Source organism: Macrobrachium rosenbergii, chromosome 5 (genome assembly GCF_040412425.1).
Source record: "Macrobrachium rosenbergii isolate ZJJX-2024 chromosome 5, ASM4041242v1, whole genome shotgun sequence".
In the NCBI taxonomy this organism is placed as follows: domain Eukaryota; kingdom Metazoa; phylum Arthropoda; class Malacostraca; order Decapoda; family Palaemonidae; genus Macrobrachium; species Macrobrachium rosenbergii.
Window position 1 is genome coordinate 27547318 of NC_089745.1, and position 58643 is coordinate 27605960.

The 58643-nt window shown below is 38.8% G+C and overlaps 2 protein-coding genes across 3 annotated transcripts; one reads left to right on the top strand and one right to left on the bottom strand.

Moving 5' to 3' along the window:
• Positions 1 to 1985: 1985 nt before the first annotated feature.
• Positions 1986 to 37415, top strand: LOC136838625 (uncharacterized). 2 transcript variants are annotated; one of them, XM_067103904.1, is made up of 3 exons: positions 1986 to 2233; positions 14460 to 14622; positions 33515 to 37415. In XM_067103904.1, exons 2-3 carry the CDS (start codon positions 14461 to 14463, stop codon positions 34730 to 34732), a joined length of 1380 nt encoding a protein of 459 aa, XP_066960005.1. In that variant the 5' UTR covers positions 1986 to 2233; position 14460; the 3' UTR covers positions 34733 to 37415. The 2 variants fall into 2 exon arrangements, with proteins under 2 accessions (XP_066960005.1, XP_066960004.1); XM_067103903.1 differs by having other exon boundaries at positions 1989 to 2252.
• Positions 37416 to 41932: 4517 nt separating this feature from the next.
• On the bottom strand, positions 41933 to 42842 carry LOC136838624 (histone H1-delta-like). Its single transcript, XM_067103902.1, has one exon. The coding sequence runs from the start codon at positions 42737 to 42739 to the stop codon at positions 42161 to 42163; it is 579 nt and encodes a 192-aa protein (XP_066960003.1). The 5' UTR covers positions 42740 to 42842; the 3' UTR covers positions 41933 to 42160.
• Between the last annotated feature and the right edge of the window lie 15801 nt (positions 42843 to 58643).

Consider the following 58643-nt stretch of genomic DNA (forward strand, 5'->3'; position numbering starts at 1 on the left):
ACAACTGCTCTATCCACCACACATTATCAAAAGGGCTATTAACAAAGCGAATAAAATATACTATAGAGGTCCCACTCACAACAGACAAATAGATTTCAACAACAAAATAAAGCTTCCGTACGACAAAAACATCCAAAAAGCCACCGAACAACTCAGGTCTAACAATCCCTTCATTTTCCATTATCCCAAATCCATCGGGAGTTCGCTCATTAACGTATACTTAAATAACAAAGGGGAAGAAGCCGGAGTCTACAAGATACCGTGTAGCAATTGTAATGACATTTACGTGGGAGAGACAGGTAGATCGCTCTCGCAAAGAAGAACAGAGCACAAAAGATCAGTACGTTACGCTTCGGAGAGTTCGGGGACTTTCCTACATATCAGAAATACAGGACATGTCATAAACTGGAGTGGGGCAGAGCTGGTTTTCAAAAGTAGCTGTCCGTACAAAAGAAAGATGCTGGAATCTGCTATCATCAATCAAACCAACAATATGAACTTGTCAGGAGGACATTGGGAATCGGACGACATCGACGCTTTAATCCTCAGACCGCTCCTAAAGAAGATGGCCCAGGAAACACGACCTCCAGAATCGTTGCCAAACGGGAGTTAATGAGGCCAAAAACCACTAGGGAATTGGTTATTCTCCTCCTTCTTAGGAAACGGTCACCTGCATACCATCTTAATGCCACACCCATATATGCTTTGTATATATACCCTTGTAACATTTCATCTGTCCATATTCTACCAGTGAACAGGGGCACAGAAGCAAGTGCCTGAAATATATGGTTGCAACGTTTAAATAGTTTTTATATATTCCTTCTTATATATATATATATATATATATATATATATATATATATATATATATATATATATATATATATATATATATATATAAAGATAAAATCCAAGAAGGAAAAGGAAACACTGGAGTGCTGCATGAGGCCTTTCGACACTATGTCCTTTACTTAGCAGACTGAAGAAATATAAAAGTAAGTTTACAAAGAAAGCTCATATAAGTGACAGATGGGAATTATAAAGGAAACGTACCTGGAATCCAACACAATTGAAGAATTAGTAGAACTGCCAAAACAGGATTAAATATTTAAGAGGTTTTACAAAGGATTAGGGTCAACCGTTCAGAAGCAGGGACAGGACAATTAAAAGATTATACAGGGTCGTGACTGACCACCTAAAAAATTTTAGTACAACAAAATAATTATCTTTTTTGTCCTGTCCCTGCTTCTGAACGGTTGACCCTAAAGCAGGGACAGGACAACTGTCAGTTGTGTTGGATTCCAGGTACATGTTTCCTTTATAATCCCCATCTGTCATTTATATGAGGTTTCTTTGTAAACTTACGTTACGGGCTGCTCTAAAGCCCGTGCTGGCACAAGGCCAGCTAAATCTAAAACAACAAACTTACTTTTATATTTCTTCAGTCTGCTAAGTAAAGGACGTAGTGTCGAAAGGCCTCGCAGCACTCCAGTGTTTCCTTTTCCTTCGTGGATTTTATCTTTATTTAGTATTCATCACGTTCCATATTTTCGTGATTCAGTTATACATAGCCTATATAATATATGGATGAGACCATGGTTTAATTGCATTGTTACGAGATTATATCTATGTTAGAATAGTAACACTCGATGCACTGAATTCTTTAAGACCCCAAGATACAATCATAAACGGATTCTTTAAGACCCCAAGATACAATCATAAACGGGAACTGTTTTTAGACATTATGTTCAAATATCTGTGTCAAGCGAAGCTCTTTTTCCGTTACTCGTACGCCAGTAGATGTAGGAACTGTTCAATATAAATAATTAAGTAAGAACACATTGAGGAATAGATTAAGAGTATTAAATAGTGATAATATTATAACTGTTGATACATATTTATACTTATTTAACATTAATGCATATTAAATTCTAATTTTAATGCAATATTTGTTAATCATTGTGAGGGGCACTCGCAACAAACACGGCATATGCATGAAGCGAGCGGACCTTCTGCTACACTTCACGAGTATTTGCCGGAACGCCGCGATTTGTTGTTGAAACTCGACAAACAGGATTAAACCAAAGAAACAGGAAGAATCTTTCCAGGATCTAGTGTTACGGACACTGCCTGTTTTTCAGGTCCTCCCCATACATTATTTAGATGACTGAGAAGTCAGGGAGGCCTTGGACATGTCAGCCGATGAGTAAAGTCCCTCAGCGGTCATCCTAAAGTAGGTTCCCTGGTCCAAGGTTCGTGTCTTAACCTGTTGAATTTGTCTCCTCTGAAATCGACTTCAACTTGTTAGCAAAGCAGATGATTATTTAGATTAAACTGGCCTTATGCCAGCCCGTAGGCTATAGTTTAGCTAGTGTTTTGGGGATCCCGTTTATAACTTATCCTAGACATCTGCTACCCTATTATAGGTTAGTAGAAAGCGGGTCATTTGAATGGGGTAAAGACCTGTCCCTACCCTAGTCTGTGATTAGCGTATTTCTTGGACCAACCAAACCCTGATGTAGCCTGCTACAGAACGAAAGCATGGACAGTGTCAGACTGCAGACGCTGGGATGGGGGAGAACAGGCAGTAGGCTAATTATTCTAGCCTATCACAGAAATGGATGGAAGTATTGAAAAGAGCATATTTTTATTCTGACCCTATAACCCTGTGGGGCTAATGTTCGTTTCCGGTCCAAACATCCCTACTCGGTTTTTTATTATATCTTTCAAATGTTCATTAAAAAATGAATAAAATATTCTATACGCAATTCTTGCAAACTAATATTTATCGCAATAAAAAATAAAATAATGTAAATAATTGAGCATTTTTTCTAAGTTTCTATGTAGCAAAATGCACTGCGGGACATTTGAAGGGACATTTAACCCCCCCTGGTTATGGTTTATAAGTGACCAATATATGATACTGCTATATAACCTACGCAGTAGTGTAGAGCTCTTCAAAACTAACATTTTGAACCCCAGTACCACAAGTCTCAAACCAAAATTTACTTGCATAGTGAATTTATTTAAAAAACCCAAATTTTCACTTCTAAAAATCTTAAATTTTTCTGAGTCTCAACTTCATCTCATCCCTGCCTGAAATCGCTCCTGTGCGTGCATTTGTGCGTGTTCGTTGCCAACAGTTTGGCTGAAGTTCCGCCCACGCATTCAAATTATCCAGTGAATGCGGTTGTTTCCCGCAGGCACCTTTACTGAATTCCCCAATGAATTTGAATGATTTCCTATGACTAGAGACTGTTGCCAATATATATCACATGACTTTCTTAGCTAATTATACAGTATTATCGAAAACACGTTATTAGGCCTGTTTCGTGCTTTCATTTGAATTTTTAGAACAACGTTAGTCTTAAGTATGGCTGTTGTAGTGGCAACTAGTAATGGTTTTCATTATGATCAATGGCTATTTATTTGAAATCTCCATTCAAAAAGTGAACATTTTATTGAGTATTTGCAGTCTCACAGAGTTTTGAAATTGCAGCCTACATTTTTTAAAAGAGCTGTTCATCAAATTACGACTTATAAGGTAAGGCAATACCAGCCCCCACCCTCCATAACTAATACGGCAAAATTGTAACCAGTAAACACCCCTATGTTGCATGGCATTATTTTATATCGGCAACATAAAATTTTACCCTTTTTTAAAAAGAGCTCTTCATCAAATTACAACTTACACAACTTATAAGGTAAGACATAACCCCCCCCCACCTCCATGGCTAATATGTCAAAATTGTAACCAGTAAACACCCCTATGTTACGTGGCTTTATTTTATATTGGCAACTTATAAAATTTTATCCATTTTTAAAGAGTCCTTTATCAAATTACGGCATATAAGTTAAGGCAATACCACCCCCCACCTCCATGGTTAATATGACAAGAGTTTTACACCCACACTGGATAATGGAGTAGTTTTTCTGGTGTACTTTCATGCAGTTTCAAAGATTTGATGGAGATTTTTTATCGGAAATCCAAATTTTTTGGAGTTGTGGTTCGAAACCCCCCAACTCCAAAACTATGGATTTCCGACGAACATCTCCATCAGATTCGTTGAAAACGCATGGAAATACACCAGAAAAACTATTCTGTTATCCAATGTGGGATATTGGCAACTTTTCAACATTTACCAATCCCCCAAGGGCTAGTACTAAACATGGTGAAATACATTTGACCCCCCAGGGGCTAGTACTAAACACGGCGAAACAGTGTAGATGAATTACTGTTTCACGTGTTTAGTACTAACCTTCATATGGAATTGGAGTTCGGACCGGAAACAAACTTTTACCCCCTGTGGGTTCCAGGGCTTGGCTTTATGCCTAAATCACATATTCCATATTCCATTCCCAAAACCACTCTGAGGAGCGGTCGCAGAGTAGGGAGATGGGTATGCATGAGAAATCCGACTGTGAAAACTGGCCAAACCTAACCTTACTAAGAATGCCATGTCTTGACCTAGCCAAAACTTACTTTCCTAACATGATTTGCGGCACTGTTCCATGAGCTGGCCAAGGGGTCTGGCTTTGCTCCCCTTGGGCCCCCTAAGTAACAATGAATATCGCAAATGGATTGATGGGACTAAATTTCCGTTCAGACAGGTGGTCTGGCACTGGCTACAACCTTAACTTACCCTATCCTAGAGTATCATGCTATTGCCTGACCAGAACTAATTTTCCTAACCTGACTTAGGATGCTGTGCCCTGACTGGGCTGGGGAGAGGGTGGGGCTTTTTGCCCCATTCCCCTTGACTCCACCCAAGTATTACTCAACATTGAGCACATGGACTGGCCTAGGCTACCCCTTTGTGGTAGTAATTTCAAGTAATTAAGTTTTGTCATACTATATAATTTATCTAAGAAAACAAATGAACTGCCTACCATATTCAAAACTTTTCAGGTGGTGTAGAGCACATAGAGTAGCTTATTCTCTGAAGTCTTTGCTAGGAGGAGAAATTACCAAAGCCTACCTACCCATCTCCCTACTCTGCATACTACCTCGAGCCTGCTCTTGTCATACTGAAAACTATCCCCACTCCCTTACGTGCCTTGTATAGGAACACTCCCATAGGAATGAATGTTAGAACATAAGAAATTTTATAACTTAACAGAAAATTTCCTATAAATTTTATTGGTTTTCATTTGTTCCTACACAAATACAAACCGTAGGTCTTTAGATATGGATATTACCTGCAGTCCGAGCTGGGAACAGCCATTTAACTTTCAAACAAGGTAGTTAACTACCGATGGAAGGGGTGGGATCTCCACCCACCCAGTTGGTGAGCTTTCACATGGCTTTTGGCCTCTCATCGGGTGTAGACGTCTCCTCTGCCTGACAGGACCTTTTGACTTTCTTTTGTTTTTGTTTGTGAAATACTTGTGTATTCTTGTGTTTATATGAGAGTAGTTGTATGTTGCTATTTTGATCATGCAAACCCATGACTTATCTTAGCCAAAGGAGAGGAAGCCGTGTGTCATGAGGCGTTGCCTGGGCACAGACAGAACCTGTAATCGCTTCCTGTCCTCAATGGAGATTGATCCGCATACTCTCTGCACATTGTGCAGGAAGCATGTAAGCAATCAGAATAGCTTGTGTTTTGAGTGTCATGTCTGGCCATCAGAACGATGGGTGCAGTTTGGCCGGAGAAGGAAGAGAGAGAGGAGAATTTCCCGGACGTCTTCAGAGAGCAACATGCCTCCGGTGATGCCCTGGGTTCTCTCTGATTCCTTCCTGCCCCTGGCCAAGCTGCCTCTCATCGTTGCCACTCCTAAGGGAGCAGTCTCCCCTTCACCATCTCTAATGCTTCTTTGGCAGAGAGTCAGTGTAGAGGGCCGACGACCCAGGATGACTCCTCGTTGGTGATCTCTGTTTGTTTTGGGTGGGGGGAGGAATCCCCATCGGAACGAAGGGAAAGCGCCCCCTCCAGCCCGACTTTGATTCCAGATGTGGTGGAGCCCGAGGGTCTTAGGGATTTATGGGCTTTCCCTAGGCCTCCTTGGGGAGCCTTCTGTGGAGGGTTTAATCTCACTTGAGGGCCTCTAATCGAGACCACCGAAAGAGAAAGCCTGTTCAGTGTGTAATGACGTAGACAAGAGTGGTCCCAGTAGCAAGCACTGACTGCACTGCCAGACAAAAGAAATGTAAACAAAAGTAACTAAAATAGAGAATTTGTTGTTTGCCAGTTACGGTAATACTGTAAGTTGATTTACTTATTTTATTCATCTACGCTGATACAGTTACAATACAGTTTATACTGAAGTACAAACAAGTTTGTTGTTGTATTATAAAAATATGTATACATAAAGTGTTAACGTCAGATTACAAGACAGCAATGCATTGGTTTACATACATCACAAAAAAGATGGTTTATTCTACTATATGTGAATGAAATAACCTAATTATTATCCTTTACATACAGCCATTATTTGGTAGTGAAAATTTCTACCTTTCTCATTTTAGTCAAGATTTTGTTGGCTACAATATAGTTATTTTCTTGGAAACAATAGTTATTTAATAAAACGTTAGTAGAGGCTTCATCATCAGTAAGAGCATTATTTATCACTGTCAATGCCAAATTTCTCTGGTTACTTGATGTTTTCAATTTAGGTGTTTATATTAATTTAGTAATGATATAACTATACATAACCATATTTGCTGTAATACCATGTGGGCATAATAATGAACCCCTACTGATACCAACAAGGTAACTATGGTTCTCTGATAAACTCTCCTCATTATCTGGACATGTTATCAAATCTTTACAAGCGATGCATTTTTCTTTTTTGAAAACTACGTAACAACAATAGCCTGTCAAATAAATTATTATAGGAAAAACCTCTTTGCAATTATCAACATCACTTCGCGTAACTTTCAGAGATATATTGTCATATATACAAAACTCCTCCTGTCTATAATTGGTACTCTCTCAGTCATTCCATGTCAAATCATCAGGACATCTTAGCCTTACAATTTTATTGTGGAAAGATAATTCTTGCTTGAAGACAGACACCATCCTGAGTTTCTTTTCACATTCAAACACCTGACGTACAGAAATACTGTACTGACCAACTGCAAGTTGACAATATTGACCAAACCTTGCCTCTAGATTATCTGTTTGAAATTTTCCTGTCAACACATAACTCATTTTCAATTCAGATATACAGTATTCCGTTATTTCTAATATGGCATAAGTTCTATGTTTCAGTGCTGTTAATGTTTTTGTGAGCGTTCCACCAAACTCTTTTACGCCATCCCACTTTTGTAGCCATTCATAAGCGTCTTTACTTATTGGAGTAGCATATTTATTATTTAAACCTTTGACCTTTATATGGGGATTTTACATTCATTATTGCCCACTAAAAGTAAAAAATTTTGACATTCTTCAACTTCTGAATAGAAAGGCACACGGTGATTTTTTCCAAGATTTAAAGCTTGAATGAGATCCTGTACTCATTGAATATTTGTAAAATTAAATGAACATTTTGTTTCTCAAAGGTGGAGGGAGATAACACTTTTAATGATGGTTTATATGAATGTTTCAAGAGAACCATCTTCAGTCTCATGAAGATTTTTCAAAGAGCTGAATGGTGCACAATGAATTTCATTTTCTAAAATATTTTGTAAAAATAAACTTACCAAGTAATTACATGATTGGAACAATGTAATTACTTGGTAAGTATAATATAAAACTTTATTTTATTATAAAAATGCCATTTTTATATAAGTAACTTACTAAGTAATTACATTGCTCAAATCATGTAATTGGTAGGTATATATAAAACCTTATTATAAAAATGCCATTTTCCATCAAAGGAGAACTGAGGGAATTTCAATGATTTATATACAGTATATCTTTCTGGCCAAGCCAGTTATTCCCGATACATTTCAACAAATGTACTGAATCATACACGAAAAAAAGGATCTGTCACTAAGTTAGGTATCGTGTTCGCATATCTTACCTGACGCAGGGCACTGGTCCTAATCATTGCCATAATGATCCTCTTTACCACATCTATAGCATGCTTTGCTAAAATTTCTTCTGGGGTTTCTCTGCACTTGCAGTAGGTTTACCCTTGTTAGGTTTACTTGTTTGATGTGTTTGCCATTTCTTTGCATGTTGGTAATTTTTTATATGCTACTTGACTTACCTGGCTACTGCTACCATTATTGGTCTTGCCTATTATGACATTTGACTGGTAATTTGCCATTTCCAAAGTTCTTGCTAAGTCCTGAACTGGGAGTTGTTTGACACGGGCTACACTGGGAGTTGTTTGACATAGGCTACACTGGGAGTTGTTTAACATAGGCCAGCCTAGATTAGATTTTGTTAAGTCTAGTTTATATGAATTCCTACTAAAATTCAATCTAGGCTAAACCAGTCTTTCTTTATATTGCATCTTACCTTGTTGTACACAGCTCCTACCTAAATCCCTTTTTAGGCTACAGTTTTCTTATACTATACCTGGGTGTTGGCTATACCTGCATAGGCCTAACTTATGTTACCTTATCGAACAATTATGTTTGTTTGTGCTCCCAACTTGGCATAGCACTATTTTCAATGTGATGATTGGAGACTTTATATTGTAGTTCAAAGTTATCCGAATGTCATCTAGAGACAAAAGTTAAATACCTGTTGCAGTGAATTTATTGTTGAGTTTATCTACTTACTATAGTAAGTTCGTCCAATAAAAGAGACAAGATGCATCCATGGCACACTACTTCATTGTGCCATATAAATTTTATGGTCCAGTTCAAAACTAAAACAATGGAACCACAAAAAAAAACTTTTGCGCGTGTGATGTACGGGAAGGAAGCGCGAGAAAGAGTCGCTGGCTTGGGACCACCAGGCTCTACATCATCACCTCATCACATCATATCTAACAGGCGTTGTTTTTCAATGGTCTTGCTCTAATGCCCATCCAGTGACTGCTGCATCCGTGTCCGTTACTATGGCAAGAGTTGCGATGTCAACCAGATGTAGGAGCACCACTATGTCAAGTGGTTCCTGCGTTCATGCATCCTGCTGCATGCCCTTCAGTGCTCCCTCCGACATCCTCCCCTTGGGAAGATGTCATCCTCCACACCTTGTTCAAGGAGACGTGATGTGACCCAAAGAAGAGGTCGAAGAAAGGAGTCATCGTGTGTCTTCGTCTTCGTCATGTGCTGACGCTTCCTCCCCTTCTTCTTTCAAAGCTTCTAAGTGGAGGAAGAAGAGAATCGCTTCTCCCAGCTGTAAGAAGGCCTGTAGGGCCTCTGACAGCCAGTTGCCTTCCACAGAAGAGGCTAAGGGATCTCTTATATGCTCTCTTGATCTGTCTATGGGCACGGGAACCATCACACGGGACTCTATGGACCCCCGTGTCATGGGAGCATCAGGTGCACGGGGTTCCACAGACCCCCATATTATTGGTACCGGTCCCAGGAAGTCACTTTTCCGGGCCAGTAAAGAACCTTCTACCGCTGCACAGGGTTCCACGGACCCTTGTGTCACCGGTACCGGTCCCAGGAAGTCGCTTCCCCATGGTAAAGGTTCTTTTACTGTTGCACTGGGTTCTACAGACCCCGTGACACTGTTAAGGGTTCCCAGTTTACAGACCTGGGCCCAGCCCAACAAGAGAGAGTGAGTGCTGAGTGTGCAGGCTCTGCCCCACCCCCAGCACATTCCTGCACAGGAACAGTGCCAGGAACCTGGAAAGGTGATGTCGACCCACCAGTGCACTCACCTGGGAAAGCAAAGAGGAGGTCCCCTATCCAGTCTTCTTCACCTGCAGAGGTCCCAGCCTCAAAGAAGACTGTAGCACATCTTCGGGACAGCCCCCATCCATGTTTGCATGAACGGGATCACTCTCTTCAACCCTTTTGGCCATTGTCACCATGGGTCGACGACTGCCCAAGGCCTTCCTCACCTGCCAGGGCTTCGGCCTCCGGCAGGTCTGTAAAGGGTGCTAGGCACCTCTCACCTGTCCCCTCCACCTCTTGGGGTATACTGGGAGCCAGAAGTTAGACAGGCCTAAGGTTTGGGACTGGGAACATTCGCCTTCCCATCCCAGCCTGCCCATGAAAGCTTACCCTCTGGGTATGCTCCTCAAACCAGACTGGTCGTATCCGTGAAAGGCGGAGAGGTTGACAGGGTTCTGACGAGAGTCTTTCCTCTGAAGAGAGAGAATACCCCAGGAAGACCATGACCTGGAAGAGCTCAAGGGTCCTTTTCCCCAGGGCGCTGACACCCTCGAGTTACAGAGGACCTATGTTGAGATCGTTCATCTGATTCGTTATACAGTAAACCCCCCGTATTCGCAGGGGATGCATACGACACACACACACACACACACACCCCGCGAATACTTAGAACCTTTTAAAAAACACTTAGAACTACCTATTTTGATAGTTCAAACACAATAAAAAAACTAAAAATGCTTATACAGGTATTATCCCACTCACGATGGGGTTAGGTTCCAAAAAACCCATCATTTGTTGGAAAAAACACATCTTGAATATAGCCTAGCCTACACTAGGGTATTCGGTACCATGTATACATATATGGTAGCCTAGCTTACACTATAAAGTATACTCTATACATACACGGTATAGTAATTATTAATACGTGTATCAGCTAATTCTGGAGGTTCATGCAGAATGACTTATAATAATTCAATATAAAGAGAAATTGAATAACAAACAAGAATTAGCTTAGCTTACACTATGGTATATCGTATACTGTACATATAAGGTAGCATAGCCTACATTATACTGTACTCTGTATTCACATATCGTATTATACAAACATCATAATGAATTTTAAAATGTTATGCCTTAAGTCACTGTATCCAATAATATTGTATATACAGTATTCTTATATTGCTTTTGTATTATAAATTGCAATCATAGCAATCAATGTTTTGGTTTGGAAATCGTTAACGTGGTGTTTATTTTGTCGTGTTTAACTCAGTTCAGAGCGCTCATCTTGCTTCTAGCTAGCGTAAATGAATCTCTAGATACTTTATTTATATGGGTCAAGGTTATTTTTCGTTATACTGTATGAAGTGTTTTTAAGTCGAAATATAACTTAGATACGTCCCGTTGTGAAATTAATTTAGCTGTTTTTTTTTTTTTTTGTTAATAGATAACGTTGGCCATTTGGGGCCGTTTGTTTTGTGTAAAAAAAATCAAGATTCCGTTTGCTATTTTCAATTGATTTCATCATCATACAAGCTTTTCGTATTTATCGTTTATCAGCGTAAAAATAGCAGTAATGTGTTCTTTCATGCCCAGTAGTTTAGATTAAAATACTTTGTGTCCAATTTTAATTACGGTCGAGTTTCATCCATGTTGCCGATGCACGATAATTTATAGTCATTAGCAGCTTGAACATTGTTTTCTCAGCTTCAGCTACAACTTGCAGCATAAATTTAGCAGTACATTTCCTTGCCGATCTTTTATCCATACCGAATAAGGGTATACAGTAATGTAAAAATATATCGGTCCTATTCTACTTGACATCATTTAACCTACGATAATTTGTATTACCGTGCGACCTACGATAAGTTGGTTGTGTATTACCTGACGGGGTTCCGTGCGATGGTTGATCGTCAAAAATCATACTTTTAATGCTCTGGGTGCATTGCGATAAACAAAACAACAGTTTCTCAGTTGGTTGTTTATGGCTGTGCAGAAATAATTTCTGATTTATGCAAGAGTATAACGTTAATAACAATACTGTTATCATCCTCTGTTACTTTTTTAACTAGGAGATGGGATAAAGAGTAGGAGGAAAAGAAGTTGGTCTATTGTAATTTGTTCTCTCTCGCTGCCTTATTTTATGCTGCTGCCTGTGCCCGCTAGAAATTTAAAAACATTTTATAAATATTGTCGTATTGGTATTAATTGCTTACCCCATTGCAAAATCGAATTATTGTAAGGTGAACTGTCGTAACTCGAGCACTAGCTGAGTATTTTAATAGTTTTATCACAAAAAGTGCATTTAGTCATGAAAATGAGATGAAAATACAGTAATTAGTGAATATTTCTCGGTGAAAAATAATGTGAATGGGTGGATTTTCAGTGAATATTGCGTATATATGTTCCATAGAGAAATCCGTGAATAGGTGAGACCGCGAATACGGGGGGTTTACTGTACAACAATCTAGAGGAAGAGACCTTGGCTACTCCCATGAATTGTCCTTCATCCCTCAAAGCCTTTTGTGGACCCCAGAAGGAGCCCAAAGCTTCGGTGGGCCTGCCTTGGCCTAATCTTGCTGAAGGGGTTTTGGACCAAGTGAAATCCCTTGTGTCTGGGCAGGAGAATTTGCTTCGGTCTAGCTGTAGGTTTGTATAATTAGGAAAATACAAATTACTTTTAAAATTTGTCATTTTTCATAACTGACAAACCTGCGGTCTTAACGTATATTGCCCACCTCAAGCCACCCCTCATTCAGTTACCTGGGCTGTAAGAAAACTGGTATGCCACTGCGTAGCTAGGGTGAAGCGGGTCAGGCTGTGCCTTCCTCCTAAACCCCTATTGGACTCCCGTTGCCACCAAAATCCTTGTACTTTTTAACTGGACTCCAGCAAGCACTAGAGAATTTTCCCATACATTAAGACTGCAGGTTTGTTAGTTATGAAAACTACAAATTGATTAACAATTTGTCATATAGCTGATAAGTACAGTAGTTTGTTAAGCTGAGGTTTGTTAAGTCGAAATGCTAGTTTTTATATACATAACTTACCAAATAAATTACATAGCTATTGTTTCTACTTTATGTGGCAGCTCTGAATTTAAAATTTGCAGCAGCGCTCGTTTGTTTAAGGTGTAGTTATACTGCCCAGCCCACTTCGACGAAGATACTGGTTGATGACTGAACTTGGTCATAAGCAGCTCTGAATTTGTTCTTTTTCACCGGATGGTTGCCGTTATCCTTCATTTGGTGAAGTACTTTGTACTTTTTGGTAGCGCAGTCCTGTTAATTAGCTTAATTAATTCAGACTTCTCTTGTGTGACTTCCATATTTTGGCTTATTAATCATGTCAGATTCTATCCTTTCTCGTATAAGGTATTATAGTAAGGGCTGTAAGAATAGGTTGACTTCAGCCAAATATGACAATCATGCTGTTTGTAGTTCGTGCAGGGAACAAGTTTGCTCTCCCGAACTTTGCTGTGACGAGTGTAGAGACTGGGATAAGGGGAAGTGGAAGACTCTTTATGCATACTTAGACAAATTACAGTGTGACAGAATTAGGAAAGCTACTGCTAGGGCTGAAGTGAAGGCTTCTGCTAATCAGGCTTTGTTTCCGGGGGTTGATGTCTCCTTTACCTATTACTGCAACATCTGGAACCACTTTTTCCCCTGTCTCAAGTCCTCCAACTTTCCCTGCAACTCCAATCCCTGGCTCTCATTCCTCTGATCCCAACGCCATTGCCAGCCTAGGCCCATGTGTGGATAAGAAATTTGATTTATTAGTGAACACCCTTTCCTAAATTGGGAATTTACTGTAGTGCATTTCCTCATGGACAAATTCAACAGTGTGAGTGCAGTGTCAGTAGAGGGGGCAGCTACTCGTCCAACCGATGCTCCTAGACCAAGGTCCCTGCTTTCCTCCCCTTGCTCACCTGGGAGGAAGCAAACTGGCAGGACAAGGGAGGTCGGTGGGGTTTGCCCACGAGTAGTCGTCGCCTCATCTGAGCCTGTTGTTTACCCGTTCCAGGTCTCGGAGGATTGCCGTTGGAAAGGCATCCAAATGGACACACATGCGTTCTCTTCTATTGACTCGGACTCTGGCTCACAAGCGCGGTCGGCGATTTGCCAGTGTTTCAAGACCATTGGAAAGTTCTGGCACTCCGATGGATGAGGATGTTCCCATGTCTCATAAGCGAGCATTGGATAGGGATCATAGTTATTTTTGTTTCTTTGTGTCTGTAATGCAGTAAAGCTCATATACTGTACAGTATAAATAGAAAAATATCTTGTATGTACCCTACATATCAATTGCCTCTTACAGTTTTTATTAAGATGTATGATATTTAAGATTATTTTGTATCCAATCAGAAATTTACTATACAGTAAATTTCCATGATTGTACTTTTTGAAAAATACCTGCTTTTTGAGGCCTTACTCCTATTTCTTGATATTACAAACAGTATCATAGTGACTGGACTATTGAGTGTGAATTTTCAAGTGACCTCTGACAAATTGCAATGGGACTTAATGAGTAATTAAGGGTAACTATATGTATTTTATTGAAGTTCGTGAGGTATAGTGAGCATTTTGAACATATCTCTAAAGGCTGCTGCCTTTGTGTGTGGTGAGGTCTCCCCTTTCATTTTACAAAACATTCTGTATCATGCTTAGTGTAGTGAAAGTGTAAGGGTGAATGTTTTTCATAAATATACTGTTACTGGAATTGCATTGTTGAGGCTTTCAGGTTTATGAAACTTCTTTTTGCTTAATTACAGGATGGCTGGGCTACTAACGGTTGTGGCGGAGGAGATGGGCCGAATTGCTAGCTTGGTGTGGAGTGGAGTAGGAGTGGCAGTTCGCCTCAACAACCAAGTTATGACAACCATTCTTAAAGCTTCTGCTCGTGTAGTGCAGTTACTTTTGCTTCTTACTCACAAGGTGAATTTTTCTTGTTTGTATTTGACTAAAGTAATATAAACTTTTTATTTCATTCAGTGGGCAATGTCTTATTTTACTGGAGCTGTTATCCTAGAGGAGGAGTCATTCTTGAAAGAAAAGTTATGTCTCCTCCCATGTGAGTTTCATGCTGTGAAGGGGAGCTCCTGTGTGCTGAGTCTTCAAGTGTTATTCCTAATCTTAGGATATTTTTCCTCATATTTATGATTATGCAGTTTCTTCAGTGACAGGGCAATGATTGTATGATGGATGTGTGCAGTGTTGTATTTTACCCTGTGTTGGTCTAAGGTAAGTTTGGATAGTTGTAAATTTAGGGACTAAAGGAACATGATGAGTAAGGGGCTAGGGAGAAGGAACTAAGTCAGTGGAACATTTAACTGTCTCGAGTGATCAAGTAACATATAATTGTGTCATCCTTCACTTTTCCTCATGGTAACAATGCTTGCCCTGCTCTTTATGTGTCTCAGGTGACCAAGGAACAAAATTAGCCAGTACTGTACTTTTATTAAACTGAAATCTTTCTTTGGCAAGATAAGGAAAAATGTTAGAAATGTAGGGTTTCAGGCACTAGCAAGAGTTTGTGGCCTTGAGAGGGTAAATGCTTCTTAGTTAAAGCACGTAACCAGTGACTGCAAATTTAATATTTTCTGGGACAATACTTTGCGAGATCTAACAAAGGTTGAAGGCAGCAGAGGTTTTCAGGGAGATGCAGTCGAGGATGATAATGAAAATACCTAAGATTCTTTGACAGACTGCACCAGAAAGCCAGGCACTGAAAGTACTGTGTGCAAGTGTTCTTCCACATTCATAGATATTATTTGTATCATGACATTGAAGCTAGCTCTGGGTTCTTTGGAGCAGAGGAGCTGCACATGCTCATGCAGGTAACATTAAATTTACAATTGACGATCTGTCAGTAAATTGTGGTGTTTGCAGTAACCATCAAGAAAGCCAGGTTTCTTTAGATAATCTTATGAATTCCCAGGGGATAACATCAGTCAGCATCTTCAGTATACAGTACAAGACACTAGTCAGTAATTTTTCAGTGATAAAAGTTAACTTGAAGGAGAGAATGACATCTTACCTCTTTGGAGTTAAATCCTCTGAGATACTATTAACATTCAGAGTGATTGGCCAAAGAGGTCCAGAATACTGGATATGTTATGATATGATCTTTTCAGAATCTATAAAGTGAATTAGGAGACAGCCACCTCAGTCTTGCATTACTCAATACAGTTTAAAAATACTCAACAGTGGTAGACAAGGCTGTGGCCAAGACAAAGACATATAGTACACAGTTTAATCATCTGTACCCCCAGACTCAGTTGAGGTTAGTAAGATGTTAACCTCAAAGGTTAGTGCTGATAACCTAAAGTAATGGACAAGCTCCTTAGAAAGAATCAAAGATTACTCCTACATGAATACAAATCCTCGTTCTTCACATGTGGGATTAACTTTCAGCGAGCTGGAAATCCGGCCGTTAAATTTTTTGCAAGGTGGTTATGGTAAAAGTTACCGAAGGTAGGGGCAGAAGGACTGCCCACCTAGTCGGAGAGCATTCAAATCTACATAGTTTACTTTTGGCCGCAGTCTCAGTGAGACGTGCGTTCTTTCTCTGTCCTGTCGTTCGGCTTTCTCTTCTGTTTGGATATTTTTTGTTTATACTTTGTGTATATTGATATATTGAAACATTTCATGTTCTATGTCTCTATAATGATATATTCTCTTATTCTTGCATAAGTTTGGAGCCTTTCTCCTAATATATATAATTTTAACTTGTTTTGTGTATTTGTTTTCTTGAACACTGTTTTTTATTTTAGACTATGCAATTTCTCTTAATGTTGTATCGTTTAAGTCTTTCAGATGTTGTGTAGATGGAGAAGATCTACACCAGACGGGTTTTTTCGTGTTTCCAGGTGAGGGTTTCATACGAACATACTTCTTGCTTTGAATCGCAAGTTTTCCCCTCTCCCTCAACATGGAAGTTCATATCACAAGACTTTTGACAGTGCATTGATCCCGACTTGCTCTCGAGGACCAGTGGGAGTTCCTGTCTACTTTCTTCCCCTGTCTCTCGGGTGGGGGTAAGTCGATGGCTCTCTCATCCCCTCTCTGATTGTCGTTCTTGGTTTCCTGAGCAGTGGAGACTTTTGCTAGGAGGAAATGTTAGAGGAGTGAGAAGGTGCCATCTTGGGAGGGGTTTTTCTCCTCCTTCAATGGCCATTCTCAGTCTCCTTCTGGTTCCTTCTGTTCTTTCTTCCTCCATTTGTTTCTTCATTTTGGAAGTTTTTACTCCTTCCCATTCTCCCATAGCTTCAACTTTGGAAGTCTTGGGAGAGGCATCAAGAGATGTTTTCTTTCAGGGTACCCCTGCTCTCAGTGTGGGAAGGTATCCTCCCCTCCCCCCCTGTCAAGGAAGAGGCATGTCACCTTGTTCTATTTCAGGTTTGAAGCCTCAGACGTTTACTGGCATCTGGACTTCTTAGGCCTTCCAGGAGTACCAACCTTCAGTGGCCTATTAGTTCATTTCCTCTCCTCTCACTTACCAGGTTGTCCACCTCGACAGTTGCCAGCCCTGCTGCTCTCCTATTGGCAGTTCCAGTGTTACCACTTCAGTTTTTGGTGTCCTTAACCAGCATGAGTCAACAGCTGCAATGTGTTCCTCACAGCTTATGAATCTCTTTGCTGGTCTTACTTCTACCAATACTCTGTCGGCAGTATATCTCTAGCAGGGGTTTGGAACCCCTTTCATGGTGGAGTCGACGGCTGCTGCGTGTACCTCTGACAGCTTTGGAACCTCTTCAGTGGTCTCGCTTCTTCCCTTGCTCCATCGGAAGCGTGTCCCTATCAGAATTTTAGTACCCCTTTCATGGTGGTGGCCAGTGATAGCAACAATTGGTTTTGACACCTCGATGTTTCAAAGAATTGTTCGATCTAGGAATACGTTCAATTACTCCTTTAGTCTTGACACTCAGAAGATGGCACTATTTGGCTTAGTCTCTACCAACCATGGCATAACATAGACCATCCACATTGAAAATATCGTTTCTCATCCGATCAGCGAAGTAAGCAGTGATGGGGTCAGGTCGATTCTTGGATAGTGACCCCCTGGAGCACAGGATTCTGTTGACGTCTAAGGAGACGCCTTTCGCATCCATGGTCATAAATGTTGGGACTAGTCAGTTCTTAGATAAGTGACCTACTAGAAACTTCAGATGCTGATGGCTCCTAGGAGACATATTTCGCATCCATGATCCAAGTCTTGGGCTCACAACTTCCCATAGTTTGCCTGATTCATCAGGAAATCAACTACACCTCCAAACTAAGTTCCAACAAGTTGTTCTCGGTCCTTACGCAGTAAAGAAGTGGTGTCTAGAAGCTCCATTTCTTTTGACCTAATGTAGTTACTCTCCTGTGTGGAGTGGGAAATGTAAGCAGTAGCTATTGCTTCTGCTGCTATTACCAGTTTATCCACAATCCGAGGAGAGAATATTGTGTGGCTCTTAAGACAGTTTCAGGAGCCTCAGTGTCAGAACAGGCACTTCTTTAATAGCAACAACATAAAGGTAGTGCCATGGTTACACTACCCTCCTCCAGAGATTTTCCTTGAGAATTTTGACCAGGGTGGAAAGCTCTTACACTTCCTTTCTTGGAACTTAGACTTAGTTCTTGTTAGTCTCTCAAGAGTCTCAAGATCCAAGATAGATAATCCTCGGTATGATAGCAACAACACTACGGTGGTGCCATGGTCACCAAAAAGGGCCTAGTGTCCTTTCTTCTACTCTGTTTTGATCTGCCTGCTCATTCTACATGTTTCGAAAATGATCAGTGAGATGGATCATTCTTCTTCTGTGGTCCTCTGGCACTAATGACAATGTGACATCTATGCTGCCTCCGTAAACTAGACTTTCAACCCAATGCCAACGATTTGTTCGTTTGCTCTGCGTTGCCCGAGAAATGGTATCCAAATTGTCATTTCTCAATGCCACTGCCAGCATAGAAGCGCGGTAGATAAAAAATTTAATTTATTTGTCAATACTGTGTCCCAGATTGGAAACTCTGTGAAGGTCGTAATGGACAAATTTAATAGTAGTGTCGAGTGAAGTGTCAGTAGAGGGGGTGGCTGTTCGTCCCACCGATGCTCCTAGACCAAGGTCCCTGCTAAACTCCCCTTGCCAACCCGGGAGGAAGCAAACTGGCAGTCCAAGGGAGGTCGGTGGGGTTTCCCAACGAGCAGTCATCGCCTCATCCAAGTATGTTGTCTGCCAATCCCAGGCTGCAGAAGAACGCCGTTGGAAAGGTGTTCGAATGGATGTGTATGCACTATCTTCAAGTGATTCAGATTCTCCCGCATCAAAGAAACGCAGTGACCGTTTTGCCAAAGTTTCTAGGCCATTGAAAAGGCTGGGCGCTTCCTTGGATTCAGATTTGCCCCAGTCTTGTAAGCAAGCTGTAGAGAGAGAACATATCCCTCTCCCTTCTTGTAGTTTTTGGGAGTCGCCAGCGAGAGATTCTCGCTCCCATTCAGGTGCGAAAGTGCATTCCAACCGCAAACAAGTGTGTGCCAGTCCAGCTTATCGGCACCAAGGGTATGAGCGCCCAGTGTACATTAGTGATGTGCGTAAGCGCCAACTCGAAGATTATTCAGTATCCGAGCTTTCATCTCTAGAGCGCCCAATGTCCAGGCGCACTTCGTCCGAGCACCCATCGCATGAGCGCACAGTTTCTGCCTTTTCTGTTCATGGGCGCCCAGATTCAGAGTTAGAAGAGCCCGTGTTTGACCACTCAGAGCGGGAACGTCAGATCGCCAAGTGCCCATCCTTGGGGCGCCAAGTGTCCGCAGAGAATGCAGCCTCTTCCAAGGAGTCAGTGTCTGCTTCAACAGTGAGTGGGTGCCCAGCGTCCGTGCATCCAGTTGCTGTGGGCGCCTCTGTCGAAGTCCACCCCACTTCTAATTTCCTCATGACCCCACAAGGAGAACTTCCAGTATTGGATGCCTCAAGAGAACTTCCATCTGTTGCTCAAGATCCTTCGTTGGCGCCACCTCAACTTTGGCTTGATAGTGTTGAGCCTTCTTCAAAAGCCAACTCTGGTAGTGCAAGACACCGTGGAACCCCCAGGATCACCTGCTTTGTCTGTCGAGGAACCTGCAGAAGAGGAGCAACCTGCCTGTCATTACTCAGCACTGCTCAGGTTTTTCCTGGTCTGTTACCCGTCGTTCTTCTCTCCAGTCGTCCCTTTGTCGCCGGGTTCGGCCTACTTGATGCGACAACCACCAGGTACCACCAGACTGCCACGTATGGTGTTGTCTTCGTTGTCAAAGGAAGCTTTCGGCCACATGGATGCCTGGCTAGCAGAGAAGAGGGAAGTCGGGAAGACGGTGTTCTGTTCGCCTCCCTCTCATTTGATAAGGCAGAAGTATCTGTCTTATGCAACGGAGAAGCTCCGTCCCTGGGAGTTTCTGTCTCCTCTCAAGGGGCCTTCTCCAGTATCATAGATGCTTCTCGTCGCTCTGCTTTCTTGTCAGCCAGAATTCTTTTCACAGCCTCGGAATTAGACCATCTGCATACAGATATCTTTAAAGTCTTCGAGATCTTTAGTTTTCTGGATTGGATGTTGGGGGCCCTAGCCAAGAAAATAGAAGACTGTACGTCCCTTCAAGAGAACTTTGCATTGGACTGGCTGGGTACTGGGGTGCACTGATAGAGCCGTAATATATGGAGCATAGAGCTAGCAACCATCTTCGCAACAGGAGTCCTCGAGAAATGAGATTTGTGGTGCTCGTTCACGCCAAAGGGAGTCACCCCATCGCAACAGTCTGTGCTTCTTTTTGCCCCCCCTGGACAAGAATAGTCTATTCCCACAGGACACCCTGGAACAGGATTCATTGGAGCTGCAGAAGTCGACTCAGGACCTCCTCACTCAATCCACCAAAAGGACTAAGTTCTCCACACGAGCCACTGCAAGCACAGCTACTACAACATCGCCACCCTTGCAGCAACAACCCTTTCGAGGCTCTAGGTTTCCAGTACCAACCTAGAGCCAACCTCCGAACTTCCAGACCAACTAGAAAACCCATTAACAAAACAACACCTTGAAAATGAGACGTACATCCTCCGTGTTCCAGTGTGAGCAAGACTTTCCCATTTCTGGACAGAATGGAAAAAGAATTTGGAGCCATGGGTGCTGAAGGTATTGAAAGAAGGCTATGCAATCTCTTTCAGGGAGAAACCTCCGTTAGTAACCTCTCCCATCAGCTTAACAGCCTACTTGGTAGACTCAGAGAGGTTTTTGGCCCTACCTTGGGAAGTGTCAGCCCTACTAGAAAAGAGAGCCATGGAAGTAGTCAAGGATATAAACACGGAGGTGTTTTACAACTGCCTCTTTGTGGTTCCCAAGTCATCGGGAGGATGGAGACCTGTCCCGGACGTCAGTGCTCTGAACCTCTTTGTTCGAACAGCGAAGTTGAAAATGGAGACGAGTCAGTCGGTTTTGTTGGCCATCCATCAGGGAGACTAGATGATTACGATCGACATGCAAGATGCTTACTTCCACTTTCCAGTTCACCCGGACTCCAGGATGTATCTGAGATTCGTGTTCCAGCACAGTCTTCCAGTTTCGAGCACTCTGCTTTGGACTCTCCACGCCCGCTCAAGATTTGACCCGGGTACTAGCTTCCCTAGCAAAATGGCTACATATTATGGGGATAAACATCTCTCTGTACCTGGACGATTGGCTCCTACGCTCCCCCTCGAGATCTCAGTGCACGGAGGACCTGCAGAAAACTCTTCGTCTCACTCAAGATTTAGGCCTTTTAATAAACTTCAAGAAGTCACAGCTAGTCCCAACTCAGTCTGTTCTATATTTGGGGGTAGTGGTAGACTTCTGAGTTTTCAGGCGTTTCCTTCCCAACAGAGGATACTAAATTGCCACAGGAAAGTCCAGGACTTCGTAACTCACCACTCCTGCTCAGCCAACGAAATTCGTTCCATTAGGCAGGCTACAAACAAGAGTACTGCAATTTTACCTCATGGCCAATTGGAAAAGGAAGTCATTCCCGGATTCGTTCGTTTTCAACATCACTCCCCAAACAAAAGAGGAACTCCAGTGGTGGCTAGCAGAAGACAGATTTAAAACAGGAAGGTCTCTGGCTCCAACAAACCCCGACCTAACATTATTCTCAGACGCTTTGGATCTGGGTTCAGGAGCCCTTCTCAGCGATATGGAGGTGTCAGGAACATTGTCAAAAGAAACCTCCACATCAATGTAAAGGAATTAAAAGCGATTCATCTGGCACTTCAACACTTTGCAATGCTAACCTTCCACAAGACAATAGCAGTTCATTTGGACAGCATGACTGCCCTGGCTTATATCAAGAATCAACGATGGATCCATTCTTTTATGCTCTACAAAGCGACAAAGGATTTTCTTCTATGGGCAAGGAGCAACAAGACCCAATTGGTGACCCACTTTATTCAGTGCAGGATGAACGTCCTTGCGGACGAATTGAGTCGTAGCAAACAGGTTCTACCAACGGAATGGACACTCAATCCATAGGTGTGCAACGACCTGTGGAAACTGTGGGGAAAGCCATCGATAGACCTGTTTGCAGCGTCAAGGAACCATCATCTTCCATTGTATTGTTCCCCAGCTCTGGACCTGCAAGTATGGCCAACGGATGCCATGCCGCATGACTGGTCGAAGTTCGACCTTTATGCCTTCCCTCCCTTCAGCATGGTGAGGGTAGTGTTAAAAAAGTTCAATGCACACAGCGTGTCAATGACCTTAGTCGCTCCCTTTTGGCCACACAAGGAGTGGTTCCCGATCTGATGAGCCTTTTGATGGATTTCCCAAACCTACTTCCTCAAAAGAGAAGTCTTCTCAAACAGCCACACTTCCTCTGATTCCATGAAGGGTTATCCACTCTCGCACTGACAGGCTTCAGACCGTCAGGGAGCTTGTCAGAGCGAAAGGATTTTCAAGGAAGGCTGCTGAGGCTATTGCTAGGTGCAGGTGGCAACCTTCCTTGGCAGTCTACCAATCCAAGTGGGCAGTTTTCCGGAAGTGGTGCCGGGAGTGAAATATCTCCTCTTCTCAAACTTCTGTAGCCCAAATCGCAGATTTTCTATTATAACTTAGAACATCGAAAGGACTCACAACTTCTACCATCAAGGGTTACAGAGCGATGTTGAGTTCAGTATTCAAACATAGAGGAGTAGACCTGCTTTCAAACCAAAACTAGCAATTTAATCAAACATTTGAATACTAGTAAGGAAGCAAAACCCTTGGGAGTCGCATGGAACTTGGATGTGGTCTTCAATTGGCTGTCAGGGTCGCCGTTTGAACCTTTGGTTTCATCGTCACTTCGGAATCTGACGAAGAAGACATTACAGTATTCTTGATGGCACTGGCTACAGCCAAGAGAGCCAGTGAGCTTCATGCCATCAACAAAAGGATAGGTTTCTCACAAGGCAATGCTGTATACTCGCTAATTTTGGATTTTTTGGCCAAGAATGAGGACCCAGCTAACCTTTGTCCTTGCTCCTTTCAATCAAGAGCCTGTCAGAAGTACTAGGTCTATCCAATCAAGAGGAAGTTGTCTGTCTTGTAAGAGCTTTGAGAGTATACCTTGAAAAAACCAAAAACCTTAGAGGATCAGCCCTTAATCTTTGGTGTCCTGTGAAAAACCCCAGCCGTCTTTTGTCCAAGAATGCATTATCATTCTTTTTAAGATCTGTGATTTCGGAAGCATATTCAGGAGTTCAAGGTGATTTACTACCCTTGTGTAAAGTAAAGGCTTATGAAATAAGAGCCGTGGCGACGTCTTTGGCTTTCAGATGTAACTTGTCTCTCTTCAATTTTGCAAACATTTTGGAGGTGCAGGTCAGTGTTTGCCATGTTTTACTTATGGCAGGCAGTCCTCGGTTTACGACGGGTCTGGCTTACGACGTTCCAAGGTTACGACGCTTTTCAAATATATTCATGAGAAATTATTTCCTGGTTTACGACGCATGTTCCGGGGTTATGACGCATCGTACGCCAATCCGACGGAAGAAATATGGCTCCAAAAAGGCAGAATAATAAAAATTTGGAGGCCTTTTTCATGAAAAACTCAGTAAAAATGCCGTTTACATCGTTTTCAATACACCCAAAGCATGAAAAGTAAGGTTTTCTTAGGATTTTAGATGATTTTCGACGATTTTTCGGTTTACGATGCGCGTAAAAACGGAACCCCCGTCGTAAACCGGGGACTGCTTGTACTTTAGGTCCATTATTCTCAGCTTGCATGGTATTGGGGAATAAAGGATAGGAGGAATGCCTTCCTTTTCCTGTATCCACTCTCCTTGAATAAGGATAGTTATACTTCTTGGGAAGCCTGGTGAACACTGAGTCGTGAGTGTCACCAATCTGTATTTTATGGTTTTGGCTAAAATTTCGTGTGGTGTAGGTTGATTTTATCTGCTCTTTATTGTTCTATTGCACTGCGCTCAGGGCAAGGTCATATCCACATATTATTTATGTGACCCTTTGGGATTGTTAGCTTTGGCAACCTGTGATTAACCTCCTACGTTGCAAAGCACCCACTCAAGTAGAGGCGACTCTTGGCTCTACCGCCACGTCGCTACATGTCGAGAGGAGCTACGACCAGACGCAGTACCCATCTGTCGTTGCTCCCTCACCAGGTTACAACAAGCATTTCAAGATGCTAGCTAATATTCTATTCCAAATTCTTTTCCATATCAGAGTTTTTTTGGGGTAATATATGTCCATTCACCCCACCTCCAATCAGTGTGAGATTCAGCTATGTAATTATTTGGTAGTTACTTTTATAAAAATTACATTTTTATAATAAAATAAGGTTTTATATACTTACCAAATAATTACATGATCGGAGCCCTCCCTCCTCCCCTCTCGTGGACATAGAGCATAAACAAATTGAGCTCTTAGCTACATTTTACCTATTCTTCCCTGATAGTGGGTGGCCCAGTGTACCTACACCCAAAACAAAAGAGCGCTACCGCGAATTTCGAATTTTGAGCTGCCGCCTAAAGTAGAAACTATAGCTATATAATTATTTGGTAAATGTATATAAAAGTTTTTATTATAAAAATGTCATTTTTTGTCTGATGAATGACGTTCCTTTGAAAAGGCTGTGTTTGGAGGGACTTTTATTCTCAGCTCAGGAGTTGGATTGCCTTGGAGTCTGTTGCCATGGCTTCTCTTCGAACAGTCTCATGGCTCAACCTATGGTTGAACACACAATAAGTATTTCATCTTACAATAAGAAGACATTCAGGAGGCTGTTGCTCTCTGGAGGTAAGCCCTTACTTTTTTAAGCACAAAAGTGCACCTACAAGTGGGCTAACTTTGTTTTTTTAAAGGAGTTATAAGGATTTCTCCCCCTTTTTGAGGCAAGTTTTGTATGCCAGTAGCTTCTCTTTTCAGAACAGTTTGGGGTTGGGCCCATCACTTTTCTTTCCTAAGAGCAAAGTTGCTGCAGCAGTCAAGCTTAGGAATACATATTCTTGGGACTCTTATCTTCAGCCGCACAGTAGCTTTCAAATCCATCTCAGAGACTAAGGTGATTGAACCTAAGACGGTAGGTCCAGTGAAGACTGTGGTGTCTGGGATGGAGAAGAATCTTGTATTTCAGAGACCCAGACAGCCTACTCCCATTAGAAAAGCTGGAGAGCTGTCCCAACCCTTTTGTCTTCCCTTCCTAACCTTAGCCAGAAAGAGGAAAAGGAAAAGGAAGTGAGGGGCCATTGAGGTTGGCTGTCTCCTTCCTCTTCAGCCTCAAGTAGGAGGTTGCCTGTCTAGCTATTGGACCAAGTGGCAAGAAAAGGGCATGGAGCCTTGGGTGGTATCTGTCCTGGGACTGGTGCAGGTTTCCATTCAAAGACATTTCCTCCCCTCTGTAATAGACTGTTCTGTTTCCATCTTATCCTTTGAATTTAAGGAAATTTCAGAACTTGCTGATAAAGGTGGAAGCAATGAAGGAGAAAGGTGCCATAGAAGTAGTAGGTCATTGGTTTCTGGGTCGGACCTTGACTGAGTTAGTCAGACTTGATTCAAGGTAAAAACTCTACTTCCAGTGTTAGATTCTATCAGAGAGGGTGACTTCATGCTTGTGATAGATTTGCAAGATACATGCTTTCAAGTGCCAGTTCTTGGAAGTATCTCCACTTTGTTTGCTCTGGTAGTGTCCTTCAGTTCAAGGCATTATGCTTCAGAATGGTCACAGCACCCCAGCATATTTGCTTTGGGTTCAGCTTGGGCTCATTCGATGAGTGTTCATTTACAGCTATACCTGGATGATAAGTTGGTCCTTATGTCTTCCACGGAATGACTGTTACAGGGTGTAGACAGACTTCTCTCCTTTTGTCACGGGTTGGGTATCATGGTCAACAGCAAGAAGTTCAATCTCATTCCCAAGCAATAAAGTACCTGCATGTGCTTTTAGATTCACTGAAGCATGTTCAAGAAGGTACTGGAGCAGTTCCTGTCATAGCAGGAACAACTGGTTCAGCTTTGGCAGTTGGTCCCAGAGTATCTTTTCCTTAGAGAAGCTAGTGCTTCATGGGTGGAGTCCCCTTCACTCGCTTCAGTGGCAACTGAAGCAGCACTGGTCTGTATATCAGGACCTTCCTTCTAAGCTTGTTCCATTGAGTCAGGAAGTTAGGGAGGATCTAGCATTAAGCTTCCCTCCCCCCCTACTTCTGGTATGCCTTATCTGCATATCAGTGTTCTGGAGATGTTAGCACTATGGTTGATGCTGCAGTTGCTCCAAGAGCAGTTGAAAAGACACATGGTGTTGATGGATGAGTGGCATTGCTGTTGTGGCCTGTCAACAATTGGGGGCCAGTGTCTTGGGGTTGTGTGTCTTTTGACTTTGCAGGTGAGCAAGTGGGCAGATCTCCCAGCCATTGAGTTGTCAGCCAGATACATTCTGACAGGAGGAATGTACTGTTTCCTTTGAGAAAGAGGCTTTTGTTCCGACAGGAATACAAACCTACACTTCCATAAATGGAGTTTATCACACAAGGTGTGCTTCTGTTGTCATTGGCTCAAACACAAAATCCTATCACGTAGGCCTTGGCCTCACAACCTCAGGCAACCTAGCTTGTCCACTGTGTTCTAAGCTGTCGATGCATCCGTTTATCTTTGTCTCCCATTTCCGTTGCTGAAGTTTCCTTTGTGTGTGCTACGTATGTGAAATTTTCATAGTGTGCCGTATTTTCCCTGCTTTCTATGCATGCAGGTTCCTCACAGTAGTCAGATATCATGCTTGCTGTGCAGTTTAGTGCATTCTGCAGGGGCAAGAGGTCATTTTAGTGCTTTCCCTTTGTTTGTTGCATGCAAGCCACATAGTTGACCTTTCTTTGGTATTGTTTTGCCATCCTGTGCAAGCCCCTTGAGTGTGAGATGGCACTACCATGGAGGATAGTAAGCCTGAATTTACTTCTCCTGTCATTCAGCCTTGTCACTGGTCTTCAGATTAAAGGAGCTGGATCTTTATGCTTTGGGAGAGATATCTAAACCACTGAGAGGTTTTGAACAGTCTTGCCTTCCTCAAGAACTTTGGCCTCCAGAGTGGGACATTATCTTAGTGCTGTGGAGCCTTGCAAGACCACTCTTTGAATTTCTGTTGAGTGCTTTGGGAATTAGATGTTCTTTCGTATCTTGTCTGTCACTTGGGAGGCTGGGATCTTTCATTCTTGTTCATACCCAAGTTTTTGGTGAGAAATCATATCCTGTTGGTTGATTTCAGCTGAGAGATATGAGTTTCTCAATGTCCTCCCTTCAAGATTGTTGTTAAGACCCAGATGAGATATTACTTTGCTCAGGATACATCATGAATACTATCTTAAAAGAACCTGTTCTCTGAGGCCAGTGAGGGTGACCTGTCGTTAGTATGGGTAGGTGTTAGAAAGAACAACGTCTCTTTCTAACCTTGTTAGGCCACAAGTTCTTGGATGTCTTCCCCTGAGGGTCTGTGGTGGCTGCTTGATAAGTTGTGTAGTCACCCAAGCTCCAGTTGAACACAGAAATGTCTCTTCTGAGTACCCTAGCCCAGTATAGTCTGGAGGTGTGAATGTTGACTGATTAAACTACTTCTATCCTTTTCACCTATAACAGCAATACTTGGGCCAAAGTACAGACCAGAATCAAATGAGATACAGGTGAGTACATTTGGGCAACCATAATGCATCACCCTCAGCCCTGTCTTTTAACAATGGGGAGAGGGAACATGGTAGAGCTTATTCTGAACCCATGCGTGGTAATAGCTAATGTAAGTTGCCAGCTGACATGAAATTTCTGCAGGGAAATGTCATGGTTCTCTGAATTCCTTCTTTGCCAGAACACTTAGGGCCCTACTACTCTGGCCAACTTTTTTTGCCCGGCAGTTAGGTTACAGGAGTCATATCATCCCCAAATGAGGTTACAGGAGTCATATCATCCCCGAATGCAAGCGCAACTGGGTGGGTTTCAACTCCTGTAAGGCAACTGGATAGCATCGGAAGTGTTAACTGCTATCTTCACCATGGCTAACTTTTGTTTCCAAGTTCAACAGCTGGTTCACAAATTCTCACTGAGGACTGCATAAAAGGCTTTGGTTTGTTTACATAGAAAAAATAAATGGCTTCAAAAATTTTTTATAATTTTGCAGTGTTTGTCTTCAAAAATTTTAATGGCTGATCATATTGCAAATAATTCTGCTGTGAGAACAGATAGATGCATTGTTAGTCAAGGAAAATGGTATGATTGTTAGTTGATATGATTGCAAATCCCACTCTTGACAAAGATTTTGCCATTTTCCAGGAACAAATATCCGAGCCAAAAATGATGGTAGCAGCATAAAATATATGTTGTTCCTACACAAATACAAACCTTCATTCTGTATATTAGGATAAGCTTACGAACATGAGCTGGAACGGGAGGTTAAAAACTTAATGATAAGGTTGTTAACATTCGACAGTTGAGGAAGCCCCACCCACCTGTCGCCTTGCATTCCACTGCTTTCGGCCGCTGTTGGATGCAGATGCCTTTTCTTTGGCTCTCTGCACCTGCCTTTGCCATTTCTTACTTCATTCTCTGTGGTTTTGAGTATTTTGGTTTTTTCTTTTCATTTCCCTGTGTGATATATTTGTTGTTTGATTTGAAATGGATGAAACCATAAATTAAATAAGCCATCCTGTTCCTCTACACCAAGGAAACCTCTTGCTGTCAGGCTTTGTTCTGGGATTTGCAGACTAAGCAATTCCTTTCAAGTATCAAAGTTGACCTGAACTCACTGTGCACATCTTGCAGAAAACATTGCTGCATTAGAGAGGATCCTTGTTCTGAGGGCCAGGAGTGGCCATCAGAACAGAGGGTAAAGTTTGCGGCCAAGAAGAAGACAGTTAGGAAGACTTCACCTGTGTCGAAGACAGTCAGGAAGACCTCACCTGCGTCGTTGGAGGGGAATACTCTACCATTGACACTAAGTGAGGTCTTCGGTACCTTCCTTCCACCCACTGTTTCAACTCCCAAGGGAACTGTCTTCCCTTTTATTTTCTCACACCAAAGAGAGGAAATTCACTCTTGTAACATGTTTGAGGCTTCATTTCACTGGGAGGTGGGGATTCTTCTGTTGGCAGATACTCTCTTTCTCTCTGGGCAGAAGGAGGACCTCATACTGACTTAACTGTTCTTTAAGAACAGGAGGATGCTGTAAAACTTATGGAGTTATGAGCATCCCAGGGGATCTTGGGGGAGCTTAGTGTCAAGTCCTTGACTGAAACCTCTGTGACCACCGCCATATCTGCTGGCTCTTACACTGCTTCTGCATATGCTGTGACTCCTCATGTATCTTTTGTGATGTGTCCTGGGGAGTTAGGGGTGGTCCTCCTTTATTCCATCACCACTGCTTAGACTTTGGTGAGCATGAAGTAGAAGATGAAGAAATGCAAGAGGAAGTTGGCATCATCTGCTTTTTGTCTCCCCTGTGGAAGTCTTGCAAGACTTCTGATAGTCAGCCCTTCTCTGTGGAGAGGACTGACGGGGCTCACTAAAGGTATGGTCCATACTGCAGCATCTGTTGCTTCTGGTAAAGATGCAATTGCTATCCTTACATCTCCTGGACCAAGGGGTACCAGTACCAGACCAGTGAGCATTACTAACCAGCCCCACCAGGTCTTATGGACTGTAGGTCAGTGACCCTCTGCCAGCACACTGGACAGAAGACTGTGTAGGTAAGTTACACAATAAAGAAGCCATTTCTTGATGAATTTATGTTAGTTTAAAGGTGCATATCCTCATTTCCTCATGACAACAGGAGGAAGGAACAGACAATACCAAGTAGAGGTGTGGTGTCCCTTTCCCTGCTCCTCTCCCAGACTGGGAAGAAACATCCCAAGTTGGGCAAACCTACCAGTCTGTTCAGAGAGCACCCAGATTTCCTCCCACCAATGGCAAGTCTCCTAAGTTTTGTATTTATGTAGGAACAAATAGCAAATTTTAAAAGTAATTTGTATTTTGGTAGATCTAAGCCAGCTGTCCATGGTGAGCTAGGCTATGGCAGTTGACATTTTTCTATAGAACTTTACCTGCTGAACAAGAATTTAAAGTAATATTTTGTTGCTCGGCTATAATTAAGCAGTAAATTATCTTAGAACTGATGTGGTAAAACCCTTTCAAGAATAGCTAACAGTAAGGGGGACCAGTTGGGAATCCAGGGTTTTTGGTGGGGTAAATAACTTGGGAAAAGTTATTTCCTGTTATATATGTCATTTGGAACACAAAAAACAAGCGTAAAAAGAAGGGTAAATAAATGGATGGTGGGAACCGTTCCAAAGGCACTTTTCATTCATTACTAGTACTACTGATTCTAAGCCTTAACACGCATGCACTAGCTTTCCGTTCACCAATCAGCAGCTGCCAGTTTTCTGCGCTTAGCGAGAGCTGCGAGAGACTGGAAATTGACGTTTCCCTGAGTTATTTTACTTGCTGAACAAGAATTTAAAGTAATTACATCTTGCCAGAACATACGAGCTTGCCAGGAATCTTTAAAAATGCAGATGTGGCATGCAGCACCGTTCTGCCACGGCAACCTATAGAGGCCACCCAAGTTGAAAGCAGAAATGGTAATGTTTTGTTTCCTGTTTACGAAAGCTTCAAATAGTGTGCAGTGGAGCTAGACTATGGCAATTGACGTTTTTCTATGTTATTTTACTTGCTTTACAAGAGTTTAAGGTAATATTTTGCTGGTCGGCTGCTGCTAAACTGTAATTTACCCTTGAGCTGTGTGCGACCCACTGGTACAGAAGTGCAGTTTTCAAGGGTCAATTACATTTTAGTTACAGCCGACCGACAAAATATTATTTTAAATTCTTGTTCAGCAGGTAAAATAACATAGGAAAACGTCAATTACCATATGCTAGCTCACCGCGGACAGCCGGCTTAGAATTACATGTATTTTTCCTAACATGCAAGCCTAAAGTTATTATTTACATATACATAAAGGCCCACCTCAGCCACCCTTCTCATGTGGCACCTGGACTGAAAGGCAAAGTGAAGTGCAGACCAAAAGTTGGGCAGAGCTTACCCCCCCTACCTGGTGGTTGTTAATAACCTTGTCAGTCAGCTTTTAACACCCATTCCAGCTTGCATTCAAAACCTTATCCTATTGTAAAACTTGTTTGTATGTTAGGAAAAACACAGGTTACTTTTAAAATTTGCTATATTTAGCTAATGGTGTTAAATGTTTGATATTTTTCAAACAAATGTTATCTCTCCCAGGAGCAGATTTATTACAGTTTGAAAAGGCATAATCTAATTGTTCATTACAATTTTTCTCTGTGCCATGTGCCATGTATATTGTCTGTCATTTCAGGGTCATAAGTATGTTTTTGTTTGTATTCTACAAATACAATGTGTTCATCTACTTTTTTGTTGCTGCTTATGTTGTGAACATTTTTTTCCTGATGTTGCTTATTTCTTGGGGCAAAGAATTTTCTTTCCATTTTTTGATATAGCATATCTTGGTTTTGTGATATATGTCCCATTTATTTTCCTGAATTTTTTTCCAAACTTGTTTTAGAGGAGTATTTTTGGAGATGTCCAAAGTATATTGACTCCATAATGTTATTCTTGCTTATACAGTATGTTTAAACATGAATAAAGGTAGTTAGTGGCAGGTAGGGAAGATTGTTGGGTACAGACCCATTCACCTATCTGCCTCACTTTTAACTACAGTGTGGTACTGAAAGGATTTCATCACTTGACTGCATTCATTAATTTTGGTGGTCAAAGTTTGAACCCAAATTGCTCTTTTGTGAAGATGACTTTCATAGTAACCAAACTAGAGCCAGTGGATGGAAAATGTACCTAAAAAGGTTCAACACCATCCCCTGTGGGAGCTTCTTCCTATTACATGTAGCCTCATTTTGGAACAGACCACCAACTGAGGTTGTAAATAGTACCACTACCAACCAGTTAAAGAATAAATCAGGCAACACTATCTCTTGTATGGACTAGTCAGCCTTTGTCTCTTTTATGGACTAGATGTAAGGCATACGGTATATGACTAATAAGGTTGTGATAAAGCAAGTACAGTATGTTTTTGTAGCACCAAGGTATGCTTTTTTTTTTTTTTAATACAAACCAATTTATCATGTTATGAGCACCTGTCCAGACCCACAAGTCTTGCTGCCTTACACTTGGTTTTCATGAAAAATAAGGTAGTTAGCAGATGCATACCTCTCAACCCATGAGACCATGAATAATGTATATACTGTATTATATTATACATTAACAGGCTTTTATAAAAAAAAAACTTGTATTATATAAATATAGTGCTTTGTAGATTTGCAGTGCTACCTTAGTTACAAAAGTTATGATATGTACATGTATTAGTATCAGACATTTTATTCTCATGCTGAATACCCGTGTTAGTTGTGGTAAGCATAAGAAAGTGTAGTTGGACCCATTTTATTTCCAGTAAGAGGTTGTCTTTCCTCCTTAGTTAATTATAGGTGTGTATCAACTTGAGCGTTGTATGTTAGTTACGTATTGTAAAACTGGCTTGTATACTATGTGAATTTTTTTTTTTCTGAAAATTTTATTTTTTTATGACATGTTGCCTCAATCTTGATGTCAGAAATTTAGCGCTGCCTTACAATAATGCTTTGCATGTATCCAACATTAAATTGCCCATAATTTGTAATAATTTCAAGTATTTTTTTGAAAAATTACTCCATTACCTATTGTCCTTTGAGAAAAATTGTAATTAGTGATGCTGTACAGTTATTGTATTGAATTAGGTTAATTCTCTACGAGTAAATGGCTAAATTTTTTGTGAAATGGAGTACACAGTACAGTAGTATAAGTAAGTTATCTCGGGTTACATCTTCAAAAGTTTGGTTAAACTATCCTAATAATAATCATCTTTGGTAAATGCTCTTTGCAAAACCCCTAATTGTGCCACACGAAATAAAAAAGGATCTTTAAGGTTATTTTTTTTCTTGTCTTCAGGACAATTCATTTCTTGTAATGAAATTGTGACTTGTCTGATTGTCAGTTGCATTCTCTTTTCAGTCCTCTGCTTTTTTCCAGCCTTTTACATTTTGATGCTAAAGTTACTTATTTGGTTAAACTGTTTAATGACACGGGTAGACATTAAAAACAGATAGTAATGAGCGCTATCTGTATTGGGCTTTTGCAATACTGCCGTAAATACTGCGTGATATATCCAGTGAAGTCTTGCATTAAATAATGGTGCAGCAGGGTATGTCATTGGCCTGTATTTTTTAAATTTAAATTGGTAGCATTTTAGAAAGATGTAAGATATCTTCAATATGACAGGCGGTAATCTCACACCATCTTTTTACAGGCTGCTGACTTATTCTCCTTGTTGTTTGCCGACCTCCTCCTCTTCTTGAATGATATAGGTACCTGTGTATTGACTTTGATAATTGCTCTGCAGACTGCTGTATGTACAGTGTACAGTTTTATAAGTGGTGCAGTTATGACAGTTTGTTCAGCTGCTGTCTATTCATGCCATCTCATCCATTCATCTTACTGTGGAATGTTATCTGCAATTGTACTGGCTGCAAGTCATCTGGGTGATCTCATGGTAGCAATAAAACATGCTTTCATTCTCTTTGGCTCCTCTGTTCTCTTTATCATAAGCTTTTTGCCTAATTTGATATATTTAGTCTTCATGGGACTGCTTAACCTTTGTTCATATACATACTTAAGTTGCAGTCAAAAATTTAACAGTTTTTTAATTACAACCAATTATGCTGTTAATAACTTAAAAACAAGTTTAGTAAATTTTTTGTTTAGTATACCTGTTGATTTTGTTGTGGGGGTAATCGCTGCTGTTGCAGTTATGATTGCTGTAAAGAAAGCCCTGTTTTACATGATGGACAATATGATCTTAATCCCAGACATTCCTATACCTTCTATGATTTTAATGTTGAGGCGACGATTTATCCGATGGTATATGGCCATCGTAAGAGAAGCTCACCGTAGACCTCCTGTGGAAATTGACACTGAAGAGGAGGAATTGGAAGATGATGCTAACGATGAAAATGGTAATGACAGTAATGACAATGTACCAGATCTAAATTTGCCACAGAATCGGGCATTTGCTTATCCTTTGAATCCATCAGACCCAATTCCCATGGGACTAGAGGGAGTTGAAAATCACCAAGATGTACCTGTAGCACCTATCATACCTCCAGCCCTAGCAAGGCCTCCTATTACCCGCCAGAGGATGCGCCAGTTGGCTCAGGAGGCTGCTATTATTCAGCCCCAATCAGAGCCAGTTCCACAGCCCGAAACAAGCTCTGGGAGCATAAAAGGTCCTGGACGTGAAGTTTCCAGCAAGGTGGATGTCCAGACTTATCAGTTATATCGTGAACTTGAACAAGAACGGGAGAGCCAGCTGTGTATAGTGTGTCAGGATCAGGTCAAGTGTGTCATATTGTTGCCATGCCGTCACCTATGTCTGTGTGATGCCTGTAGGTCAGCCATTATTACTAGAGATAATATATGTCCTGTATGTAGGCGACCTATACTTGAAACCATCAGGGTGTATGTATAATGTTAATTGTGTTAACTCCCCTATCTCATCAGTAAAGTTATGAGTGACAAGAAGATTCAAGAAACTTCTTTTGTACATGACAGTCACTAAATATAAATACTGTAGTACTTAACTTTTGTACATTGCGTGTTTGTTGCCAACTGTGATTGTGAGATGTTTTATTTAATTACTTTAGTTAAGTTGTATAATTTTTGGATATCAGTATTCAGAAAGCTTGTGACTGATTAAAAGTATGAGACTGGGAACTAGAAGCTTACATTTCAAAGGCCACACCATAGGTGTAATGTCTACTTTGTGCATCGTCTCTTGATACTGCATGAGTAAAATAACCATAGAAAGGTTTTGGAAAATTGATCAGTTGCTATATATTATCATGCCCACCATTTTAAGAAAATGTTTGTGGGTTTAGTCATTCTATGATTATTGTCATTTTGAATTATAGTTTGGTGAGTACACTTTATGCAGCATTTATGTTGTGTGATCTTTAGCTCCCCCTGATAAAGCTGCAGCAGCAATTGTATTTACTAGCCATGAACAAATTGGAGGACCTGTATTCCTGAAAAAAAATGTTAAGAAATAATTGAGGTTTTAAGGAAAATTCTTGTGTATTAATGGATGTGCACATTGGAGATGTTTTCATTTATATTTAGTTTGAGAGTTAATAGGAAACGTTAGTGCTTGTTGTTTGCGTGGATGAATAATAAGTGACTGCCAGCAAAAAATTACTGCATTTCATTTGTAAGAAGGCTTCTCAGGAATGTGCTGTTTCGAAGTATTGTCTTTGTACTGATGAAGTATTTGCTTCTGCAGGGGTACTGTCAGTCCACCCATTGCAGTAGTTGCTCAGCTTCTTGTCTGCCATATTTTCATTCAATGCCTTCTTGGAAAATGTCTATTATTCGACTCAGGACTGCCTGGAGAATTCTTGGCAGCGTTATAACCAGGTCGTAATGAGAAAATATGTACAGGCCAAGGTTTTCAGTGAAAATAAGGGACCATTTATTTTTCTATTAGTAGCATGTTTGAACATTGCTATTTGACAAAAATGTACCTGAGTAAGTTACTCTTTCCAATATATTTTAGAATATCCTTCTGTTGCTGAATACTGGGGTCAGCCTGATACTTTTACAAGTTTATGCTCGTGTATGTGTTAGTGCAATAACTTTATTATGGCTCCATATATGCATAGCTTTAGATAATTTTTTCAGTATATAAATTCTCTTGTCTTATTACAATTATTTGCCTTGAAAGGGAAAAAGGAAAAGGGATGTTTAATTTGAAATAAAGAGTGAATTAATTGTCACTTGTGGTGGACTTTAATTAGCATTCAGTGACAAATAGCAGGCATATTTATGACTATGAGAAGACTGAAAATGCCCAAGTTTCTCACTGTTGTGTTCTGTTCATTTAGATGTTGAATGAAATCTGCATCCTATTTTTAAAGGAAATGGACAGTAAAATTTAATTGCTAAATACATTGCAGCTTTTTATTTGCATAAGAAGCAATGATATTTAGCAGTGTTGGAAATGAGAATAAAATGCATGCAATATGCAAGCATTTTAAGCCACAGAACCCTAGAACATCTGATTCACAAGTGCACTTTATAAAACTCACCATCCCTTCAAGGGATTATCTTGGGAAGTAATCCCCATATTTGGAGGTGTGTATAGAAGTTTTTTGTTCCTAAGTTAAGACTAGCTGTCTATATAACTACTAAGCTTGTTACTCAAAATTTGGCTTTGATCTTATCTTGCTAAGATGCCAAGATTGACTGTTGTGCTTATTAGGTCTCATTGGCTATGTGTGATTTCAGAACAGAAAGATGCTGTAGTTTGAATTCCTAGATTTTTTCTTTTAATGTGCAAAGTTAGAATTGCCACTGGTATGTTATGTTTTCAGAAAATGTTTGATACATATTGTGACGGATTTACTATGGTGTATGTATGATAAGATGGTACATGATCTGATTTAATTTTTAAAGTTGTATGCAGTGTATACCTTTCATAAATGGCATTACTGTATACAAAAAGGGTTTTGTATTTGCTTTTATTATTTTTGCTCCTTCACTGAATCAGTGTCTCTGTTGTTCACTGAGTTTGAGTTTAGTTCATTTTTGTCATGTGATATTTTTTAATGAAAAATATGGAGTGAGAAGTTGAATTAAATGGATTTTTAAAATGTAGCTGATCTGTATTTCCTACTGCTGATACCTATGTTTAAGAGTCTGATGAACTAGAATTCTTATGCTGTACAAATTACAAAGGTTCACTTTTGCTGATTTTCTTTTCTACTGTATGATTTGTTTACATTTCTGTGATTTGTGTTTGAGTTTGAATCTTGTATTCGTGGCATTTTTGTAGAAATTGCTGTGATATTTTGTAACAAAATCTCTCTTTATTTAAAACTGAGTCATGTTATGGTGTTTATATTTTGAAGATAAGCAGTTATTGTGATTTTTACTAAAAGTCTGTAATTATTTTAGTTAACATGTCTATATGGGATTTGTTTTATCTTATTCAATTAAGCCCCTTAGTTAACTCAGCAACATAATATTGTGTATACCTTTAGACTGGTATGCATAGCATGTTAGTAAAGTACAGGCTACTGAAATTTTGTATGTACTGTAATTATTTCTTGAAGCAATAAACCTGATTTTAATCTTCAATAAAGATTTGTATGTTATCTTGAACTCTGCTTATCCCATATTGTTTTAAGAATGTGTTATGTAAACTATCATGTTTTGTCTGATGATTGTGAAGCTAGCAATAATTCTTGAATGAATGATTCTCTGTGTTCTCAGTTGAAAATGTAAGTTGTTGAATCTTTCCAGTTTATGTTGTATTGCCACGTGGGATGAAACTATTGTATTATTTTGATTTTTATAAGTAGCTAGAGATAAGTCAAAGATAAATGGGTGGATTGTTTTGTGTAACTTTGGAGGACTCCTATGTATAGAAAGGTCTGGTTAGAAATTGCTGACAAAACCAAAGCTATGCGCAAGAGTTGACTAAAATGTTAAGTAACTTTTACTTACATCCAACAAAATGACTTCAGCTTCCTTGTTGTTTACATTTAAAATCTCATGAAGTGTGAATTGCAGTCAAATGCAGTACTAGATCCTAATTGAGGAATGGATACATCTTGAGAGAACATAGCTTGCAAAGACTGCTTGGCTGATTGGAAATGCTGTTCAGAAGATTTCACACTATGTAATTAACATCCTAAATGCAATACAGTACAGGAGATTGAGAGTTCAGATTACCAGTGTTAGAAGTATATGGTCTTTTAGATATTTTGTCAGTTAGGATACTGCTATGAAAGATAACAGTGATAGTTTTTCAGAGTACAACAGTCAAAAGTTAATCTGGTGCTTATATGTATATACATTAAACAACATTGTCAAATACAGTTTTTCAGTGTCTTGGGTATTTTGTTGTAAAGAAGTTAACAAAGGCCATGGCTAAAGGAATTTTGTTGTAAAGAAGTTAACAAAGGCCATGGCTAAAGGATTTATGTACTGACAATTTCCAAGTTCTGGAAACAAATCAATCAAGGAAACTGTCAAGTTCTTTAGATTGAGATATAATTTAATAAATGAAATCAAACCTATTATTGATAGACAAATCCTTCAAGCTATCCCTGTGACAGGGAAATAAATTAAGTTTAGTGGTCTGGTTAAACCACTTGATAAGTGCAAGGAAACAGACCTTGGACATCTTGTGTGGGAAGAGATGAAAGAGAATAGACAAAGAGTGAAAAACAGAAAGTAGAGCAGTTGGGCCCTGAAGGTTTGCTACAAAGAACACTTTGTACACTATACCATCTGTGATATGCAGCTCAAGGGACACTTAGAGGTAACCCCACCACTCACTCTATAGATACCGTAGGTAGTTATGTAAGGTACCCGTTCGGCCCCCAGCTGCATTGCTTTCATCCTTTTACTTTTTTTCTGTTCTCTTTGGTGTCTTTCTTCTTGGCTGACAGAGTTCTGTTACTAACTGACGTCTTGCCGGCAAGATGGATGTAGGAAGAAAGGCTAAGGAGAATATGGTTATTGGAAGGGGGCTTCCAGGCTTGCGTTTCAGTTCCTGATGTTTTGTTATTTAGTGTCTAAATATCTGAAACATTAAAATGGAGTGTACTGTATTTTACACCTATTTCATGTTTTGCTTTGGTTATGGAATGGAATATAAAATGCAGGCTAATTGAGGGCCCTATGAAGTCATTCAGCCCTGAAAGGAAAGCTGTGAATAAAAAAAGTTTTAAAGTGTAACAGGAGGAAAACCTCACAGTTGCATTTTTAAACAGTTGTCAGGAGAGGGTGGAAAGTAAGATGGAAGATAAAGAATATGAACATAGGTACAGTGAAAGGAATGAAAGGATTTGCAGCTAGGGGTTGAAGGGACGCTGCAAAGAACCTTAAGTGATGCCTACAATGCACCGTGTGAGGTACACTGACGGCAATACCCCCGTCTGGGAGTTTTGCATTAGGTATAGGAACATTTTACTTCAAGGAGCGATAAGGTACAAGCATACAGAGAGGGATATTTTTAAAACCCAATTTTCATACTCTGTATTATATTTTCTGTGAAGTTTGATATCTACTTTTAGCTGTTTTAATGAAGATGAAAATTTAAGCTTAGTGGTTAGCCTGAATTACAATTGCACTTAGCACAGAAATATGTTCAAGCATATGCAGTATTTTATGTTTACATCCTCTGATATTACTTGTTGACCCAAAAGATTTACCATATATATACTCAACAGTGAATATGCAAGTCTGTAGTTTTCCTTGTACTAGGTAGGAAGTAAGTGCTTTAGTCTTATTGCATTAGCCAGCAGTGATTGTCAGGTTTTAGCAACAAATCAGCTAAGAGAATCTGGAAGTCTTCAACAGTTTTCAGTATTTTAACTAATACATTTTTAAAGATCAGCATTTAATTAAGTAAAATCAGAATGTTATTATTAAGATTAAATCCTTTGGGCCAGTCATAACAGGGTTAAGAATTTTAACTCTAAAGCTACTTAATGCAGTAATAAATCTTATTGTGTAGAATGAATAGTGCAACTGTATGTGATTGCATAGTAGTCAGAATTATATATGAAATATATATCTACAATTAATTTGAGCCTTTTGGCAAACTGACCGGGTAACAGTTGTTACACAAACTGGTTGGATAGTCAAGTTCTTTTTAAAGAAAGCCAATGGATGAAAAATGTTTCACCTATTTTGTCTTTTTACTACATTCAAAATGAAAAGAAAGATTTATTCCTAGTAACTGATGCCACTCACTTGAGTTAATTCAGTCTCAGCTTTTCTTGTTTTTAAATATTTCTATTGTTTTCAGAGGGAATAACATGCTGCTGTTATTTAAGACCAGATATGATTCCCATACTTAGAATTATGGTATGAAAAATGTGGACTTGATTTGGCATTAATGTTGGAGGGGAGTAATTTCACGAAATCAGGAATCTTAAACTGTCTTGTGTGTGGGGAACTCAAGCTGTGAAAAGGTAAGTTCAATCTAGCAATTATGTTAAAGTAAATTGAAATTCTTGCAATTAATAAGTGTCAGACATTTACTTGGTCAGAATTAAAATCCTTTAATTCTGGCTCCTGTTCTATATTGTATGAAACTTCTCTGCAGTTGGTTTGGTAAAGGTTGGAACACATATACTATATAATATATATATATATATATATATATATATATATATATATATATATATATATATATATATATATTATATATATTAACCACATCTTTGTGACATTTATTATTCACCAACATTAAGCTACTGAAGCCAGCAATATCGAGTTTGCTTTACCTCGGAAATAATGCCAGAGGGGAATTATAATTAATTAAAAGCGAGTCACCTGATTGACTTCACCACCCACAGTACCTAGATCCGACTTCTGTGACAATTTCTGTTACCACCAGTATATTGGAAATGGAATATAAAATTTAAGCCAAAGGCCAAAGTGCTGGGACCTAAGAGGGTCATTCAGCACTGAAAGGGAAATAAGAGCAAAGAAAGTTCTCCAGGAAAACCTCGCAGTTGCACAATAAAACAGCTGTTGGAAGGTGGAAAGTAAGATTGAAAAAATGAATGGAGGCATAGTAAAAAGAATGAAAGGAGTTACAGCTGGGGGCAAAAGGACGCTACAAAGAACTTTAAGCAATGCCTACAGTGCACTAATAGCACTATCCTCCTACCGGGTACCACTGAAAGAATTTTCCAGTAACACCAGTATCTTGTACTTCCTGTGAAACCTTTCAAGTTTTAAGTTTTTCATATTAAGGGAGTTGGTTCCAAATTTTGCCTAATTTTCTCAGATAATGTTTGTTTTCGGTCTGAACATCCCTATTGGATTTTTTTTGTCTCGAATCTTCATAAAAACATGAAAAATGTTGTATATATGATTCTTGCAAACTATTTCTCACAATAAATAAAAAATATTTGTATATAACAGGATTTGATCACCCAGCGGTAGTATTAAACATGGTGTAACAGTAGAATGAATGTTTCGCGTTTAGTACTAACCCTCATGTGGAATGAAGTTAAGGACCGGAAACGAACTTTTATAATTTTCTCTTCTAATCCTCAGGTGTAACTACAGGTAATTTTAATTAGTTTCAAGTTTGAGGCAGGTATGATAACGGAATGATTTTTTTTTTTTTTTTACTTAAAATCGACCTTTTGGCAGTACCTGAATTAGATTTTTGGCTGTGTAACTGTGCCGAAGTCAGGTTTCGATTTCAGGGTTGGCAACCGACATTTAACTTTACCAGTAGGTAGGGCTATGCAGTCAAGCGGTCATTTAACCAACATTAGTATTTTTCTCCCATATAAATTACTATGTCCATATGGCTAGCCAACCATTGCTTGGGCACTGTCAACCATTCTTATTCTCCCTTGATAAACTTTCTTTACCTCAATTTTATCAGAGTAGGATTTCCCATTAACATTGGTTTATTTTTTCTATGGCACTTTCGTGATTAAAACATTTTCATTAAATGTAAAATTTTAACAAGTTAAAAATTGCTAATTTATTTAATATTTTAAGATAAACTGCTGGTAGTTTTCAAGATTTGGGAATCTTTAGTCAGGTTCCAAAAAAATTAAATTTTTTTCTGTGACTTGAATCTGATATAGTAATGACCCATGAAAATAGAGGAGGCAACAAAGACTCAAAATCTAGAAATACTTTATTTCACATATTTACACACAAGAGATCTTTTGTATGTGAGAATGTTCAGGTACAGTCATATTAGAAAAAATCTTAATAGTAGAAAAATTCACTTCTTACAGAAGTACACCATTCGATCGCACCTAAAGATGCCTTTTGGGGATTCCATCTTAATCTAAAATCATTCATTCGTCGAGATCCATTCAAACACTTTCGTCGGGGTCAGAGGTCACATTTACTTCTTCGCGGGTTTCTTGGCCTTCTTTGGTGCGGGCTTCTTGGCAGCTGGCTTTTTGGCGGCCTTCTTGGCTGCTGGCTTTTTCGCGGGCTTCTTGGCAGCTGGTTTCTTCGCGGCTTTCTTGGCTGCTGGCTTTTTAGCAGCCTTCTTGGCTGCGGGCTTCTTAGCTGGCTTTTTGGCTGCAGGTTTCTTGGGAGACTTCTTGGCTGCTGGCTTCTTCACGGCTTTCTTGGCAGGCTTTGCGTCGTCCTTGGCAAGTTTGAACGAGCCAGAGGCCCCAGCGCCCTTGACCTGCTTGAGTGCCCCAGAAGTGACACCCTTCTTCAGGGCAAGCTTCAGTCTGCTTCCAGCCTTCTTCTCGTCACCAACCTTGTAATTCGCGACGATGTATTTCAAGATTGCCTGACGAGACGAGCCGTTCCTTTCCTTCAAACTTTTCACCGCAGCGGCAATCATAGTCCCGTAAGGAGGGTGAGTTGGTTTAGCAGCGGGTTTTTTCGCCTTGGGCTTCTTTTCTTTCTTTTCCTTTGCGGGTGCTGCAGGGGCAGCGGCAGCAGGAGCTTCAGCGTCAGCCATGGCGAATAGGTAACGAATACGACGGCGAAATCAACACGCACAGGGGGAGCACGCACGTGCTGCACGAGTGGATGCTGGGACTAGACTTAGACGAATTTTGTTGGGCCCGAGACATAAATGCCTTCGTGCGGACGGAAACGTGGCACTGTAAACACTCGCACCCGTTTTCGTTCAAGTTGATCCGTCGTCGCAACCATTTGTGTTTGTTAATTCAGTTCCTTCAATTATTATACGTGTTGGAATGTGTTTTTTGTGTCTTTTCGTGTGCACGCCGAGAGAATATACGTTTGGCAACGTTTCCGAAGCATTATTCGTCAGGTGCGATCTTGTATCTTTGAGATATATGTTCAAATATGAAGGGGACTTCGTTCTAAAACTCGATATATTCTTATTTAAACTCATATGTTCAAATTAATTACCTGTCTGTGTACCTTTTTATTTTACAAGATGAAAGAAGAATTATTTATCTTTGATGGAAGTGGAAAATCTACAAGGAAAGAGTTGAAGCGAGCTTGTAATAAATGTTTCAATTTGGATGAACAAACACAGATTTCTTCAAGTACGGCCATTTGTTGGCAGTCTAAGAATAGGTATAGATGGGTTTTATTTTGTTAAAATACCAGGACAGAATTTCATCTATGTATGAAGTGATCCAGAGTTGTATTCTGATTAATACGATATAATTTGAAGTCAAAACCATGTTTTCAGACGGCGTAATTCGAGATATAGAGATGAAAATAGTGAAGCCTATACCAGTCTCCATTGCCGTGTAGACTGCGAAATAGGGCGAGGTGAGGCTTTGGATAATCTTGGTATTTTCTTCAGTAAATAGAGAGTTATGTGAGATATTTTGTCATTTTGCTAAGGAAAATAGATAGAACATCATTATTCCAACTCTGATAGGCAGTATTAGGCCCTATCAAGCAGGTGTAACCGATTTATGGATCAAAATAAGCTTAACGTCTAAGCCACATCCGCTGGCGCTGTTCAAGAGGTGGTATATGCAAGAAAACAAAGGAGTGAATCATTTTTCATATTTCTCACTTCGATATTGATTGATTCTTTGTTATTTTGGTATAAGAATGTTTAAATGGGTGTCACCGATGTTTTAGCTACTTCTTTATATGGAAATGGTATGCACATATGGAATTAGAGTCCATTTTACATAAGCCTACCGCGAATTTTTTATGGCGTTGCGTACTGCGATGTAGGCTATGGTTTTGCGTATGCTTGAAAATATGATTGTTGTATGAACTGGATACTATATATGTTTTCAGATGCGAAACGCGTAAGAAGAATTTTTTGAAATATTGTTTAGGAACAAAATCCTGTCTTAGTGTGACAGTAATGCGTTTTATTCCATCCCCGCTCGAAATCGATGCAAAAGTATAAATCAAATCATTGCAAGCATAGAGTATCTCACTATTAGGTTAGTTCATAATTAGTTGGTTTTATATGTGTTGATGATTGTTAATGATTCATGGACAGTCTTTATGTGATGCCAGAGGTTCCGAGGAATATTTCCTCATTTTTTGCATGTGTATATAGTGAGTTACAGACCAGCGGAATGAAATTAGGACAGTTTTGCATTCACGAGGCTTTCCATATATTTTGAGTCAGACCTGAGTAATGAAATTAGGACACTTTGTGATGACTTATGCCAAAAAAAAACTTGTACACGGGCTTTAGATTTTGGTATTTGAATAACTTATATAATTACAAAGCGTCAAGTTTTTATTTATTTGAAGCAGTTACTATACGGAGAAGTAAAGGTATTAAACCGACTGCTTTAAAAGTAATATAAGCGTTACAGTACAAACACTTCGATTACTTGGAAAATAGGTTTTAACACCATTATTGGTACTGATGTTCCTGTTGTTGGTGTCATTAATGCTGTTGTTGTGAAGATAGAATCGCTCTTATATCAATTTAAAAGATACATAGTGTGATATATATCCTATCTTGCTACTACCATCCGTGTAGAATTCATTATGTTTGTTTCTATGCATTTTGTAGGCATCAGAGTTTTGTTGAAGTTCAGAAGTCTTCAGTGTTATTCTTATACCGTTATGTGTGTGTGTGTATATATATATATATATATATATATATATATATATATATATATGTGTGTGTGTGTGTGTGTGTGTGTGTGTGTGTGTGTATAGACGGATAGATTATGTGACGTAGAACTCCCCATATATATATATATATATATATATATATATATATATATATATATATATATATATATATATATATATATATATGTGTGTGTGTGTGTGTGTGTGTGTGTGTGTTTATGCGTGTGAGTGTATTGATTTTAATTGTTTTCTAGCAGCTTTCAACCTTGACTCTACTGCAATGCAATGTCATAATTTTGTCGTGTCTTACCTACTGTGATATTCCTTTTATTGAGCTGAGAAAACTAGTTCTATTTTCATACGCGACTGTGGCAGATATTATGCCTGCCAAACGTCATCTCCTGCATAGCCCCGTGTGTGTGTTTGTGTGTGTGTGTGTCTGGGAAACATTCTCCTCAGCTTCGCATTGGTATAGAGTTGGATGAACGCTTGTAAGAATAGCGCAAGGAGTCCTAATCAAACTGATTCAATTTATTTTTTGGGCTGAATTTTAGGGATAACGTTTAAGCTGCAGGAAACGTGCAAAGCCCACGTGTCGTGTTGCCCCCATATGGTAAATGCATGGGAGTGTGCGTATCGAGGTTGGGAGAAGAGATGGACAATGAAAGGTTCTTGGAGTAAGACCAAAGGTGGCCGGGTACGCCAGCTGTGATTTCTTTCCCGCTCGTCTCTTCATTATTTCCCCCCTGTTTCTAGTTATCAACAATGTTCTTGAGCATTATACTCCTGATAGGTAGAGATACTTATGTCCAATTTGATTTGAACAACGTTAAGAATTTCAAGAAACTCGAACTCCGATCGCGACCTCATTTTAAACGAACTTTTATGAAAGCAAACGGAGGGAAGAGTTTATCGATCGGGGTGGCCCTGACGTCATAGGTAGCCAGCGCCAAACTGCAGCTGGTCCGTTGGCGGGAAATTTGAAATTCCAATACTGCCATCGATTTCCCTTCGTTACCCTTAAATGTCACAGTCGTTTATTATCTGTAATAGCATTTTTTCAAGGGAAACGTTGTGGTACATGGAATATTTACATTTCAGCACGATTTTTTAAGGAATACCATTGGTCAGCTTAACAAGTTGGACTGCTTATACGTTTGCCTGAGCTTTGTCAAGGCTCCTGATACGCAAGAGAGTTTTTGAGGGAGGTGGGAAGCGAAGGCCAGTAGGGTGGGGTTGAGGGGTTGGGGGTTGGAGTGAAGAGAGCAGGAAATGCTTTATTTGCCCAGATACGCAGGCATCGATCTTGTGCTTGTGTTGTGCTTTGAGTCGATATTGCCATCAAACGCCCTTGGCTTGTTTTTAGGTGAAATTCGTAAACACCATTGTAATAGATGCTGCTTGGTGTAGCGGTCCTTTGAAAGATCTTTATTCTGTTCACATCGGAAGTTTCAAAATGGATAGTTCAGCTTCAAAGTCGGTGTCATATATCTGAAACTTGATCTGAAAATATGCTTATGAACTTAATCTTATATCAATGCATGCGCTTACATAGACATGCGCAAGCATAGGCCGTGATTTGCATTACTTTTGTTACTCTGTGTCATTTTTCTTTTCCTGTTGATCGATATACAGTACTTCCTCCCAGTCTCTCTTTAAACTGTGATTCATTTCGTCCAAAACTGAATTATGATGCTCAGACACGGCATAGCCTTTTCATTAATCCAGACTGCCGTACATTATGCTCGCGGCAAAGGAATGGTGTGGGTATAAGGACACCTTTAAGGTATCGGAAACCACGTGGTGGTACTAGCACAGGAAATTGCGCAGTTGGCTAGATAGTAACTTTATTTTTTAACAAATATAATTGAGTTCTTCGTTCTGTTATGCACGTGCCATCGGAATTTGATCTGATCTTAGTTCGGGTTCCGATATCCATTTACTATGGGGTTTTCGCATAAAAAATACTCATAACATTTATGTGGAAAAGTGCTACTAATTTCGGAAATATTTAAAATCAGGAATTTATAAAGTAATATTTTCAATCTGTTCTTTTACCAAATGGAAATAATGCAAATAACGTATGAGAAGTAAGCCTAAATGCGGAATCTCGACTTCTTTTACGGTAACTTGCTTGGACATCCAACAGCGCTCTCTCTCTCTCTCTCTCTCTCTCTCTCTCTCTCTCTCTCTCTCTCTCTCTCTCTCTGTGTGTGTATGTGTGTGATGTTATTCACCTGTTATTCATGCACAACCTGTAATATATATTCCTCAGAGCCAGGAGAAAAACATCCCTAAGCAGACGCATGTTGCTAAGGGCTATATCGATTCGCCGTGACAACGTTTTGGAAACAACGGTTTGACCTTTGCGTCTTTCGTTGCTATTTACTTTTTCATGTGAAAACTCACCTTATGCAGCACTTGAGAGAGAGATCTTCAAAGGGCATTTTGGTTAAACTTATGAGTTTTATGTCACTGTTGTACAATGCTTATATATATATATATATATATATATATATATATATATATATATATATATATATATATATATATATATATATATATATATGTATATATATATATATATATATATATATATATATATATATATATATGTAATATATATATACATATATATATATATATATATATATATATATGTAATATATATGTATACAGTATATATATATATATATATATATATATATATATATATATATATATATATATATATATATGCATGCGTCACATGGTGCATAATATTAATTCAATCATCATCACTGGTATCATTATGAAGAAATGACAAATGTTCGAGTTTGAAGGTTTGAAATCCCTAATACAAAGTGCATTCGCCAAGTATTTGGATATAGCGTAAAAGTATAATTTCATTGCAGTGGCACTACAGTAAGGGCTGAAAATATTTAAGTAATTGTTATTGCTATAGAAATTGTTTGTATGTGTTGTTAAGTATGTGATTGTATTTCATTTGTTCAAAAGTAATTTTAATGCTTATTTGTGCAGATATCTATATGTTTTGATGCACTCTGGAAAATACAAACGGTACTCAGTCCTGGGGAGGGAGAGAGAGAGAGGTGGGGGATGAGGTGCTATGGATTCAGATGGAAGTCATGAAATAATAACAATGTGTTTGGACCAAATTGTGGGTATATAAAAGCATCAGTAATCTCCCTTCGCCTAAGTTAGACAGGCTGGATTCGCCTCTTTAATGTGTTTGTACTGTATATTAATAATGTGTTTACAGTTGTTTTCTCATATTTCCCAGTTTGGTTTGCTCTAAAACAATTTCATAATTATTTCTTCTCTAATATCAGAATGTCTAATAATAATAATAATAATACTGTAAAATGTCAATGCATCGTAATGATGATAATATTGGTTTCTTCATTGCATTGCAAAGATTGGCTTTTGTGCTGAAACCATCGCTGATCTCGCCTCAGCACGGACAGATTCAGTGACGTCAACGTTCTTTCATACAGGCTTTGCATCTGTGTGTATTTGTGTGTACTGTATGTTAGTGTGTGTCTGTGTGTGTGTGTGTGTGGAGAGAGGAGGAGGAGGAGCATCTAATTTCCTTATTGCATTTGATTATTATTTTTTTGTTTTTGTTTTGTATAGAAGTACAGGAAACGATAATGAGCTCTCTTAATGAGAGAGGTTTCTTGATATCTTTGATTATTATAAATGAAGCTAACAAGTATTTTTGGCTACAGTGATTCCAGCCCTTTTAGATGAACTTCTTTTATTCACTTTGATAATACACAGACACACACACACACACACACACACACACACACACACACACACACATATATATATATATATATATATATATATATATATATATATATATATATATATATATATATATATATATATAATATAATCCCACAGGAAAATTACAGGCAGAAGTTCAGTACCAAGCGCTATCACGTTTATTAACGCATCGTCTGGGGAAAGCGCTTGGTACTGAACTTCTGCCTGTCATTTTCCTGTGGGATTCACATACACACTGAAGCCACGTGCATCTACTGTGATTTCTTAAGCATATATACTGTGTATATATACATATATATAATATATATATTATATATATACTTATTAATTATGTTTATAAGTTTGACCTTAGCTTCTTGTCATATCTTTGAGGTGCATTGTAGATTTCACGTGTACGTGCGTGTATTGTTAGTGCGCTTGTACGTGAAAAAGAGAGTCAATAGGCGTTTTACTGAATCGGTTTTCCCAGCGTTTTAAGTTTTTTTTTTTATTAAAACGCAATTATGTCCTCATAGGCTAATAGTGTCAATCATTTATCAAACAATTATAAGCAAATTCGAGTGTTAACAGGAGTTTTACTGAATCGGTCTTCCCACCGTTTCGTCTTATTTTATTCGAAACGCAATTTCGTCCTTATAAGTTAATATTGTCGGTCATCTATCGACAATTATAGGCAAATTCCGAGAGAGAGAGAGAGAGAGAGAGAGAGAGAGAGAGAGAGAGAGAGAGAGAGAGAGAGATTTTCCATAGAAAAAATCCGCTCCGAGAGAGAGAGAGAGAGAGAGAGAGAGAGAGAGAGAGAGAGAGAGAGAGAGAGAGAGAGATAAAAACGGTTCTCAAAGAGATTACAAAAAGAAAGCTGTTCCAATGAACCAGATATATCTGGTTGCAGCTTGCTGGTTACCGTGGGCTACCTTTCGTCTGGTTGAGATTTTGCTTGCGGGAGGGTAACTCGTTATTATTATTATTATTATTATTATTATTATTATTATTATTATTGTTATTATTATTATAGAAAGCAGAAAGTAGAAGGTATGTAGAAATCAGTCTTAGTTATTAGTTTGACGTAAATGAATGGTCTTTGAACGAGCACCCATGTTTACGTTTGACGAAATGATTAATTGGTTACTTTGAATTGCTGCTATAGCTGAGACCGAGTGGGTAGTGTCTGACTGTATTCATCAGGATTACGCAGAGCTCAGATAACGTTCCAGTTATTCAGATGAGTCTATTTCAATACCAATAGTCTTTGAAGTAGCTTGTCGGAGCCTCCCGCTGAAGTCACGTGATCAGTTGCTCGGTTTGTTCAGACTTACTATGTACAGCAATTGTCCTTTTCTTCTGAGGCACCAAGAGTCAATACCATCATAATTTTAATGATTTTGTTACAGGTTACTTAGCATTTTGTGTGGGATTGTTCGATTGAAAACGATCTCTTTGAGTTTCCCAGTGATTGTGATTAAACAGACTTTCAGTTACGCAAGTGTAACATATTGCTGTGCCTACGATTTCTTATTTTTCAAGTCACTAGAATATTAGATGTTGCAGAAGCAATGTACTGTATGTGTTTGTTAAATGTTCTTGCTAGCGCAGTAGGTAGTGTGCGATGGAACGTTGACATGCAAAATGCAAATGCCTAACATTACTTAATAGAGCAATATTATACCTACCCATACCTAGCCACCCTTTTCACAGGTCTCTTTCAAGCAGGTCTGAGTCTTTCAACCCTCCTGGAGCCATCAGGAGCCCAGCTGATCCTCTCACCTACTATTTATTCTCCCAGGGTTGTGCGAAGGTCTTGTCCAAGACATGTCGCTCTCCTTTTCGTCATTAGGTTATGCAGAAAATGGAACGTAGGTAATTTTCCTTATGGTATCATTTCTCACTCTCTCCTGCTATTTAACTCCTAATATACTTCTTTCATTCCCAAATCGACATAGTTTTATTATCATATCATGATTCACGCCCGTATGGCAATAAAGATTATACTCGATTTTAATCTTGCTTTTATATGCAATTAAGTCTATCGGATGCATTCATATGCGTGTTTCTGTCCTCTGTGTGCATCAATGCATTAGTACATACACACATACAAAGAAATAGCATATTTATAGTGTGCATATTTAGCCTGTCCCTTGTTTTATTCGCATTTTTTTTGGTCCTAAATATCTGAAACATTCAACCATATAAATCCTTTCGCCGTCCAGTATTATTTCATCCCTTGTACATACTCTTTTCACCTCATTTCTGCTTGTTTACACTTATCGGAAGTCCCATCTCTCACTTACATTTTGTTAAGCATCTCTTTGAATCTTGTGAAGTTTTGTTGATCAAAACACACAATATATATATATATATATATATATATATATATATATATATATATATATATATATAACTTTATCAATTACACAATTGTTCTGTGCATTAGTAGAATTACTAAAGGACCTCATTCAAACTGGATGGTATCAAATGGAGTATTTATTCAGAAAAAGTTACAAGCTTTCTTGGACAAACAGTCCACATTATCAAGTATCCCGTACGGATACTTGATAATGTGGACTGTTTGTCCAAGAAAGCTTGTAACTTTTTCTGAATAAATACTCCATTTGATACCATCCAGTTTGAATGAGGTGTTTTAGTAATATATATATATATATATATATATATATATATATATATATATATATATATATATATATATATATATATGCATGCAAATCAGTTAAATAAGGTTGAAATGTTAAATCACTAAAATCAAAAACCAGTTTAACACTACTAATAGTAATATAATTTAAACCGACTTGAAGATTCACAAATAATGCACCAGGTAATAATTAATTTACCACCTAATGTAGAAATATTAAAAAAGAAAACTTATAAGAAAGCACACCTTATTCATACCGAAAATAGAGTTGAACTGAGCAGGCACCAAATGAATACCCACTCACATAATGCATGTTATAACCAATCTTTAGACCTTGGTTATAAATATAAAAGGAGGTGATCAGAGAACAGGGTAACAAGACAAACAATAGCAGAGGACAGCTTAAAAACAGTGTTTAAGAAGCTTTGACAATTGAGCGGTAATTATGAACAAAATACAAAAGGTTTCAACAAGAAAGAAACCATATGACAGGAACTATGGTAAAAAAGATACCACATACACAAGCATTTACACACACATATATACAGTATAATATATATATACACATATATATATATATATATATATATATATATATATATATATATATATATATATATATAGACACACAAACGCATACATAACGGTTTAAAGGATAAACAGCTGGATAGCGATTCCCATATCAAAAGCTCATTTGCATTGCAATTTTTGCCAATAATTTCAAAGTTTTTGGTTTCAATATCAGTCTTACAGATCTTAGAATGATTTCGTATGTTAGACTGATCTGGATTAGAGAGTCTGCTCCTCTATGAGAGTCGATTCGATGCCTTAGAAGACGTCCGGTGGAACCAGCATGTCCCCACTTTACATTAGGAGCAAGTCTAGTTGCTATCCTACACTAATCTTTATAAAAGTATCAGAGCACAGCTCGACAAGATATTCTACTAACCAAAGCAATATTCTAATGTACCTAAACTTAATTTCGATGCTAGATTTCCTTTTATCCCAAAAAAACCCTCTAACGATTGGATTCCTTTTCAAATACAAAGACAAATTGTCACCTCTTATGATGTCGTGTTGTATACTGTACAAGTACTCTTCTACGGGTCCGAATCGACTCTCATTGAGGAGTTCGTTTCCCTGCTGGGAGCAGGCTTTCCAAACCAGAGGAAGGCTTCAGTAGATCCAGAATTTAACTACACAACAGTATATAGTTGAGCACACAAAATTAAACGTTAGTACCAAAACAAAATCCTAATAATAGGGGAAAATAGGAAAAATTAACAAAGAAAAATTTCACAGATCCAGGTTATTCTCCATAAAGCCTAACGAGCAAGGCTCCTCAGCTCCAGTGAATCCTGTTGGTCAGCAGTGAGAATTGCTTCAGAGAAAGACTGCCCCCATAAATAATATATATATACTGTATATATATATGTGTGTGTGTGTGTGTGCGCTTGTGTGTGTATATATATATATATATATATATATATATATATATATATATATATATATATATATATATATATATATATATATATATATATATATAGTATATGTGTGTGTGTGTGTGTGTAAATAATTGTGTGTGCGCGTCTAAGCCTGCTATCCTGATGAAAGCTGGAAAGTCACAATATATTTAAATACTGTTTTAAAGCAGCTCTTGTTTTATATTTTTAGCAATTTAACGGCATGTTATAATTACTATTACCTTTCCTCACCCAACAGCAATTCACTATATTAGAAATCGTGAATATTAAAGACGAGAACATGAAACAACTTTTAAGTCTGTATTTTATTAACAAAACACCATTGTTACATATTGACAGACTAATTTTTGAATCGGAAACATGTTCTTTATAAAAAGCAGGCTTGGTATAAGGTGAAAGTAATTAAGAGGCCAGTTAAGAAATGTTCGTGACTATAAACTTTAATAGCGATATAAGAAATAATTCAGGAACAGAATAGTCTACCTTTGGGTCACAATGGGTTGACTTGTAAAGTGCTTGTGAACCACACACATGCACATATATATGCACATTTTCTGTGCATGTATGAATTTTTGTTACTATCCGTAGCATTGAGTAAATGGTCGAAATTGTACCTGCTCGCAAAAATGCAGGCAAAATGAGCTTTACAACTTGAGCCAATTCGGAACGTTTATATTGCAAACGAACATATTCGCATTTCTGATAACAACAAATTAACATTCCGCCATTACGTTGTTCTAAGGTTTGGACTTTCGTTTCACGTGGACTGGGATCAGCAAATAACGGCTGTTTGCGAGCCTTGTTCATCAGGCATGTTGTTGCAGTTTTTATATGGATAATTGTACAGCAAATCAGTTTCCAGGTTTTAGGTGAACTAGCGGATGAATTAGTTACATAATATGGATTAGCTGTATATTTTTCTGAGAGAGAGAGAGAGAATTTCTTGAGCAAGCGAAATCTGGTAGCCTCATGTAAAAAGATTAGCAGAGATGTGGCAACGCTGCAGTTCAGAAGTTATAATAACCTTGAAGTGAAAGTTCCTTTTGCATTTCAGACAGATGACGACTCATGGCGGCAAGACTGATTAAATCTCATGATTTTAGATTTCTATCACTGTTTATCTCGTTCTCGTGCGAGCTTAAGGGTTCTGTATCATAAGGGTTCGTGGACTACTCTCCCGCCACATCACAACGTCATGCTTCCTGTCCTGACCTTCACCGCGGTCGAATGAATCTAGTGCTTCATGTCATGCATGGCTGTTGTATTGCAAAGCAAAAAAGAAATAGTAAGCGAGGGAACATGTCTTCTCCATTTTTATTCCCCTTAATAAGAAAAATAAGAAACACAGTTACCTCAGGAGGATGGTGCGTAACTTCATAAGCAAGTTTAAAATATTCATGATTGTGGTAAGGATTCGATCATTACCATAATAATTGCCATTATTATAGTTATCATTAGTTCTCAGTGTTGTTTTTAACTGTTAATTGCTGTTTACGTGACTATTTACTTTTTCTTGAGAAGCATGCATTTAATGCTTTATACCGTATATTATTATACACATACTGTATGTATATATGTATGCATATATATGTATATATATATATATATATCTATATATTTATATGAGTGTCTTTTTTCCTTAATCTCATAGCGTTCAATGAAATTTTAAAAAAATTATAAAACACCATTAACACGACAAAATCTTATATTTCTATTTACAATGCTTCAGTCCTGATCACTGGTGGACCTCTTATAATATATATATATATATATATATATATATATATATATATATATATATATATATATATACACTGTATATGTATATATATGTGTTTTACACACACACACACACACACACACACACACATATATATATATATATATATATATATATATATATATATATATATATATATATATATATATATAACAAATGAAGAGATGATTTTTCTTGAAAGTTTGATCGTGGGTCGATGGAGGGAGCAATTTGAAGTTTTGTTAAATGTAAAGAAAAGAAGATAGGAAAAGTTAAATGATGCAAGAGCGGAAGGGTTGCTGGTGTAAGTTTGAGAATGTTTTTGAAAGGAATTGTTCACTGGTGTAAGAAGTGCAGTTAAGATGTGGAAGAATGGAAAGATGCTGAACCTGATTTGAGATGCTTCGGTTGCTTGTGAAAGTGTGAATGATTTGCTGACCAAGGTGCGTAAGGTGTCTGGATAAGGAATTGGTGAGAGGGGCAGGGTGAGAAGTGTACACAGAAGAAATGGTAAAAAAGTTGGAGAATGTGATAGGAAGAGTCAGAGTGCTTTCAGGTGGTTTGGCCATGTGGAATGAATGAATGGAATCTGATAGAGGTTGGTGTGAGCCCTCAGTACATGAAGTAGCTAACGCATATGGGGTTCATCCAAGCTTTCAGCCGTCTAGTTTTCAGGGGTGCCACCTGTCGCTAGAAGGAATGACAACGTGTCAGGAAGCGTGCAAAATTTCCCATAACCTTACAGCCGTTTCTAGCGTGTATTAAAACACAGTGTGTGTTATGGGTTTATTTTTATTTGTGTGTGCAATAACGATTGTAGCTGTATTATAAAATGTGGTCTCATGAAAGAAATCATATTATTCTTAATGCATATCCTTCTTCTCCTACAAAATACCATTTATATTTTATTTATTCAGAATAGTAATATATTTTCTATATCATTCAGTAGCCTATTTGTGATATATATATATATATATATATATATATATATATATATATATATATATATATATATATATATATATATATATATATATGTATGTGTGTGTGTGTGTGTGTGTGTGTGTGTGTGTGTATACAGAATATTGATGTATTTTTCTTACTAAGATGTAAAATGACAAAATTCTTTTGTCCTTCAGTGACCATTGTGACGTCAGATGACTGACAGCGACATGTACGTTGAGAGAGAGAGAGAGAGGGAGGGAGAATATCTTTTGAATGGTTTTACCCTGATCAACTGAAGCATAAAAGCGAGCAACAATCAACTAACTTTTATAGTGTCTTCATTTGCCAACGAATTTTCCATTAAACTGCATTATTATTATTATTATTATTATTATTATTATTATTATTATTATTATTATTATTAATATTATTTCGTTCGTTATTAAAGCACAGTACATACTGAACTTGAGATTGTAAAAGAATCAAAAGGTGTAAAAAAAGGAACATTTAAAAGGCAAATAAATAGAAGTCAACAAGATAAGATACGTAAAAAGATAAATAAACAGTGAAGAAATAAGTAGGAAATATAGTGAGGAAATAAAGGCCTTATTTTCCAGTGGGCATTGTGGTGTCAGTCTTTTGAAAGATAAAAGATAATGAAAAATGTCTTGAACATGCAGCCATCACTGTAAACAGATAAAACTACAAAGACCACATTTTTGGGAAAATCACAATAGTTGTAAGTGATGCATGCGAGTTACAGCGAGTACGGCTTTGAAACGTAAAGCGAAAATGACGTAAAAAAGTTCACAGTTCATGGTTCTTCGATAAAATACATCGAAATCACTGTTCGCATAGACATGCTAGAAGTATTTCATGATGATGCAGAACAAGTTGAGCTTTAATTTACAAATGAACTGTGGCACAAGGAAGTGTGATGTACGTTTTATCTCTCTCTCTCTCTCTCTCTCTCTCTCTCTCTCTCTCTCTCTCTCTCTCTCTGTTAACATACTGTGTTGTAAAAAAAATAGGATATCGGGTACAAATCTCTTCGTTGAGAGAGAGAGAGAGTAGTGTGTTAGGCCTATGTGGGCATGGACTAGAAAATGAGAGGAAAGATTATAGAACCTTGGTTTGTTGCTCACGTACAGTAACACACATACACACACACACACACACACACACACACACACACACACACAAAAGACAACTGGCGCTCTTGTTCACTGGGAAATGAGAGGCTGTGTTTTGTTGCTTCCTTTTTTTAGCGGTTACTTTCTTTGGTAAGTTTTCGTTATTTTTAAGCCAATATTGTTTTAATTTTGTGTGTGTTGTTTTGTTAGTTACGAAGTCAGTGAAAGTTATTACACATCCGTTCAGTTTCTTGCATTGTAATATTTATTCGTGAGGCTGTCACGTACATGCGAGGCGGCAGTTAGCAATAAGAAAAAAAAAATATCAACTACGATAAAAAAAATCGTTGTTCGGACGAATAGGCGTTTGTTGATATACTATCGGGGTAGGTAGTAAGATTGTCACCACGTAAATGTGAGAAAAACATACAAGATGTACAGTAGATGGAATATACACTGATATTTAAAGGCTCTCAGAAATTGCAACCAGACAAAGCGTCTTCAAAACTTCTGTAATGATTACAAAGGACTGTAGGGTTGCTGATTTTTTTTCCAACATAAACATTTTTACTCCTCAGATAGCATATGAAGGAAGATAGCACCTTGTCCCCTATAGTTTTAGTTGTTAAATTATTTAGTGGCTGAACCAATTGGTTACTTAGCAACGGGACCTACAGCTTACTGGAATCCGAACCACATTATAGCGAGAAATGAATTTTTATCGAAATAAATTCCTCTAATTCTTCATTTCTGAATTCTTCATGAGACTCTCCCAACGAGATTATATTACTGTAGTTGTTAAATTTTTTGCGGAAGCATTTCTGAATTCTTCATGAGAGAGACTATTTTTTGCAATTACCAGCGTGTACTAAATTCACTTGGGGGAAATAAGTCCTGCAATGCATATGTTTATTCCCCTGTTCCAAGGAATAAATTTCTAGGATGTACTAGCAGATACTGGCGTGCAAAGAATTGATCACTTTCAGGTCAGTTGCCAAAGGACATGCAAACACACATGCGAATGGTTCACCTGTTATTGAAGGATACATTCCCAAGCATTGGGAGGTCAGGTCTCAAATTGATGTATAGTGATATTTCAGAGACGAGAAACAGTCCTTCGATCTTTGAGGATTGCCCACACACGTGTGGCCTTTGTGTTTTTGATGGCTGGGTTTCATAGTTTTTTTTTTTTTTTTTTGGTGGTGACTGCTTATACCCCTGACTATGTAACAATTGTTTGTCGAGTGTCTTAGTACCAGGATGAAGAGGGTAATTGTCATGAAAATTATAAATCAGAAAATGAAACGCAGTAGCAAAGAACTAGATGAAACTATTTGCAATTTCGAGCCCGAGGGGAACCAAGGCATCGGGCGAACCCTATCCATATCAGACGAAAAGGTAGCGAGAGAAAGCGATCATCGCATGACGTACCCCAGTTGAGTGTCACGCTGCAAGCCAGTCGTGGACTGGAAACTACAATATCGTAGCCGTAGCGTATTCTGTCATAAGGAAATGGGATTCAGGGTCTGTTTATTAGAGCAGTCAAGCGTCAGCTTTGTTGGTCGTATTTCTTTCTTATTTATTGTGACTTGTTTTCCATGACTGTAATTAACATTTCTTTTTTTAATACTTTAATTTCTTTACTTTAAATTTCAAATCTTAGTCGAAACGCATCCAAAATGTTTGTTACACTTTGGCGTATAGCTAAACTTCATTATAAATGAGGCCAAACAGTCGAATGTTATGCAACAGCTGTTTAATTTTAGAAACTAATTAGCATATATACCACTCTTTTGCGGTTTAGGGAATTCTCATCTTCGAAGTTATTTTAGTATTTATGCAGTTTTGTATATTATCCTCTTACAGACAGGCCACGCCAATGTACACCGACAAATTAGTCCTGTCTTGCCTTTCTGCTGACAATTCATGAGTCTTTCCGGTGAAAAACAATAAGCGGTCTCATATCCAAACTAAAATTTGTTTTAAACAACGGTAACTCATTTTGGGGACCTAACGGTTAACAAAATGTCTCCTCTCAAAATGTCAAAAATGTTTCG

What these genes read in the sequence shown, in the direction of transcription:
- LOC136838625 (XM_067103904.1), top strand. Translation starts at nt 14,461, where the DNA reads ATGGCTGGGCTACTAACGGTTGTGGCGGAGGAGATGGGCCGAATTGCT. An exon ending in TTTTGCTTCTTACTCACAAG is followed by an intron (nt 14,623 to 33,514) that starts GTGAATTTTTCT and finishes ATCTTTTTACAG; the next exon opens with GCTGCTGACTTATTCTCCTT.
- LOC136838624 (XM_067103902.1), bottom strand. Translation starts at nt 42,739, where the DNA reads ATGGCTGACGCTGAAGCTCCTGCTGCCGCTGCCCCTGCAGCACCCGCA.